Genomic DNA, 72,089 nt, shown 5'->3' with positions numbered 1-72,089 from the left:
AGTTCCATAGTGTCTTCTTGGTGGAAACCCAATTTTGTTGAAATAAATTTAATCCATAGAAGCTCACTTACCGCATGTGTCAGCTTATGCTTCTGCACTGAACGTTGCAACCATATTTTGTTTTTTACTCCTCCATATAACAAGGTAGCCTCCAACTAGAGTACTGTATCCTGAAATAGATTTTCTATCATATGGTGATTCAACCCCATTCGCATTGGCAAAACATTAAATATTGAGATGACTATGACACTTCTATAAGCGCTCTTGTCCTGGTGCCTTTTTTTAAGTACCCGAGAATCCTCTCCAATGCCTACTAATGAGACATCTGAGGTTTATGCATATATCGACTGACCACACTGACTGTAAAAGAAATATATAGTCTAGTCACAGTGAGATAGATACGCTTTCCAACTAGCCTCTGGTATTTGCCCACATCAACTTTTTCTCCCAAGACAACACATAGTTTTGTATTTGTTTCCATAAGGGTGTCAACAGGGCGACATCATATCATTCATGTTTCTTCAAGCAAATCAAGAACATATTTTCTCTATGATAAGATAATACCATGTTTGGACTAAAGAACCTCAATACTGAGAAAGTACTTAAAGAATCTCAAGTCTTTCATCTTGATTCATTGCATATCGGGTTTTTTATTTGACTGATACAATTGGTACTATTACCCGTCAAAATACTATCATCCACGTATATAACAAGTAGTATGACTCCTTTCTCAGTATGCTTGACAAATACAGAATGGTCCACATAGCACGTTGTGAACCCAAATCGAATCATTGTTTGACTAAATTTGCCAAACTAGGCCCGCAGAGATTGCTTCAAACCATATAATGATTTTTCAAGGTTGCATACCAACTCCCCCTCAACCACAAACCCAAGTGGTTGCTGCATATAAATTTTCTCCTTAATATCGCCATTGAGGAATGCATTTTTTACATCTAGCTAAAAGACATACCATCAAGAATTTACAGTGACGGATAATCAAAGATGCATCAAATTGAAGTTGGCGACTGGAGAAAAAAGTTTTTTCATAATCAATCCCATAACATTGGGTATAACCTTTAGCTACAAGGCGGGCCTTAAAGTGGGCCGCTACGTGGTGTGCTGTCACAGACTAATTAACTTGTGGATTCCCATAGCTAAGGTTGGGATGATCCCTCCATCCCATGTTATACGTGTTCAAATAGGAATCATACTTCCTTTGCGATTGTCTAGGTTAACCACTCGACGCATTCACTTGCTCAGTGGGCTCCTCTTGAAGAGTTGGGCACATATCAGTTGGATGCCCTACTACTGAACAAATCCCACAAGCCTTCGTTGTTTGCGTATTACTTACAACCATTTGACGAACAAGAGAAGTTAGACTCGCAATTTGTTGCTCAAGGGAGAAAATATTTACCTCATTGACATTCTTAGATGGAAGGTCAAGCCTAGTGCCAAATTGTTGAGAATTGGCCGCCATATTTGCAATCAAGTTTCTCGCGGCCTCGGGAATTTTATCCACCAAAGCTCCTCCACTAGCAGCATCAATCATGCTCCTATCAGTGGGTAGAAGGCCCTCATAGAAATACTGGATAAGAAGTTGCTCGCTAATCTGATGATGGGGGCAGCTTGCACATAATTTCTTGAAATGTTCCCAATATTCGTGTAGGGATTCTCCATTATGCTGCCTTACACTTCAAATTTCTTTCCAAATGTTGGCCGCCCTTGAAACTAGGAAATATTTCTCTAAAAACAATCTCTTCATCTCGCCCCATGTGGTTATACTCCCGGAGGGTAGATAATAGAGTCAATCCTTAGTCGAATCCTTCAATGAAAACTGAAAGACTTGTAATTTAATTTGTTGTTCAGTCACCCCCGTGGGTTTCATACTCGTGTATACCACATGAAACTCCTTTAGATGCTTGTGAGGATCTTTACCTGCAAGACCATGAAAAGTGGGCAAAATATGTATTAGTCCAGATTTTAATTCAAATATAGTAGTAGCATCTAAAGTAGGGAACATTATGCATAGGGGTTGTTGATTCAAATCAGGGGTTGCAAGCACTTTCAAAGTTCAATTTCTAGCCAAGACTTCCTCCTCCTCTAAATCAGATTCGCTATCAAATGGGGAATCAAGAGCAAGATTGTTCTCTTCAGAATTCCTCTGAGTTTCTCTCCTTAACCTGTGCAAAGTTCTCTCTATTTCTGGATTGCACTGCAAATCACCTTGATTAGAAGATTGAAATACAATCATAAACAATCAAGGGAACTCTAATAAAACATGAAAAACAATTTAGATTTTTTTTTTCAAGAACGAAATAAGGATCACAAGAAGCACAAAAAAATCAACTAGAATCACTCCTCGACAACGCCGCCAAAAATAAAACCTATACTCAAAATATATGTAGTAGTGCGAGTAAGGATGGATCCCACGAAGAGTGATTAGTCCACTTTTATGCTCCGTGAACAAGGATAGTGGGGGGGGTTGAGTATAATGAAAACACTTTAAATAATTCAAATTAAAAGAATCAAAATCAATCAAGAAAACAAACCTTGGTCTAAGTCAACATCCACCATCAGAATTCCACAACTGATCATCGATGCAAGCATATGTCAATTCGCATTTGAATATTCACCGTTGGAGTTATCTTCCTATCTCTCCTTTCATAGTAAATTAGAAAACAAGCAATCCAATTAACCCTAACTACTAAACATCCCAAGACAAGCGCTAAATGTTTAATCTAGAAGCAACCTTAAGAATTAGAGAGATTGATGAAGCTAAACAACACAAGCACAAACGGCTGCATTTAATTTAGTCTAGTGTTCTTCTCAAGATCTAATAATTCCTGACGCAACAAATCATCAAATCTCGATTGCTTCACAAGTTAGAGAGATCAAACAATTACGGATTTGACATCTAACGTAGCAGTAGATTGCAATGAGTAATAAACTAGTAGGCCTCCTAGGTATTAAATGAGACAATCATGAACACAAATTTCATAAGAACATCAAATACTCAAAACATAAATTGAACAATGAAAATAAATCAGATCTCACAATTGTATTGATACCGAGGCTTCAGTTTCCTTTGACCAAGTCTGAAAGTTTAGCCATGCAGGGCCATGAAGAAATCTGAAGGAAAAAACTACAGAAAAGAGAGAGGGAAAGATGGAGAAGAGAAAATGAGTTCTGGGGTGCCAAACTCCTTTTCTCCTTTTTATTCCCCTTCTTTCTCCCGGTTTAGGGTTTTTCTTTTCGTGCATCCGGTCTGAGTCACAATGCACATGTTGCGACTTCAAGCCCAGTTTCGACCTATATACAGCCCATATTGTTCAAAATTCAGAACATAAAAGTTGTAGAAAGTTTTCTTTTAATTCCATAGCATCTTGAATCATCTCCATCAGATCTTGGGTGAAAGATTTATTCCCAGATTACGGACCAATGTCGAAACTATCCACAATCGCCCAATTAACTTTGTTTTGCGCTTAATGCTTCCATTTGTATCCTAAATCAAAATATAAGAATAATGAGTATATTTAGGAACCAAATAATTATAAAAGCATAAGCATTAAGGGATAAAAATATTACATTTTTCATTCTCATCACTATGCCATTTGGATTCTGTTTGACAATGAAGACTCATTTACAACCCACCAACTTTTTTCTAGAAGGTAGGGAAACAAGGTGCTATGTTTGATTCTCGTAAAGGGTTGTCATCTCTTTGTTTATGGCTGTTTTCCACCCTGGATTCTGTAGGGCCTCCTGATAAGACTGAGGAATAACAACAAAAGAAATAGAAGCAAAAAATCGACAACAAGATGGTGATAACTAATGGATGGATAAAAAATAAGAAATGGGGTGAGAGGTAGAAGGTCGGGTGCAGGTCCGAGGTTCTTTCCGAAGAGCAATAGGTCGAGTATCAAATGGAGGATAAAAAATTGGGGGTGGAGAAGGAGAGGTTACCAAGGAGGAATGTGGAGACTCCACAACCAATGCTTTAGGGGGCGGGGCATGTACATCAATATGGCCATGAGTTACTAAGTCATCAATCAACACAATAAGTTTAGAAAGCACATTGGCTGCAGAAAAATTATGTGGGGGCACCGATGGATGGATAAAAGGGTTGCTCCTCAAAGAATGTGACATCACTAGAAACAAATAGTTTCTAAAGAGTCAAATTGTAACACACATAGCCTTTCTGAGTACGAAAGCGCCCTAAAAAATACATTTAATTGCCTTGATGTCCAATTTAGTAGTATAGGGGAAAGTATCATGAAACAAACATGTGTACCCAAAATATATTTATTAGTAGTCAATTTAGAAAAGTCTCAAATTAGTAAAACAATTATTAGTGGTTTCCATCTCAAATAGCTACTAAAATTCTATCCCATCTACTAATTTCAAAATAGAAAGTTAATATTCAATTGTAATTAGGATGTTTAGTCTTAGGAAATTTCTATTGGGGTGATGTTACTTATTTTGACAAGTAGTTGGATGTTTTAGAGTTCATAAATAGGTGAATCTGATGTAACTCTGAACAAGTTTTGAAAATTGATACAAGTTTTTCCTTTTCTATTATTGGAGCACCATTGTTTCTCTTTCAATTTGCTAAGAATAGCCTCGTAGTGGATTTTTCTCTTGTGCTAGATACTGTTGTTGACTCCCTTATTGTTTTTTATGATAACAAAACTAAATAGAACTAATAATTTACAAACTAAAGTATTTCAGATATTTTACCTTCAAGAGAACGCAACTCAAGGTCTAAAGCTTTGAAATGATCAAACATACACAAGACCTCAAACACCATAAAAGGATGAAGAAGCACCCATGAAAAAGAAGATGAGAAGACTAGAGTTTAAGTGTCAATGATGTATGCCAAGTAACATGCTTTTATGCTTTATTACCGAGTAAAATGACAAGTGCTTATGCTCCCTTGCTCGACAGTAAGTTACACATTCTGCTATTGTGACCAGAACTTGAGTATTTGCATGGATTGGTCCCTCCTCTACACATGCACTTCAAAATGAGAAATGTTCTTTTGGATGGAAACTATGTTGCGACGACAACTGATTGTGGACTATCCAAATTCCTTATTGGAGGCCAGCAAGCAAGATCATCCGTAGGCATTGATTTCTTACTTCTTTCTTCACCCACATTTTGGTTCCTAACTCCAAGCATCGAACAAAGAGCTTAGTTTTCTTAGCTTTGGAGGCTTTGGAACTCAACTAAGGGATTAATGAACATTTGAGTGCAATCACTAGTGAAACCCAGTAATGTGCTCAATGACATATTTGCCAGTTAGTTGTTTGAAACTAATTGGTTTTCTCTTTATAAATTGTATTTTTTTCATCTCTGTGCAATCATAAAGACTCAAGCATAAATGAGGAAACTCATAGCTCTAGTGTCTTATCATCACACCAACTCATACTTGTGTCAAATTAGACCCCTTTCACAAATGAGAGTTCATGACCCCAATAATTAGAGTATAGTCTCTGTTATAGTACTTTAAAATATTTCATCCTTTAAAGGAGTTTTATTTTAGGCTCATCATGTCCAACAAATTCTTTGAAAGAAGTGACATCTATGGTTTTAGGGTCTTTCTCCTAGAGCTGTCAAGTGGTTGTGAAACCCGCCACAGGGAAATGACAAATCCTGATCAAGACATAGTTGAATAGGTATCTAATTTGATATCCAAAATCCCCAACTTAATACAAGCATGCTCATTGATCAGATTTTGTTTTAACTGAAAGATCTAAACATAATCAAAGTTATGGTAAGATAAGGAATTGAAAGTTTCTCTTTTATCATGTCTACTAATGTAAACAAATTGTTCCATATTTAACCATAGAACATATAAAGGGCAAGACTGCTCACAATCTCAATGGTATTCTTGACAAGACAATACCGAAGCAAGCAAAAGGTCCCTTGTAACAAAATGATGAAGCTTGCACTGATCTATGTGGATAGTGTTGGATGGCCAACAGTGAGCAATGTGGATAGAGAGCTTGAGCTTATTTAAGAGAATGGAATAGGCTATCAACAAGAAATTGGTGAGGAGATCAGTGTTGTAACTCTTGCAAGTGCACTTTTCCAGTGATCAATTTCTCACATAATCTTACTTCATTCGTTATATGAGATGTTGAACTGAACCACACCTTTTCATTGATTAAGGGTGGTATTTATACAATTTATAATAGAAAAGATAAATACAATTACAAAGATCTTATCTCCTAAATTGGAGGGTAAATAAGAAACTTATCTCCTAAACCTAAGGGAAGATAATCCCTTATCATATTCCCTCAAGATAGGCTACGGTTAGAGAGGCCAATTTTGTCTCTTAGCAACTGAAACTATGATATGCAATGTCTTTGTAACGTGCGAAGATCCGGTGTGAGTGATTGACTGACTAATGTCATCGCTAATCATAACATCATCAGAGCTAGTATAGGGCGCATGAAGAGATAGGTTGCTCAAGTCTGTGATGACAAGGTTAGTTGATCTACTATTAAGTAACCAGGCTAATACGAATGAATTTGAGCCAAAAGGGAGATACTTGAATTTGGGGAGAGATTTGTAGTGAGAATTTTCGGTGGACAAGGCTTGGAGCCATCAATGTATCCAAAGAGATCCTACCCGAAAAAAAATGAGTTTGAGCCAAGAGGGAGAGGCTTGAATTTGGGGAGGGATTTGTAGGGAGGGTTTTCGGTGGACAAGGTTGGAAGCATCAATGTATCCAAGGAAATCATACCGAAAAAAAGACGAGTATGAGTTAAGAGGGAGAGGCTTGAATTTGGGGAGAGATTTGTAATGAGGGTTTTCAGTGGACAAGGTTTAGAGCCATCAATGTACTGTTACGGTCCCGAGTCATGGATCGAGTAACACGGCGTGGGATTTGTGAATCCAACACTCAGAATTTACTCACTTCACGTCAAGGGTCTGTGTATGAGTATTTCTCCTTAACCAATGCTTGGCCAGGAGGAAAGATCCTCTTTTGAGGGTCCTACCGAGTTGTTGTGCTAGGTAGAAGACCCCACAACAATGCTGACCTTGCTAGAGCAAGGTGCTCTCTTTTCTTGGTCATGACAAAGAGGGTTTGGCCCTCTTTGTTGCTGCTCTAGCTAAGAATGCAATCCTTCTTTCTTAAATAACTTGAAACACGAGTTTGGGATAGATTAATACCTCTTCTTTGATGCTATGATCAGCTCCCACGTTGCACTAGGAATTGCTCAAGATTTGAGGATAAAAATCCTCACTTTACTGCTTGGTAAGGGAGGAATTGGGCCTCTCTTGTTGCTGCTTCCAAGAAGGAGGATAGATCTCCTCTTTGGGCTCGGAAAAGGGGCAGGAAGCTCCTTTTCTTAATAGGGATGATGGTGGATGAATTTGGGTGAAGATGGATGGCAATGGAGGGTGAATGATAGGTTGGATTTTTGGAGTAAACCCTAAACTCGGGATCAAGAGGTGATCCCAACCTATTTAGACTAGGTTATTCTAAAATCTCAAAGCTTACCTATTTCATTCATACTTATCCCTTAAATAGGGAGTTTTAGGGTTAGGGTTACAATAATTCCCCATAATGCCCTTACATAAAAAGTAATTAGAAATAACTCCTACTTAAAACAATATAAGAAATAAATCCTACTTAAAACAATATTAGAAATAAATCCTACTCAAAGAAATATAAGAATTAAATCCTATTGAGTGATTTTTGTTGTCTTCTTCGTTGTGTGACTCGGTGTGCTATTGAGTCCACAACATCTGCCTCCCCATGGAGAAAGAGCTTGTCCTCAAGCTCAAAAGCTGGGTAGACTTGTTTGAAGATGTCCACACGTTCCCATGTTGCAGCGTCGGGGTCAGTGTCCGTCCACTGAACGAGAATCTCCCAATGATCATTGGTCAACCGTGCATGTAACACCGCAGCTGGGTTAAGAATAACCTCGCCATGATCAACTGGTGGTAGGAATGGAGTGGATGTAGGCTGTGCTCCGGAATGCGGCTTCAAAAGAGAGACATGAAACACATCGTGAATTTTGGCGGTGTCCGGTAATTTGAGTTGATAGGCGACTGGTCCCACGCGTCAAAGAATGGGAAACGGCCCAAAAAATCGGGGTGAGAGCTTATGACGTGGAGGTCCCGCTAGAGACTGCTGACGGTAGGGCTGGAGCCATAGCCACACATACTTTCCAACCTCAAAAGAGACCTCACGGTGGCCTCTGTCGTATACATCCTTCATCCGAGCTTGGGCACGTCGTAGCCGTTCTGTGATATTCTGTAGCAGTAGATCCTTATCTATGAGTGCCTGATCAATCGTGTCCACGCGGGTGGACCCTGGGTTGTACGAGAGGAGGCGAGGTGGATCCTGACCATATATAACCCGAAAAGGAGTGGATTGCAATGCAGAGTGGAACGAAGTGTTGTAACAATATTCGGCCCACGGAAGCCATTGAACCCATTGTCGCGGACGATCCCCCACCAAGCACCGTAGATACATCTCGATGGTGTGGTTCACCACCTCAGTCTGCCCGTCTATCTGTGGATGATAGGCGGAGGAGAACTTCAATTTCGTCCCACTCAAGCGAAACAGTTCCCGCCAAAAGGTGCTCGTGAAAACTGCATCTCTGTCACTCACAATGGATTCTGGAATGCCATGTAAGTGGACTATCTGCTCCAGGAAAGTCTGAGCAACCCGTGTTGCTGTATACGGATGAGCCATCGGTATAAAATGCCCATACTTGGAGAATCGATCAACCACTACGAAAAGTACGGATTTGTCGGCTGACAGGGGTAGGCCTTCCACAAAATCCATTGAAATGTCGGCCCAAACCTGCGTTGGAAGGGCCAGAGGCTGGAGAAGACCGGCTGGACTCAAGTGCTCGGCTTTGTTGCACTGGCATACCTGACAGTCGCCAACATAAGTCGCAATAGAGGCTTTCATGGCTTGCCAGTAAAAATCAGCTCGAATTCTGTGCAAGGTCTTCTGGATCCCCTCGTGTGTACTGTCGTGGTAGGCTGAGAAAATAGTTGGAATCAACTCGGACTCAGGTGGAAGGAAAATCCGATGCTTATAATAAATAAGTGAATCCTGGATGGACCACTTCACATTCATTGTCCCTTCTGAGATCTGCTGATGCAGTTCTTGCAGTGCAGGGTTAGTAGCATGTGTTTCTCGCACCAAGTCCATAATGAGAAATCTCGGCTGGCTGATAGAATAGACTGACTGCTGATCTTCAAAACACCGTGACAAGGCATCTGCCGCCTTATTTAATCTCCCTGCACGATACTCCACCGAGAAGTCAAACCCCAATAACTTACTGATCCAGTGCTGTTGTGGCGACGTCGTCAAACGCTGTTCTAGTAAGAATTTAAGGCTGTAGTGATCCGTGCGTATGAGAAAAGCCTGGCCCCAGAGATAAGGCCTCCAATGTTGGACCGCTTTGGCCAACCCAATCAATTCGCGCTCATAGGCTGCCAGTTTGTGATGGCGGACTGCCAATTGTCTGCTAAAATAAGCAATAGGATGGCCCAGCTGCTGTAAAACGGCCCCCACGCCCACGCCCGAAGCGTCGCACTCTACCATGAACAATTCGTCGAAGTTGGGAAGTTGTAATACTGGCACGGATGCGAGGGCAGCTTTGAGTGCCACAAATGACGTGGTGGCCCCCTCATTCCAAATAAAGGAATTTTTCTTGAGTAAACTCGTCAATGGTGCTGCCACTGGCCCATAGTTCTGAATAAATTTACGGTAGTAGCCCGCAAGACCCAGAAAACCCCGTAATGTAGAACACGACTGTGGTTGCGGCCACTCATGAATAGCTCGGATCTTCTCGGGATCCACCGTAACCCCCTCATGTGAGATAATGTGTCCCAGATATCCCACGTGTGAAGCCGCAAAAGAACACTTGGAGTGTTTCAAATAGAGCTGATGTGCTCTTAACAAGTTGAAAACAATCCTCAAGTGTGCCAAGTGCTCCTCAACCGACTTGCTATATATCAAAATATCATCAAAAAATACAAGAACAAATTTTCGAAGATAGGGGCTAAATACCTCGTTCATCAAAGCTTGAAAAGTGGAGGGTGCATTGGATAACCCGAACGGCATGACGACGAACTCAAAGTGGCCATGGTGCGTGCGGAACGCTGTCTTCTCGATATCAGAGGGGTGCATCCGGACCTGATGGTATCCCGAACGGAGGTCAAGTTTAGTGAATAACCACGACCCATGTAACTCATCCAGAAGCTCATCCACTACCGGAATCGGGAACTTGTCTTTTACTGTCTGCACGTTCAACTCCCGATAATCCACGTAGAACCTCCATGTCCCATCATGTTTCTTCACAAGTAAGACGGGTGAAGAGAACGTGGAGCGGCTGGGACGAATAAGACCTTGTTTCAACATCTCATGGCACTGATGCTCTATCTCGTCCTTCTGAAGGTGTGGGTAACGGTATGGTCGCACGACCACTACCTCAGAACCTGGTTTCAGACAGATCCTGTGGTCACAGTGCCTCATGGGAGGCAACCCCGAAGGCTCCTGGAAGAGGTCATAGAACTCCTCAACCAGACCATCACTAGTACTGTCAGGCTGATCCTGTGTCTGCAAAGTGTGTATGCGGTTGGCCCTGTCCACCTGACAGCCCTGTAAGAGTACCCGACTTCCGGCCAAATCAAAGCTCATGGTTAAAGCCGAAAAGTCCCACAGAATGGGCCCCAATGTTTGTAACCATTTAATGCCTAAAACCATATCAAATCCCGCTAGGGGAATAACAAAATATTCCGCATTAAATGAAGTAAATCCAATGGAAAAAGTTACCGCCTTACTAATCCCATAGCTAGGGACCTTCTCGCCATTGGCCACTGAGACGGTGGCTGTCTGATGAGTGTGTATCTGGAGCTGGAGATGTTGTGCGGCTGTGAAACTCAGAAAATTGTGTGTACTCCCCGAGTCGACTAGTCCTACCAGTTCTCGATCAATGACATGAGCTCGGACTTGCATTGTAGTAGGCGATTTCTGCCCAGTAATAGCATGCAAGGATATCTCTGGTGGTTCCTCCTCGATAATATCCTCTGGTTCCTCTGGATCCTCTGAATCCTCCATCTCGAGCTAAAATAATCGTTTACATTGGTGTTCGACCTGATACTGCTCATCGCAGTTATAACAGAGATTTTTGGATCGCCTTTCTGCCATCTCCGCACTCGTCAATTTTTTTATAAAGCTCGGTAGGGAATTACCAAGGCGGGGATCGGCTACCCGAGTCGTAGTCGAAGTGTGTCTGGATGGTGCTGCTGTAGATGTTCCCTGAGATGAATTATAACGGCGCCCTTGCCACGTGGAGGAAGTGTTCCTCTCGTTCGACCAACCCGGCTTACGTTGCTGCAACTGTTGTCGTTGTTCCATTGCTCGGGCCATATTCATGGCATGAGCTAGATCCGTGGGCATAAGGAGTTCTACCTCTAGCCGTAAATACTCATTGAGACCTGCTGTGAATAAGGAGACCTGCTGGTCAACCAATACCCTCTCTCCAGCACGAGCCAACTTTTCCTGGAAGAGTTTTTGATAGTGTTCCACTGAACCCGTTTGTCTCAATAGGACTAACTCTCCCAAGGGGTTGCTGTTGGCGGGAGGCCCAAATCTAACTGTGCATAGATTTTTAAATTCTCCCCAAGTCATTCCCGGTCTCTCTTTCTCTACTTGAGTCACCCATAACATGGCTTCATCTGTCATATGGAAAGAGGCTAGTTGCACCTTATCCCATCCAGTAGTCCCTTGGTTCAAAAAAAAAATTTCACATCTATGCAACCAAATTACGGGATCCACAGAGCCATTGAAAGAGGGAAACTCTAACTTGGTGTACCTTGGGATTGTGCCTCCATGCTGAGGTGTTTGGACAGCAGTGCGCCCAGGCCACTGCTCCCCTCTTCTGTGATATGGTTGAGCAACCTCTCTCACCTCTGGACTCTGATGTCTCTCTGTCCTCAACTCCTGTAGCATGCTAATGATTCGGCTCATCTCTTCTTCCAAACCACAAACCTTTCCCAACACTGGTTGTGTTGTTTCAAGGCTATCTTCTATCTTTTGTATTCTGATTTGGATTTCTTCATTGCTGATATTATCCCCCATGTTACCCTGCTCTGATACCAAGTTGTTACGGTCCCAAGTCATGGATCGAGTAACACGGCGTGGGATTTGTGAATCCAACACTCAGAATTTACTCACTTCACGTCAAGGGTCTGTGTATGAGTATTTCTCCTTAACCAATGCTTGGCCAGGAGGAAAGATCCTCTTTTGAGGGTCCTACCGAGTTGTTGTGCTAGGTAGAAGATCCCACAATAATGCTGACCTTGCTAGAGCAAGGTGCTCTCTTTTCTTGGTCACAGCAAAGAGGGTTTGGCCCTCTTTGTTGCTGCTCTAGCTAAGAATGCAATCCTTCTTTCTTAAATAACTTGAAACACGAGTTTGGGATAGATTAATACCTTTTCTTTGATGCTATGATCAGCTCCCACGTTGCACCAGGAATTGCTCAGGATTTGAGGATAAAAATCCTCACTTTGTTGCTTGGTAAGGGAGGAATTGGGCCTCTCTTGTTGCTGCTGCCAAGAAGGAGGATAGATCTCCTCTTTGGGCTCGGAAAAGGGGCAGGAAGCTCCTTTTCTTAATAGGGATGATGGTGGATGAATTTGGGTGAAGATGGATGGCAATGGAGGGTGAATGATAGGTTGGATTTTTGGAGTAAACCCTAAACTCGGGATCAAGAGGTGATCCCAACCTATTTAGACTAGGTTATTCTAAAATCTCAAAGCTTACCTATTTCATTCATACCTATCCCTTAAATAGGGAGTTTTAGGGTTAGGGTTACAATAATTCCCCATAATGCCCTTACATAAAAAGTAATTAGAAATAACTCCTACTTAAAACAATATAAGAAATAAATCCTACTCAAAGAAATATAAGAATTAAATCCTATTGAGTGAGTTGTTGTTGTCTTCTTCGTTGTGTGACTCGGTGTGCTATTGAGTCCACAACATGTACCCAGGAGATCACACCCGATATGACAAGTTTGAGCCAGGAGGGAGAGGCTTGAATTTGGGGAGAGATTTGTAGTGAGGGTTTTCGGTGGACAGGGTTTAGAGCCATCAATGTACCTAAGAGATCATACCCGATATGACGAGTTTGAGCCAAGAGGGAGAGGCTTGAATTTGGAGAGAGATTTGTAATGAGGGTTTTCGGTGGATAGTGTTTGTAGCCATCAATGTACCCAAATACCCGACAAGGACAAGTTTGAGCCAAGAGAGAAAGGTTTGAAATTGGGGGGTTATTTATAGTGAGGGTTTTTGATGGAGAAGGTTTGGAGATATCATTGTACCCAAGGAGATCATACCCGATAAGGATGAGTTTGAGCCAAGAGGGAGATGCTTGAATTTGGAGAGAGATTTGTTGTGAGCTGGAACTAAGAAACACTGAGTAGACAGTCACTAACTGTGAGGGTTTTTTTTCTCTCTCGCATGTGTGAGTGACTTAGGTCACACATGCGATAGTCACATATGTGGCTCACATGAGGTGCGCATAAGGGATGGAGCAATAGAAACTCATTAGAGGGAAAAGAGGTTTAAAGGCGACGGCAAGAGCATGGTTCTTGGTGAACAGTGGCAGTCGTACTGAATTCAATTGAAGAAAGGGAGAAAGTAGGCAGTAGTGGAGATAAGCCTCTCGATAGCAGGGACAGTCTAATAGGATATAGAAATTATGGGTTTCGATGAGGCAAGGTTGGGGTAGGAAATCCGAGGTGATGATCACAGTGAATGGGGAATATGGATGGCTAGACTGGTGTTGGAAGATGGGCGCATGCCCACATGACCAAGGAAGACCCACAAATCCAAGTGTGTTGGAAGATGGGCCTAAACGCATAAGACCAAGGAAGATCCACATATCCAAGAGTGTTGGAATATGGGCCCAAGCCCATAAGATATGGGACCCACCATAATCATGTGTGGTGGCATAAGAAATTTTACACAATAAGAAGTCTAACAGAGCCACAATTATTATGGAAGCAAGTATCATAGAGGAGTATTATTTTAAAGGTGCTTTAGTTATGTTAGTCTTCTATTTATATTGGGTTATTTAATTATGTTAGGACTTATCTTTAAGTATTAGAGTTTGGGTGTAATTGATACAAATTTAGTTTAATTGTAATTGGACTCTACTAATTTTCTCTATTATAAATAGACGTTCATGTACTCTGATTATAATAAGTCAATGAAGTATTTCTCTTTTCCATAAATTCGACAAGTGGGAAACGAAGGAAGCCTGACGTAGGATATCGGAGCTAGTGGGAGGGAGAGGCGGAGAAGGGGGAGGGAAGCCTTTTTTTTCCTCATGAGATGAGAGAGCTAGTGGTTCAACTTGAGTTGTTATGGGCAGAGGAAAAATGCAGACCACTTAATATTTTGAACCTCCTCGATGTTGAGGCGATCGATACCGAGTATGGAGAGGGATTCTTCAAGATCACCACGTCAAACAAATGAATATGCCTAGTAGATCTCTTTCTTGTAGCGAGCACATATCATTCTATTGGCAATTTCCCGGAGGTCGGCAATGGAGTCCGGACGGACCAACTCAACGATGCAAAGTTTAGAAGTGGAAGGAGCTCACAGTCGGTTGGTGAATCATGATGTCTCATGCTCCAGGTCTTGATGTAACTCCTCATCAAGCAAGGTATTGAAGTCGTCCTCAATAGAGGCGAAGGAGGTTCATCGGATAGAGCTGTGGAGGCAGGGATTGTTAAGGGTGGTGGTTCAGCTTGAGGCACACGAAAGCTCGGCCCGTGTGAGTTTTCGTAGGAGAGGGCGTTGTAGAGAAGGAGTGACAGGTGGAGAGTATTTTGAACAAAAGTAAAAAGTAATTTGAAGCCTGTAGATACATAAGATTAATTAATCTGCTCTGATACCATATGAGATGTTGAACTGAACTACACATTTGAATTGATTAAGGGTGGTATTTATACAATTTAGAATAGAAAAGATAAATACAATCATAGAGATCTTATCTCCTAAACTGAAGGAAAGATAATCCTTTATCACGTTATTGATTTGCTTAATGGCAATCAAAAAAATATATCATAAATTTAAAATAATAAATTACTCTGAATCATGTACGTGTTATTAAATAAGAAAAATGAATAATTTTTCAATGATTTACATTCATTAATTCAGGTATTTATAGGTTACAAAGAGATAAGATTTATCATGAAAAGCATTATCACTAAGAAGAGTTTACATTGCTTCAGAGTTACAATTTGAGATAATCTCAATTTTACCAGCTTTTATCTTTATCTCTATCATGCTCCTGCAAGATGGAGCTCCGAAAAGAGAGTCCAATCTTGGTCTTCAAGAAGAGGAAGCATGTTTTTGGAAGCAGTTTGGTGAGAGCATCTATTAACTGATCAATAGAGGAGACATGAGTAACCTGAAGAGCACCAGTCTAAACTTGTTCTCGAATGAAGTGGTAATCCAAAGCTACATGCTTCATACACGAGTGAAAGACTAGATTGAAGCACAAATTTATAGCACCAATATTGTCATAATAATTCACTAGTTGTCGTGGAAGAAGAACACCAAGTTCAGTGAGAAGAGAGAAGATCAGACAGATCTCAGCTGCAATGGTTGCAACAGATGGATATTCTGCCTCAGTAGAGGATCGAACCACAATCTATTGCTTCTTAAAACTCCAAGAGATAGGATTGGGACCTTAGTAAACAATATAGGCACAGGTGGAAATGAAATCATCCTTGTTTCCTCCCTTGTCACCATCAGAGAACGCATGGAGAGACAAAGAAGATTGTGGATGTATTACGATACCATGATATAGAGTCCCATAGAGATAGAGCAACAATCTCTTGATAGCATCACATTGATTAGTAGTAGGGCAATGCATAAACTGGGATAACTTATTCACCACATAAGCAATGTTAGGCCGAGTAAGAGACAAGTATTGTAAACTACTAGCAACAATCCAATATTTAGGTGCATAAGAGAGTGTCGTGCCTGACTGAAGTGTGAGTGTAGATGACATGGCAAGGGGTGTAGCTACAAGCCTTGCATTTGCCATGCATGTGCGAGCAAGGAGACAATAGATATACGAGCGTTGAGACAGAAGTAATCATTGAGAATGAGGAACAACTTCAATTTTGAAAAAGTAAGTCAAAGAACCAAGATCTTGAGTGAAAATATCTTAGCAAGAAGGTGGATGAACACTGCCATAACTTGATCATTGTCTCCTATAATAATTATGTCATCTACTTGGACCAAAATATACAACACAATTGTACCTATGTGACAGATAAATAGAGAGGAGTTTGTATGAGAGTTAGTGAAGCCATAGGTGATGAGAAACTGGCGCAACTCATGATACCAAGCACAAGGAGCTTGCTTGAGATCGTAGATGGCCTTATGAAATTTGCAGACATGATGGGGATGATCATGATCAATGAAGTCTCGTGGTTGTGCCAAAAAGACATCCTCAGATAGAGTACCTTGGAGAAAAAAGATTATTGACCTCAAGTTATCGAGGCGACCAACCATGACTTACTGTAAGGCTAAGAACAATGCGAATAGTGGTAGGTTTGACAACATGATGAAATGTTTCATGATAATCAACCCTAGGGCACTAGTGAAACCCTTTGGCAACTAAACGAGCCTTGTGCATGTCAATAGACCATCATAGATATATTTAGTATGAAAAATCCATTTGCAACCCACCAGATTCTGCGAGGTATTCGAGGGAACAAGTTCTCATGTCCCATTCCGAACAATAACATCATACTCATCAAACATAGCCTAATTCCATTTGGGATTAGTGAGAGCTTGAGTCACGGTTTTTGGTTTATGGTTGGTAGATGCAGGAAGCTGGGTAGTGAGGTTTAATTTTTGGATGGGGTTGTTAATGTTGTTCTTGGATCTGGTGACAGTAACACGGGGAGGGGAGGAAGCAGTTAGGGATGATGGGTATGGGTTGGCCAATGTTGAGTGTGGTTAGGTGTTGGAGTGAGTTTTGGTGGTGGAGGGGGGTTAGGTGCGAGGTCTTGAATAGACCTTGCAGAGAGCGCATGGATCGAAGTTGTGATGGATATGCTAGTAATCGGAAGTATGGACACAGATGAATACCAATGGGAGAGTGTGTCAAACGAAGGATAGTCGAGGTGAGAACAATGAAGTGAAGGGGAAGATAGACACAACGTATTTAACATGTCATGATGCATAAAGATGAGAGGTAGTTGGTTAAAGACTTAAGTAGACACTTTGAGTGGTTGAGTTCCTTAAAAAGACACAAGGAGAGGAATGTAGAGTGAGTTTGTAGGAGGAGTATGGCCGAAGCCATAGATAACAGAGACAACTAAAATTGCAAAGTTTAGTGTAATTAGGAGGAATGCCAAACAGTTTTGCATATGGTGAAATAAGATTAAGCGTGGGAGTAGGTACACGGTTGATGAAATAGACAATAGTGCAAAAGGCATATGACTAGGAAGAAAGATGTATAGAGGCATGAGAAAGAAGAGACAGACCTATTTTGACAATATGATGATGTTGTTGCTCAAAATTCCCATCGTGTTCAGGTGTATGTGGAGGAGAAGTAGATGAAAGATGCCATTGGTCGACAAAAAAAAGGACAGTCGAGGTGAGACTGCAGTGAAGTGAAGGGTAAGATAGATTCAATGTATTTAACATGACCTGATGCATAAAGATGAGAGGTAGTTGGTTAAAGACTTAAGTAGACACTTTGAGTGGTAGAGTAACTTAAAAAAACAAAATGAGAGGAATGTAGAGTGAGTTTATGGGAGGAGTATGGCCGAAGCCACAAATAATAGAGACAACTAAAATTGCAAAGTTTAGAGTAATTAGGAGGAGTGCCAAACAGTTTGGCATATGGCGAAAGAAGATTAAGCGTATGAATAGGTAGACGGTTGATGAGATAGACAGTAGTGGAGAAGGCATATGACTAGTAAAAAAGATGTATGGAGGCATGAGAAAGTAGAGACATACCTATTTTGATAATATGATGATGTTGTTGTTCAAAATACCCATCGTGTTCAGGTGTATGTGGAGGAGACATAGTTGAGAGATGCCATTGGTCGCCAAAAATTAGGACATTGCTTCGTATCCTTCTCACCCCTCCCCGGATATTAGAATAGAGTGTCTTAATCCATTTACCAATGAAGTTTTCAACAAGAGATTTTAAATCGGATAAAGGTATCAAACACATGTGATTTTTTCTTTGAGAGGGTAAAACCAGATATACTTTGTAAAGTGATCGACAAAAATAATATAATATTTGAAATCATCAATAGAATAAACTGGAGAGGTTTAGACATTCAAGAATAAATCATCAAGAGGGGAAGAAGAAATTAGGGTGGAGTGGGAGAATGGTAATTTGTGACTTTTATTGCATTGACAAGAATTACAATTAAAATTAAAATTTAGAGGGTGCGATAAATCTAACTGAAAGGTGGACACGATGTGCCGAATAATTATAGATGATGGATAACCTAAATGATGATGCCACATAGATGAAGTGGTCTTAACACTGGAGAAATCAATTATTGGTGAAGTTGGACTGGGGACAACGACCGTTCATACACACCATCCTTAGTTCGACCTTGCAAAAGTATTGCCCCCGTAGAAAGATTCTTCACACGAAAAAGAAGTAGGTAAGAATTCAATGGAAGTATGATTAGGGTAAAAGAATTGAGAAATAGAAATAAGATTCTTTTGCATGGTAGGAACACAAAAGAACATTATTTAAGGAAAATTTGCATAAGGGTGTAGAGAGAAATTCGTAACCGATATGAGTAATAGGAAGACCCATGCTATCACCAATCATAATATCACCAGTGCCATCATAAGGAGCGTGAATAGAGAGATTACTCAAGTCGGTGGTAAGATGGTGTGATGCTCCACTATCCAGAAGCCAAGTAGAACCAGTAGGAGAATTGGCAGTGCTCGTGGTTGTCATGATGCCGAAGGGCAAGGTTGCCAGTGAGAAGGGTGGCAAAAAGCCAGGGGAGGTGGCAGAGGCAGTTGCATATGGAAAGAAATAGGACATTGTGGAACTTTGTGTCCTTTTTCCTGGCACCATTGGCAACAACCGAGGTAGGGTCGTGGCTGAGATCGACCATCGGGAGTGATGATGTTGGTGAGACCAGAGGCAGTACCTGGATGTGGGCAGTAGGAGGGTGCCCCATGTTGTCAGTGATTACAATTACTTGACTTGCCAAAATTGGAGCGAGAACTGGCAGGATTTGTAGAGGCTGGAAGTGGAGAGGAGTGAACTTGATGAACACGTAACAAGAATTCCTTGTTGAAAAGTTTTTCATGTAGTTCATCAAAACAGATTGGTGTGTCACGACCATTAATAATATCAACAAGTGGTTTGTACTCATCGTCGAGTCTATCCAAAATTTTCTCAGTGAGGTCTTCTGTATTCGTAGGTTTGCCTAAGGCCGCAAGTTCATCAACACGTATTTTAATAAACTGCATGTACTAAAAAATTGTTTGAGATCTCTTAGTGACTTGTTTGAGTTCATACTTGATTTGTTTGATGTGACCACGCAAAGGCCGGGCATAAGTACTGGCTAGAGTATTCTAGGTTTCATGATAGGTTCTTGATAAGTGGAATGCGTGATGGTATGAGAGAGTTGACAAGAGCACCGAAAATCACTGGTGATGCCATGTAAGGTATTCAGGATTGGAAGTGGCGAGATTATTGACTGTCTTTGTTGTTCAAGGCGCAAGATAATAACCATCAACAAACTTCTAGAGATCATAACCAATAAAAATAGCTTCCATCTGAAGTTTTGAACAAAGATAATTGGTGGTGGATGTTGAGTACCGTAAGAGGTTTAGTTGGGTCATGGGCATTGGGAATATTGGTTTGAGTATATTCAAGAACCTTGAGTACAAAATCAGCCAAAGTTTCTAGATTTTTTTTCTTTTACTGTCACACATGCAACAATATTCTTCTTCTTCTTCTTGAAGTCACTTTAATCATGACTTTAGATTAACCCAAGGTCGTATGAAAAAAATGGGTAGAAGAAGAGGGAAGAGAAATACTTGGCACTGGCGCGATAGGGACAACGACGACGATGGGATGGCCCGTGGTGGTGTGGCTTTGTCGACGATAGTTTGTAGAGACGACTTCAGTAGCAGTTGGGTGACGGTGATGATGCGGCTCCATCAACGATGGTGGATGCACGATTCTGTCAATAGCCCTTGGTGGTAGTGGGGTGATGGCGATGACCAGAGCGTCGACAGCGAGGGCTCGGGGAAGATCGAAACAAAGAGGAAGAGGGGGTTCTGGGTTGAGGGTCCAAGCTGGACGACAAAAACAGGATCGTGTACGCGATTCTTCCCCAAGTGCGTGAACGGGAATAGAGACAGGCTGCGGTGACGGGCAAGAGAGAACTTTGGTCAAGTTTTAGCTATGAGAAGAGAGATTGCTAATTGAGAGCTCTGATACCATATTGAATAAGAAAAATAGATAGTTTCCTAATGCTTTACATTCATCAATTAAGGTATTTAAGTTACAAAGATATAATATTTTATTTGATATGCATTACCACTAAGACAATTTTACAATGTTTTAGAGTTACAATTTGAGACAATATCAAATTGTATTATCTATTATTTTATCGTGTTTCTCTCCATTTGTTCCTCATTCTCAGATTCAGTTTTTTATGGCATATTGGACTATTTGTGCAATTGTTGGTTGGAAACTGTAAATCAAATTTCAAAGTAAAACTAGTTAAAAATCAAATGTTCCTCCATATCAACCCAATGCAACTCTTTAATATTATAAAAAATTTAGTAGAGGGCCAAACAAAATCACGGAGAGTAGTGATCCTTTTTCTTTCTCCGGTCCACTTAGACAAAAAAAAGTTGATGCCTTAGAAAATTTTGTTAATGTAGAGACTTGATTCTAGGGAGGAGAAATGAAAGGTTAAAAAAAACGAAATAGTTCTAAAGAAAGATACGAGAACTAGTAACTAATAGTAACACGTGGCATCCCGTTACTCGCACTGTTATTGACGGCCTACAATCTAATCCAAATTCTTACACGTGTCCCGAAGATGTAGAGTTGGGGGCAAGCCCCACCCTTGGACGAGGGGGGCAGTCTAATCGAAAGCCCCTACTAGTAAAGGGCGGCGGGACCCACTCGGGAAATCAATCTTTCAAAAACCAAACAAGCAACGGCCCTATTTGCCACACCAACCCTCGCCGAGCGCGCGTTGCGCTAATAGATCTCGGTTCTTCGGCACACCATTTTTGTGTCACTCTTCAGGTTTTCAGACCAGGAGACTGGCAGGTCGCTTTCTTCTCTGCCCGAAATTTTTAGCTTGCCAGGTTGAGAATGGTGATGCGGATCCTTCTCCTTCTCTCAGTAGCATCGCTTCTTCTCTTTCATGGCATCTCCTCTGCGGCCACTTCGAAGGATGATGATCTCGAAGATCTCAGCTTCCTTGAGGAAGATGACGAAGCTCAGTCTCCGGCCGGAAAGCATTCCATTCCTGAGCCTGAAGAGGATGACTTCGACAATCTTGACGATTTCGATGGTTCGGATTTCGACGCTGGAGAAGATGATTCTTACTCTCCGCCTCAGATCGATGAGAAGGACGTCGTAGTGTTGAAAGATTCGAATTTTAGCGAGATTTTAGAGAACCATCCTTACGTTATGGTGGAGTTTTATGCGCCCTGGTGTGGTCACTGCCAGGCTCTTGCTCCTGAATATGCGGCGGCTGCAACTGAGTTGAAAGGGGAGGCTGTACTGGCTAAAGTCGATGCGACCGAGGAAAATGAGCTCGCTCAGAAGTATGACGTACAAGGGTACCCCACAGTGTATTTCTTCATTGATGGAATTCATAAGCCGTATCCTGGACAGAGGAGCAAGTATGAATTTTTTGCCCCATTCTCATATTTTGAGCTTCTCTTTCCGTCTGTCCTGATCATTTTACGGTTTGCTTTTGCGAGTTTGTTTAGATTCGAAAAAGAAAATTTATTATGTGGATACTTCACGATTTGAAAGTGGGCCACAAAAATCACTTGAGAGATGCGAGTTGATTTTGAAAGTCGTTCTGTCTTCCATCCGATAGTTCCAGAGTATATGCTTTCAGTATTCCTATTTTTTTAGAACTTTTTAATGGCATTGTTCGTTTGAGTTCAAAAGAATTTAAGAGTTATACAGAGTGGATTAAGGATTGATTTGCCATTCCCTTGTCGTTACTATTATCAGGAACGCCTCGTATAAAAAAATTCAAAAGCCTTGTATATACGTTTTTATTTAGTTGAAGGCTCTGACAAACTATATCGCTAAAGTGAATTTGTGATCTTTGGTGCTGATTTTATCATAGTTTGTGGTCTTTTTTAATTCATATTCTTAAAGATCATTTAAAATGTCACCACTGAATCTGTAGGGACGCTATTGTGACTTGGGTCAAGAAGAAGATTGGACCTAGCATTCACAACCTCACCACAACTGGTGATGCAGAGAAGATATTGAGCACAGAGAGCAAAGTAGTTTTGGGATTCCTGGACTCTCTGGTGGTAAGTGCTTGATCCTTTCTGATTAGCGTGTCTCAATGAATCACACCAGAAACTCTTGCTTCTTCAAACTTCTTTTTGGTTGGTGAGAAAGTTTTCATTTTTTGAAGATGATGATTCAAAAAGATATTTTCAAACTGACAACAGTACAGGGAATGCCTAAAATACTGGAACTTCTTACATGCATCATTAGAGAGGTTCCTCCTGACCTCGTGTGATGTTGGCAACCAGACTGGTTTCTACCAAAAAAACAAAAAACAAAAAAAAGAAAAGAAAAGAAAAGAAATGAAAAGAAAAATGATGTAGAAGCTGGATACTGGACAACATTCAGGTATTTTGGAGAAGATTATTGTCTATCTTAGATCTGATGGCTTTGTAAATTGTGACTAGTTGTAAATTTCCTGCATCATTATTTTTTTTTGAAAGGCACATTTCCTACATTATGCTGAGAGTCTCACTTCTTTTATTTCATACAACATTTTCTTCTTTTTTTTTTCTCCTTCTTCTTCTTCTTCTTCTTCTTATTCTCTCTCTCTCTCTCTCTCAGTCTCTCTCTCACTCTGTTTCTGATTTTATTGTCATACTAATTGTTGCTTGAAAATTTTCAGGGTCCTGAAAGCCAGGAGCTTGCTGCTGCATCTAAACTTGAAGATGATGTCAACTTTTACCAAACTTCAGATCCAAATGTGGCAAATCTTTTCCATATCGATCCTAAAGTTAAAAGGCCAGCATTAGTCCTGTTGAAGAAGGATGCTGAGAAAATAATCCTGTTTGGTTAGTGTTTTGAATTCCTCAATAAGTATGGTGCTTTCAGAATAAAAATATTTTGTTGACCCTGAGCTTTTGTGCTGTACACAGATGGTCAGTTCAAAAAATCTGCCATAGTTGAATTCGTTTTTGCAAACAAGCTTCCTTTAGTTACAAAATTTACCAGGGAAAGTGCTCCACTGATTTTTGAGAATCCAATTAAGAAACAGGTAAGCACATGTTTTTTTATGATTGTGTATTCTAATGTGATAGATCTTTGATAAAAAGGAAATAGACTAAATACTGAACTCCAATTTTCATTGTTACAGTTTTCATGTTCTCTTCTATGTTTATTAGGTTCTGCTGTTTGCAACTTCTAATGACTCGGAGAAATTTATATCCATCTTCCAAGAGGCAGCAAGACTTTTCAAGGGAAAGGTGATTACTGGACTTTCTTTACTGTCCAAATTTACTGCAAGTGACACTAATGTATTTCTTTACCTTTTGTAAGATCAATGAACTTGTGTTATTGAAAAAATTTCACCTTAATGCAGGGACAACTCCATTTCTCTTATCCGAGTTACCATGGATTTCTCCATTATTACTTAGGTTGCCTTAAACGGCCTTTCAATTGAAGGCATATCTCTTGTTTATAACATTTGCTAACAACCTCATGGATTTCAAACATTGTGCTTAGACTACCATAATTGTATGACTTCCTCGAAGATCAAAGTGGGGGAGATATTTTATGTATTTCTCCATTTTTTTCATTATATTTCCGTTATATTTCCATGAATCGAAAGAAAAGAATCCTAAAATGGTTTCTTCGAGTTGTCATGCTTATCAATGCTTGTTGAGGGTTCACTTTTTCTTATTCAAACAGGATGTTGACCTTTTTTTTATTTTTTTCTCTCCCTCTGAGCACATGATAATGGTGCTACATGACAACTTCTGACAACCAGTATCTGTTGTTGACTATCTCTGTTTGCAGCTTATCTTTGTCTATGTTGAAATGGATAATGAAGACGTTGGTAAACCAGTTTCCGATTACTTTGGCATCACTGGCACTGGCCCCACTGTACTGTCCCTTTTCCTATTTATAATCTTTAGTGTAATTGTATTTAATCCTGATCTTGAAAATTTTTATATAAATGGCCATGGATTTGTACACAGGTCTTAGGTTACACTGGAAATGATGATGCAAAGAAGCATAAACTTGATGGAGATGTGACTCTAGAGAATGTCAAGGTTAGCTGTAATTACATGAATCTTTTACTTTATCAATCCTTAAATATCTTTCTGCAGTTATTGAAACGCATGATCTAACACATGCTTGACACTGACTTGACTTGTATTTGGTCATTTGCTCATCAATTTTTAAGCTCTGCTCGCTTGCAGTTAGAGTTTAATTTCATTTTCCTCTTAGGATGAGGTATGTGTTCTTCAATAGCAACACATAATTCCTGTAACTCAGGAATTTAGGTTTAGCAGTTTTCTGAAATTCCTTATTCCACTTACAGCCCTCCAGCAAAACGTTCTAGTAATGAATTAGAAACACATGAAAGCATCCTGTGTATACTCACAATATGCATACCTTTTCCCTGGATTTAATTAATTGGAAGCAGCATTTGCCAGCCTGGATATAATCAGCTGAAATCTGAGTTGATATTTCAATTTCTTAGGTATCTTTCTGAGTGAAAAAAAGTAACTATCCGTTGGTAATTGCTTATGGGTTTAATATGTAACTTTAGTAATTAATGCTCTGACATTTATGAAGTTCCATTACCATGTAGGTACTTAAATGTTTTTTTCATTGCCTCTATATTTTCTTCCAGGCTTTTGGACAAGGATTTTTGGAAGACAAATTGAAGCCTTTCTACAAGTCAGATCCAATTCCCGAGACTGTAAGTAAGGTTACATTTATACTGCGGTTGACTTGCTCTGGCATTTCTTTTCTAACTACCATCTTTAATTTGCTGGGTATGCAGAATGATGGAGATGTTAAAATTGTTGTGGGAGATAATTTTGATGAGATTGTATTGGACGAATCACAGGATGTTCTTCTTGAGGTAAGCATCTTGTCCTATAACTGGACCAAAGTCCTCTCCTTGAATTATAATTCCATGTGTGTTCATTTTGTGTATGGCTCTGAACCAGATTTACGCACCTTGGTGTGGACACTGCCAAGCACTTGAACCAATCTTCAACAAGCTTGCCAATCATTTGCGTGGCATTGAATCACTTGTCATTGCCAAAATGGACGGAACCACCAACGAGCACCCAAGAGCAAAGGTTTTTCTCAATGCCTGACTTGTTATTGTTAGTTGATTATTTGCCCATGTTTTCTTTTGGTTTAAGGATGTACCACACCGGTCTCTATTGTCCCTGAATCATCCCAATATGGAATTGGTGTTAAACCAGTTCTCTTTAATACTATTGCTAAATTCATATGAACTGAATGGCTTAAAAAGCTAATATTATTAGTACTGACCCATATGAATGACTTAAAATTAATACTACAGTCAACTTTATTCAGTTAGATGTTTGTTGCTTTCCTAATCCATGTAGTGCACTATTGCATCAGGGTTTCATGTCACAGTACTGTACCCAGTACCCTGAAATCCAAGAAATATCGACTGGTAACGATATTTTTTAACATATTTTGAGGTGCTCTCATGGAATATCCACCTTGAAATCAGAGATATACTGAGGTTATCCACCAAGTATGAAACCCTGATTGCTGTTAGATATTATTTACTCAAAAATGCATGAGGCAACAACCACTTGGCTGCTTAAAATATATAGGATTCTAATTGTTGAATCTTTTGCTTCTTCAGGCTGATGGTTTCCCTACACTTCTGTTCTTCCCTGCGGGAAACAAGAGCTTTGACCCAGTAAGTTGCTGTTTAGTGTTTGTTTGATTGTTTTGCTTATATTTCTGCTGCATCTTTGCATTTCATCATTTATATGGGAACTTTTCTCAATTGAACAGCTTACGGTTGACACTGATCGAACCGTGGTGGCATTTTACAAATTCCTCAAGAAGCAAGCGTCAATTCCGTTTAAGCTCCAGAGACCTGCCTCAGCTGGAAACTCAAGTGATAACCCGGTGGATAGCAGCAAGGCTGATGTGAAGGATGAATTGTAAAGGCTGGAAGAGCGTAAATCGAATTGGCTTTCGCCAAATAGATAAAAGGGGAACTGGTAAAGGAAATTAGAGTCAAAGGGAGGTGGTGTATGCATTGCTACCCCTTAGATTAGCTAATGAAGTTTTGACTAGTCTCCCTGACCTCAGTTTGTACCGGAAAAATATTATTTAGATTAAGCTCAGAAGCTTGATTATTTGCCTCCCTGCCAGGTGATTTTGCTGTCCGTGTTTAGGCCCTAACCCACAAAAGATGTGAGATTTGTTTGGGCGTCTTTATCTTGATGACAGGCAATAGTAGTAGTAGTAGTAGTGAGTTTCACCGAAGTCGCTATAAATATTGAGGTAGGAATTTCTTGCGGTTGTGGTACGATATGGTAAGGATCTGACGTTACCGAAAATTAGGTACGAGCTAGCGAGAAGACACCCCTGACGCCCTCAAGCCTGCGCAGAGTCCGGGCGAGAGATCCCAGCTGGCACGTGAGTGAGGAGTGATTCAGAGGTCCAACTCAAGAAAAACAATTATCATTGACGCTGATGTCTCTTGCACATGATTGGGCAAATCGAGGGATTCCAATCAGGTCGGGTCCGGTCGGGTCGGGTCGATTTGGTTCTCCTCTTAGAAAAATAATAAAGTAATCGATGACGCATGGAATCTCATTTTCCGTGAACTGTTATTTTACCGTGAAATCTCATTTTCCGCACCGCACCTTCTTCATCATCTGGAGTCTTCCTCTCCTTTGTCAAATCACTTGCCTTCCGTTCCTTTAATCTCGGTTTGCTCTCTGGATCTGCTTTCTGCAGTTGACTCTCTCCTTCATTCACCGCCGCCTGCATTTCCTCTATTTGGGGTTTCTACTCCCCCCCTCTCTCTCTCTCTCTCTCTCTCTTTCAACATTACGGTTCTTTGAATCTGCTGGTATCCGTCTTTCACTCGGCGATATTTTGCTAGATCTAGGGTTTTGAGTGCGCTACTCTTGGACTCAAACTGCCTCCCCACCGACGATTTTCAACATTCACGGGGTTTATTTTGGCTATTACAATGCCTCAAGATTGAGCTAGATCTCGGGTTTCTCCTGCACAGCTCATTCTTGGGAAAAGAGTTTATCAGTTAGTCACAGATCAGAGGTTTTTTACTGATGGCCTCATTGGCGGCTTTTTATTTTCCGCGTTTGTTACTTGTTCTTTTCTTGATGGCGAGGTCTACGTCTGGTCTCGCACCGGCTCCTTCTCCAGATGTCGATAGCGGCCCACATGAGCCGATTACACTCACTACAGGGCCACTCCATCCGCCTCCATCTCCGTCTCCATCTCCGACTCCGGCTCAGGCTCAGGCTCCGGTTCCATCTCCATCTCCTGGAACCGGAGGTCCATCATCAGCGACGGTTCCTGCCCCTCAGAATCAACCGGGGGAATCGCCATCGACACTGCCTCCAGCACCTGAATCGTCACCATCACCTTCGCCAGCCCCTGCGCCGCAGTCCAGCGATTATGTGGCAGACAGAGCAGCCAATGAAAAGAATTCCTCCGATGGAAGCGGAGGGTTGAAAGGTGGGCAGAAGGCGGGAATTGCTGTTGGAGTAATTGTTGGTGCGGGGGTCGTTGGATTGGGAGGGCTCGTGTACAAGAAACGGCAGGAGAACATTCAACGATCCAGATACAGTTACGCCGCGAGGGAAATGATATGAAGTATTATGAGCAGTATAATTCTAGTAGAGTTTTTTTTGTTTTTGGCCTGTTAGAATTTCATTCTAGACCCATCCGATTCTATTCTGGTCTGTATGGGATTCGTTGTCTTGTCAATTTCGCCGCATTGGATATTTCACCATTGAGACGAATTCATAATGCTGGAGATACTCTTGTGTGATCTCTCGTGTAGTGATACGCAGGATATAAATGAGGAGATGGCAATATGAATGCCGAAGGCCACGAATTTTCATCTTCCCATTTGTTGAGTCAAGTGCGCATTTAATTTAACCAATGGATTATGTTTTTCAGAATTAACCATTGCCAACTCATTTTTCACTTTTCTCCCTCTTTTCTATCTTCATTAAAATAAAGAGAACAAAGAGAGAAAGGGAAAGTCGAAGGGGCTTTGGCTGTTCTCCATAGAGAGAGATCCCTTGTCTGCATCTCCCGCTCCGATGATCTCTCTCCATCATTAAAAATGCTAAAGAGGAGGACAAAGCTCCGCCTTCTTAGCCTTTATAAGTCAAAAGAGTAAGGGATATACGGTCACTCCTTTGGATTGGTGCTACAGGTGGTTTCGAACCGAGCCGGCTCGCAAACGGCTTGAGTTTGGTTCAATTCAATTCTTTATCTATCGAGCTCGAACTCGAACACCAAAATCAGCACGTTTACCTTAACGAGCCGAGCTTGACCGAAGCCAGGTTCGATTTGTCGGCTTGCGAGCCGGCTCGAAGTGAGTCGGATCAGTATCAAGATCGCAAGCGAGCGGGGGAGTGGGATCGAGAGAGTGGGGGGGGGGGGGGGGGGGGGGAGATTTCCTCCCCTCGTCACCGCCGACTCTTGTCGGCTGTTGTCGCCGCCTCTACCGCCGTCGTAGCTGTTCACTGGCCGTCTCTACCGCTGTCGCAGCTGCTCACTGGCCGCCTCTGTGGCCATCCGTTTGATTTCTTCCTCTCCTCGCCGTCGCTTCCGTCGCAGTCGTCATCCCTGACGATAGGTCTTCCCTAGTGCCGTCATCCCTGACGATAGGTCTTCCCCAGTGCTGTACCCCCCTTCCCTCCGCATCGTCTCAGCGAAAAACCAAAACCTAAGTTCAGGGGAGAAATTAGGGGAGAAATAATCTCCCCCCTCCCTCGCGCGAAGATGATCTCGCACGTGCGATTTCGTACGTGCAAGATCATAAAGTAAAAAAAAAAAAAAAACTTTTTCCTTTGGAAAAAATTAAAAATAAATTTTATAGAAATAAGTTTTTATAAACTATTAGTGTCACATGTTTTTTTAAACATTTTTCTAATTGAATTTTTTTATTAAAAATCATATAATTTTCTAATAGTAAGATTTTCGTACCAAGATGGGGTAGAAAACTGTATAGAAAATTTTTGAATAAGTATTTAACAGTTGATGCTGTAATACTTTTAGCATGAAGCAATCTTGTGTTTGATATTTTATTTAATTAAAATTTATCGATAATTATAATAATATATTAGATTGATTATTAATTTTTATTTATTTCCCTAGAAGAGACAATAAAAGGTCCATTTAATTTTCCTAAGAAAATTTTAAAATATTTCTTGTAATTTTCTAATAAGTCACTAATAGTAATAAGATTTTATTTAAAGGGTTTTTTTGGGAATATGTATCATAGGAAAAATATTTTTATTTTTTCCTAGAATATAAATTTTCATCTAGGGGCACTAAGGAGGCCATAATAAATTATGGCCAGATTCAAAAATTACAAAACAAGCTAGACAACAATTGGTGTAAAAAATATTAATATTGGTGAAATTTAATCCATTATTGAAATTCAATCCTGAACCTCCCCTATCATTATATTTTTTTAAAATGTATGCATAATTTTATATATAATTTATTCAAAGCCACCCCTACGTGCGAGATCATAAACAAGGAAAAAAAAACTCTTTGTCCCTTCCTCATGGCTCTTAAAGAAATTGAAAAAATATTTTAGTAGAAATACGTTTCTAGAGACTATTAGTGGTTTTTTCAATAAATGTTGAAAAAATATTTTTAGTAGAAATATTGGGACCATTAGTGCCTCATGTTTTTTCAAAATATTTTTCTAATTATAAATTGTTTTTAAAAAATCATTTAATTTTCTAAGTAAGATTTTCTTGCCAAGATGGGTTAGAAAACCATATAGAAAAGGTTTGAATAAGTATTTGACAGTTGATGATATAATACTTTGAATATGAGGCAATTTTCATAGAAATTTTGTGTTTGACATTTTATGTGATTAAAAATTTATCGATAAGTATAATAATATATTAGATTAATTACTAATTTTTATTTATTTCCTTAGAAAAGGCAATAAGAGGTCCATTTAACTTCCTAAGAAAAATTTAAAATATTTCTTGTAATTTTCTAGTAAGTCTGTAATAGTACTATGATTTTATTTAAAGGATTTATAGTTTTTATTTGGGTGATTGTAAATTGATAGTGATATTTCATTTAATTTTATTGTGTTTGATTATTGTATGGAGTTTATTTATAATGTTATGCAGTGTATGGAGTGTTTAAACTATTTTATGGAGTGTATAACAATTTCATGGAGTGTTTATGAAATGTATAGACAATTTTATGGAGTGTTTATGGAGTGTTTATGCAGGTATTATGTATATTGATTATGCCTAATTTTAAGTAGAGGTCATGCTGAATTTTATACAAGTATTATATATATAGATTATGCTCAATTTTAAGAAGAGGTTATGCCCAATCTTATACACGTATTATATATATAAGTTATGCCCAATTTTATGTAAAATGTATGCATAATTTTATATACATTTTTTGAAAAGTTTTAAATGTATATTGAGGCTCGAGCTCGGCTCGAACTCGTTGAGCTTGAGCTCGATAACAATTTTAGGTTCGAGACGAGGCTCGGCTCGATGCTCAGCTCAATGCTCAGCTCAAAATATTTAAATCAAGCTCAGCTCAAATATAAGCAGGTTCGGGCTCAACTCGGCTCGATGCCACCCCTAATTGGTGCCCACGTTTAGTTTATTACAAAATAAACAAGAGTATATCTAGGAGATTAAATTGACTTATTATTACAATAGTAATGTATTTTTATCTATGAAATTAGAAGCAAAAATATACATTATACAATGGAATAACTTTTTCTTTCTGTATTATATAGAAATGTATTCTACACTCTCGTATCTATAGTAACTTCTATTCTTGCTTTGTATAAATTAAGGAGATTAAATAATGTGCCCGATCCCTGTAGATTGTAAGTTAATGTTGGCGTGAGATCCAACGGAGGAGGACTTCTTCCTCCGTCAGATCGTCTTCTAGATTTGTAAAAACAAAATCGACAGATGAAATGACAAATAATAAGAAAAACCCTCGTCTCCCAGCATCAAACTTCCCATCCCGCGCTGTTCAGAAACCAGCGTCATGGGGATGACGGAGGTTCGAATTAAATCCGCTCTTAGTTAGGGATCATAAATTTTTGAACCTGGTATCTTGAACTAGATCGGACTCTAAGCGAGGTCAACCCAATGACCCAGGCCAGACTCGGGCCAATACTCGACTCCTGGACCAGAATTGAAGCCTAGTCAACCCAGCGACTCATACCTGACTGGACTCAGACCGAACTTGGACCAAACCAGATAGACCAAGACTTGACTCGACTCGGACCAAACTCAACTGGGTTAGACTGGAGTTGACTCGGATTGGACTTGACTTATCCCAAGTTGTCGAGATGGATATCTGAGGCAAAGACAAGCTAGGGTATTTGAACAGCGATCTCCCTCAACCTTCTCAGACGTATGTGGACCCAAGTAATACTCTCCTCGAATCCACTAGAGAGGATGATTGAAGAGCGTAGATACTTGACTCTAGAGTAACGGACCATATGACATTTAATGCAAATAATTTTTCTCAACATATTGCTCCTCGACTGTTTTAAGTTGTGGACCCTAATCAATGCCCTGTGATGAGTTGGTACGCGGATTGACCTTCACATAAGGTTGTCGTTGTTGAGCACGGTGGAGTTTGGTCCACACGTCCGAGCAGGACATGAAGGGCATTCGTGATTTTAATTTGCCCTTTGGCGTAGGCTACAATCAAGGGAAAATTAAAATCTCCCTTGGTTCGATTTTATTATTCTCCTCTTCGTGGTGTGTCTTCGGAAAACAGAGAGTGGAAGAGAAAATAAGGGCTTTGACGCTGTTGCTGGAAATACAGCAACGCGGGACTCAAGTTGTCGCCAGAAGAGCGAGGTCGTCGCTGGAAGAGCGAAGTCGTCATTGTTGCTGCCCAGAAATAGCAGCTCGGGACCGTTCTTGCCGTTGCTGAAAAGAGGCTGTTGTGCCTCGCCATTGCCGGAAGAAAGGTTGTTGTGTGTTGCCGGAAGAGAGGCTGCTGTGCCTCGTCATTGTCGGAAGAGAAGGACGACACTATTTCTACAGAGAACGGGCTCTGTTGGTCGACGCTACAGAGAAAGGTCTCTGCTGGTCGACGCTATGGAGAAGGGTCTCTGCTGGCTGTGTAAAAGGTGAAAAGAAAGATATTGGTCCCACTTATATTGTGATTCCTCTGATTGAAGAAATAAAAACCCTCTGCAGCTCCCGTGGACGTAGGCAATTTGCCGAGCCACATAAAATTTTGTGTCGTGTGATTACCTGTCTCTTTATTGTCATCAGTTTTTCATAACAACTGGTATCAGAGCAGAGGTTCAGCTATGGGAAAAATGATGGCTGGAGACGAAGTGAAGGTATCGGGGATCGAGAAGTTCGATGGCAAGGACTATGGATTCTGGAGGATGCAGATAGAGGATTACCTCCATGGGGGAAAACTCCATCTTCCACTGTTGGGGAAGAAACCGGAAAAAATGGAGGAAGACGATTAGAATCAGTTGGATCGATAGGTTCTGGGGATTATTTGGCTAACCCTGTCGAGGTTCGTTGCACACAACGTCAATAAGGTGAAGACGACTATGGGTCTCTTAGAGGTCTTGTCAGGTATGTACAAAAAACCTTCAGCGAATAATAAAGTTTATTTGATGAAAACGTTATTCAATTTGAAGATGGTAGAAGGTACATCTGTTGCACAACATCTGAATGCTTTTAATACTATCACAAATCAATTGTCATCTGTTGAAATTGAATTTGATGATGAGATACGTGCACTGATACTATTGGCTTCATTGCCAAATAGTTGGGAAGCCATGAGAATGGCTGTGAGTAATTCTACCGGTAAATCAAAGTTGAAATATGATGATATTCGTGATTTGATTTTGGCTGAGGAGGTACGCAGGAGGGATTCAGGCGAGACTTCGGGTTCGAATTCCACATTGAATGTTGATTCTCGGGGGAGATTACATGACAGGAACTCAAACAAAAATAGATCAAAGTCAAAGTACAGGAGCAAGAGTAAGTCAAGGCCTGGTCAGTAGGCAACTTGCTGGAACTATGGCAAAGTTGGCCACTTAAAGAGAAACTGTAAAAGCCCTAAGAAAACCGAAAATGATAGTGTAAATGCAGTAACTGAAGAAGTACAAGATGCACTATTGCTTGCAGTTCATAGTCCAGTTAATGACTGGATACTGGATTTAGGAGCCTCATTCCATACATCCTACCATCAGGAGATAATGCAAAACTATGTTGTAGGTGACTTTGGGAAGGTATATTTGGCTAATGGAGAAGCCTTGAACGTAGTGGGGATGGGAGACATTGACATTGCACTCCCTAACAAGAACAAATAGACCTTGCAAAAGGTCAGGCACATTCCTGAATTGAAGAAGAACCTCATTTCTGTTGGACAACTTGATGACTGTGGCCATTCAGTGGTGTTCTCAGATAATACCTGGAAGGTCACCAAAGGAACATTGGTACTGGCTCGGGGTAAGAAAACCGGTACACTCTATTCGACTATTGGTTTGATTAATACTATTGCTACTACCGTTGCAGAAAGCACAACAGATTTATGGCATTGCAGGCTTGGCCATATGAGTCAGAGGGGTGTGACAGAACTGCTGTCCAGAGGCAAGCTACCAGAACTGAAATCAGTTGATCTCAGTATGTGTGAGAGTTGCATTATGGGGAAACAGAAAAATGTCAGTTTTTTAAAGGGTGGCAGAACACTGAAGAAAGAAAAACTGGACCTTGTGCACACAGATGTGTGGGGACCTTCCCCAGTGGCATCCCTTGGAAGTTCTTGTTAATATGTCATGTTCATTGATGATCATAGTAGGAAGGTATGAGTTTATTTTTTGAAGCATAAATCTGAGGTATTCAATGTGTTCAAAATTTGGAAGGCCATGGTTAAAACAGAGACAAACTTGAAACTGAAATGTTTGAGGTCTGATAATGGCAGTGAGTATATTGATGGCGGGTTCAAAGAATATTGTGCAGCTCAAGGTATCAGAATGGAGAAGACCATTCCTGGGACACCACAGCAAAATGGAGTTGCTGAACGTATGAATAGAACCATCAATGAGCGTGCTAGAAGCATGACGTTGCACCCTACTTTCTGGGCAGATGCAGTTAGTACTGTAGTTTACTTGATCAACAGAGGACCATCAGTTCCGTTGGATTGTGGATTGCCAGTGGAGGCCTGGAGCGGGAAAGAGGTCAAATTTTCTCATCTTAAACTTTTTGGTTGTCTTTCTTATGTTCTTGTTGATTCTGATGCTCGAAGTAAACTTGAGGCCAAGTCAAGAAAATGTTATTTTATTGGCTTTGGAGACGAGGCATTTGGTTATCGTTTTTGGGATAATCAGGGTCGAAAGATTATAAGAAGCAGGAATGTGATTTTCAATGAGAAGATTGTATACAAGGACAAGTCCAGTACAGTTGCTGAAGCAGCTCCTCAGGAGTCCGAGTTTGTGAGATTGGATGACCTACAACAGGCCACAATGCAGTGCAAAGATGCGAGTGACGGGGAGAGTGGGTCCAGTGCACCCACTCCTATTATTCCTCAGTCAGATCTAGAGCCGTCCACTCCTGTAGTTGCAGTTCGCAGGTCAGTTAGGACTATTCGGCCTCCACAACGTTTCTCACCTATTTTGAATTATATTATGCAGACAGATGGTGGAGAACCGTAGAGTTATGAAGAAACCTTGCAAGATGAAAATTCTAGCAAGTGGGAGTTGGCAATGAAGGAAGAGATGGATTCCTTGTTAGAAAATCAGACATGGGAGTTGACTAAACTTCCACCAGGGAAGAAGGCATTGCACAACAAGTGGGTGTACCGGGTGAAAACTAAGCATGATGGCAGTAAGAGGTACAAGGCTAAACTTGTTGTAAAGGGCTTTCAGCAAAAGCAGGGTATTGATTACTCTGAGATTTTCTCTCCTGTGGTGATGATCACAACCATCAGGTTAGTACTGTCCATGGTTGCCACTGAAGATTTATTTCTTGAGCAGTTAGATGTGAAAACAACTTTTCTTCATGGAGACCTTGAAGAAAACATCTACATGCACCAACCTGAGGGGTTTGCAATACATAGAAAGGAAGGTTCAGTTTGTAGATTGAAGAAGAGTTTGTATGACCTGAAGCAAGCTCCTAGACAGTGGTACAAGAAATTTGACAGCTTTATGTCCAGTGCAGGTTACATCAGATGTCAGGCAGATCACTGTTGCTATGTCAGGTATTTTGACAATTCTTACATCATTTTGTTACTGTATGTGGATGACATGCTTATTACAGGGGCTAGTATTGATGAGATCAATAATATGAAGAAGTAGATGTCAGAGCACTTTGAAATGAAGGATTTGGGAGCTACGAAGCAAATCCTTGGTATGAGAATTGTAAGGGACAGAGTCAGAGGCACGTTGAGACTCTCGCAGACTGAGTATGTGAAAAAGGTACTCAACAGGTTCAATATGGATAAAGCCAAACCAGTTGGCACACCCTTGGGCAGTCACTTCAGACTCAGCAAGGATCAGTCACCTAAGTCAGAGGAGGAACTAGATTACATGAGTAAGGTTCCTTATGCCTCATCCATTGGTTCACTTATGTATGTTATGGTTTGCACTAGACCGGATATTGCCCATGCAGTGGGAGTTGAGAGTAGATACATGAGTAACCCAGGAAAACAATATTGGGAAGCTGTGAAGTGGATTCTGAGGTACTTAAAAGGCTCCTCAGATATGTGTTTCTGTTTCTCAAGAAAGAGCTTAGAGGTGAGGGGCTATGTTGATGCTGATCTAGTTTGAGATATTGATAGCAGAAAAAGTACAACAGAGTTTGTTTACACTCTGGGTGGTACTACAGTTTCATGGGGTTCAAATCTACAGAAAACAGTTTCTTTGTCTACCACAGAAGCTGAGTACATTGCAGTATCAGAAGCTGCAAAGGAGATGATTTGGCTACAGGGCTTCCTGGAGGAATTGGGCAAGAAAAATCAGAAGGGCACTCTCTACAGCGATAGTCAGAGTGCCATATTCCTTGCCAAGAACCCAGCACTTCATTCCAGGACAAAACACATTCAGATCAGGTATCATTTTATACGATCATTGTTAGATGATGGACAGTTGGTACTTGAGAAAATTTGTGGAAGTAAGAACCCTACTGATATGTTGACAAAGGGTGTTACACTTGAGAAATTGAAGTTGTGCGCAACTTCAGTTGGTCTTCTAGCATGAAGACAAGAGCAGTGGGTTGCAGAGGTAGTAGATATCATGTTTGAGGAAGAGGGTGATACAGTGGGTATACCAATCTCCAAGTGGGAGAATTTTTGAGCACGATGGAGTCTGGTCCACACGTGCGAGTAGGACATGAAGGGCATTCGTGATTTTAATTTGCCCTTTGGTACAATCAAGGGAAAATTAAAATCTCCCTTGGTTTGATTTTATTATTCTCCTCTTCGTGGTGTGTCTTCGGAAAACAGAGAGCGGAAGAGAAAATCAAGGCTTTGACGCTGTTGCTGGAAATACAGCAACGCGTGACTCAAGTTGTTGCTGGAAGAGCAAGGTCGTCACTGTTGCTGTCCAGAAACAACAGGTCGGGACCGTTCTTGCCGTTGCTGAAAAGAGGTTGTTGTGCCTCGCCGTTGCCGGAAGAAAGGTTGTTGTGTGTTGCCGGAAGAGAGGCTGCTATGCCTCATCGTTGTCGGAAGAGAAGGACGACACTATTTCTGCAGAGAACGGGCTCTATTGGTCGACCCTGCAGAGAAAGGTCTCTGCTGATCGACGCTGTGGAGAAGGGTCTCTGCTGGCTGTGTAAAATGTGAAAAGAAAGATATTGGTCCCACTTGTATTGTGATTCCTCTGATTGAAGAAATAAAAATCCTCTGCAGTTCCCGTGGACGTAGGCAATTTGCCGAACCACGTAAAATTTTGTGTCGTGTGATTACACGCTCTTTATTGTCATCAGTTTTTCATAACAGTCATGGGGGTGGGGAACCCCCCTCCTTGGGGTGTGGGGGCGGAGCCCCCGCCAGATTCACGATACATTGATTACTGTTTCATTAAGGAAAGTTTGGTAATTTTACTCTTGTAAAGCGGTAGCCCTAGTTTTTTCTTTATAATTGGGGAGCGCCACTATTAGGGTTTTATCATTCATCATTCGAGGACCATCACAAGTTACAGCCCGAGAGAGGTTAGAGAAAAACACCTGTATGTGTGTGTGATTTTTCTTGTTAACTATTTCAGATTTATAGTGGATTATTGCAGTGGCATAAGACATGATGTAGTCTCACCTTGAGGCGAACCAGTATAAATCTTGTGTTATTTTTTCGTGCTTGTTTTTCTTTTCTTCCACGATTATTATTATTGCTTTCATTAGTTTGGAAATAGGGCGTTTAATTCCTATCAAGTGCTATCAAAGTTTTGGTTTGTGATTGAGAGTAATGGTTGGCGAATAAGGATCAACACTTGGAATCAACAAGTTCAATGGTATGAATTTTTCATTCTGGAGGATGCAGATCGAAGATTATTTGTATATTAAAAAGTTGCATGCACCACTTTTGGATATGAAACCAAAAGGTATAAAAGATGATAAGTAGAATCTCCTCGATAGATAAGTGTTGGGAGGTAGTCTGGTTAACATTGTTGAAGAACGTTGTTCACAACGTGGTGTCAGAGAAAACCACAGCGGGGATGATGAAGATTCTATTTGACATATATGAGAAGCCTTCCGCAAATAATAAGGTACATCTCATGAAAAAAACTCTTCAATTTAAAGATGACAGAAAATACTTTAGTGGCATCGCATTTGAATGAATTTAGCACAATTTTTAATCGATTGACCTCCGTTCAAATTAAATTTGATGATGAGGTTTGTGTTTTAATTCTTTTGGCATCTCTGCCAGATTGTTGGGAGGCTATGAGGGCTACGACCAACAACTCTGTAGGCACCGGGAAGTTGATCTTTAATGATCTTCGGGATATCATTCTTGTAGAGGAAGTTCGTAGAAAGGACTTCGGGGAATTGTCGGCATCTAATTCTGCTCTAAATGTCGAAACTAGGGGCAGGAACTTTGAGGGGAATTCCAACTAGGACAATGGTAGAGGGAAGTCAAGGAATAGAAGAAGCAAGTCCAAATTCGAAAGAAATGTGGAGTGTTAGAATTGTGGAAGTCTGATCACATAAAAGAAGAACTGCAAAGCACTGAAGAAGGATGAAAAGAATAGCGATGTTGCAAATGCACTAATTGAAGAAGTACAAGATACTTTACTCTTGTCGGTTGATAGCCCTATTGACTCTTGGGTGTTAGATTTAGGAACTTCTTTTCACACCACTGCACACTATGAGATTATAGAGAATTAAATTGTTGGAGATCACGAGAAGGCGTATCTTGCTGACCTTTGGATATTGTCGGTATTGGTAATGTCAGTTTGAGGATGTCAAATAGACCAGTGTGGAAAATTTAAAAGGAGAATTAGATACCCCAATAATCCCAAATCACAAACTTGGAGAATAACCAAACCAAGTGTCAACAGACAAAGGAAGATACATGAGGTTGGTTGGGAAACTTATTTATCTTTCCCATACATGACCTGACATCGCCTATGCAGTAAGTGTAGTAAGCCAATTCATGCATTGTTTGAGTAAATAGCATATGAATGTTGTGAATCAAATTCCTTGATACCTAAAGTCCTTCCCTGGGAAGGATTCATGTTCTCAAGAAACCATCACCTAAGGGTTGAAGGTTATACAAATGCTGATTGGTTAAAGAATATTTCAGATAGAAGATCCGCCTCATGCTATTTTACGTTTGTTGGAGGGAACCTAGTTACTTGGAGAAGTAAGAAACAAAGGTGGTAGCGTTATTAAGTGCTGAAGCCGAGTTTCGTGGGATGGCTAATGGTCTTTGTGAGCTTCTTTGACTTCAGAGATTATTAACTGAAATTGGCTTTGAGCCAAATTGTGAGGTGAACTTATTTTGCGATAACAAGGCGGCTATTGATATTTCACATAATCCGGTTCAACACATGATAGGACTAAACATGTGGAAGTAAATCAACACTTCATCAAGCAAAACCTTGAGGCAAAAATAATTTGATTTTCGTTTTTTAAATCTAAAGATCAGTTGTAGACATACTTACAAAAGCAATGTGCAACAAGAACTTTTACAACTCACTTGACAAATTGGGCATTAGAGATCTGTACACACCAACTTGAGGAGGATTGTTGGTGTAAGATCCTCCAGAGGAGGACTTCTTCCTCCGTTGGGTCGTCTTCTAGATCCATCAAAACAGAGGAAGAAGTTCTCCGTAACACCAACTTCGAAATCTAATTGCAATTATTAGTGTATAAATACCGATGTAAATCGATAGATGAAATGAGAAATAGGAAGAAAAAACTTACGGTTAAGACCAACTAGGGGTGGGTGTGAAATCCAATCTGACCGGGGAAGGCACTTCTAACACAAACAGCGAGCACCCGAGGGTGAAGATGCTGACTTGAAGCTAGGGGTGGCTACGAACCGAGCTGGCTTGCGAGCGGCTCGAGTTCGGCTCAGTTCGATTCGTTATATATTGAACTCGAGATTAGAAATAGGCTCGTTTAGGTTAACGAGCCGAGCTCGAGCAGAGCCAGGTTCGGCTTACAGGCTCTCGAGCCAACTCGTTAATTTAACGAATGGCGATTCGGGAATCAGGGGGATTTGGAAATTTTCGGGAAAGAGAGTCTTGTCTCTTCCATTTTGTCTTGCCGCCTGCGAAACTCATACTTCTCTGCCATATCCCATGCTTCTCTGCCATTTTCATGCCGTTTTAGCATGATTTTCTAGCGAAAATCGCTGTCCGTCGGCGGGTATTCATCGGAAATGGGGATTTGGTCTTCAAATCCCTCGTTCTCTCTCTCCCTCTTCGATTCCTCAATCTCTATCAAAGACTTCGATTTTTTCGTCTACAATTCCTTCCTCTGCGATTTCTTCCTCTTCGAGTTCTTCATCCGAAGTTCTTCCTTGCCAACGAGACGAAAGAGACGGTCCGATAGAAGGAGGTAAGATTTTTATTTAATCTTCTATTTTTTTTTCGTCGCCGACCTAACCCTACAAAATCTCTAACTCTCACTTCGTTTCAGCAGTGCTCCTTCATTCTTGGAAAGGTTTTTTGGATATGAGAACGGTGAACACTCTGTTTCTATAAGTGAAATGTTCTGTATTAGAACGCAGTTATGCCTAAGCAAAGAAAAAGATCTGTTTTATATTATTTTATTTTTTTTGCAGATATTTGCAGTTGTCATTTTTCTTGAACTTACAGAGTACACTCTGGAAGAAATCCTTGGAAGAAACTATCGGTATGAATTTTATTTCATGATTTTGAGTGTTGATAACATATTCTGTTCAATAATACTCTATTATAGTTAATGGAATCAAGAGTTTTCTTAATTGCATCCAACTTCTCCTTATTGTAAAAAAAAATTAAAAATGTTAGTTTTTGTCCTTCTTTCTTAAATCTCATTGAACTTATATCTGCTGCTATTCTAAAATGTTATCTGGCTTGATGTATTAGCTTACAGATATTTGCTTCTGACAGTTTTCTTGAACTTACAGAGTACACTCGGGAAGAAATCCTTGGAAGAAACTACCGGTTTGAATTTTATTTCATTATTTTGAGTGTTGATAACATATTCTATTCAATAATACTCTATTATAGTTAATGGAATCAGGAGTTTTCTTAATCGCATCCAACTTCTCTTTATTGTAAAAAAAAATAAAAAATGTTAGTTTTTGTCCTTCTTTCTTAAATCTCATTGAACTTATATCTGCTGTTGTTCTAAAATGTTATCTAGCTTGATCTATTAGCAAAAGCGATTTTTTTTTTTGCAGATATTTGCATCTGACAGTTTTCTTGAACTTACAGTGTACACTCGAAAATAAATCCTTGGAAGAAACTGCCGGTATGAATTTTATTTCATGATTTTGAGTGTTGATAACATATTCTGTTCAATAATACTCTATTATAGTTAATGGAATCAGGAACTTTCTTAATTGCATCCAACTTCTCTTTATTGTAAAAAAAAATAAAAAAATGTTAGTGTTGATAACATATTCTATTCAATAATACTCTATTATAGTTAATGAAATCAGGAGCTTTCTTAATTGCATCCAACTTCTCTTTATTGTAAAAAAAATAAAAAATGTTAGTTTTTATCCTTCTTTCTTAAATCTCATTGAACTTATATCTGCTGCTATTCTAAAATGTTATCTGGCTTGATGTATTAACAAAAGCGATCTGTTTTTTTTTTTTTTTTAGATATTTGCATCTGGCAGTTTTCTTGAACTTACAGTGTACACTTGGAAATAAATCCTTGGAAGAAACTGCCGGTATGAATTTTATTTCATTATTTTGAGTGTTGATAACATATTCTGTTCAATAATACTCTATTATAGTTAATGGAATCAAGACCTTTCTTAATTGCATCCAACTTCTCTTTATTGTAAAAAAACAAAAAATATTAGTGTTGATAACATATTATGTTCAATAATACTCTATTATAGTTAATGGAATCAAGGGGTTTCTTAATTGCATCCAACTTCTCTTTATTGTAAAAAAAAAAAAAAAAAAATGTTAGTTTGTGTCCTTCTTTCTTAAATCTCATTGAACTTATCTGCTACTGTTCTAAAACGTTATCTAGCTTGATGTATTAACAAAAGCGATCTTTTTTTTTTGTTTTTTTTTTGCAGATATTTGCATCTGATAGTTTTTTTGAACTTACAGTGTACACTCGGAAATAAATTCTTGTCCTAAACTGCCGGTATGAATTTATTTCATTATTTTGAGTGTTGATAACATATTCTGTTCAATAATACTCTATAATGAAATCTTGAACTTTCTTAATTGCATCCAACTTCTCTTTATTGTAAAAAAAATAAAAAATGTTAGTTTTGTCCTTCTTTCTTAATTCTCATTGAATTTATATTTGTTGCTGTTCTAAAATATTATCTGGCTTGATGTATTAGCAAAAACAATTTGCTAGTTCCTTTTCTATCTTTTGAAAATTGAGACCTTGTTGTGTGTGACCCTTTGATGTCTTAAATTCACTCATTGGATGATATATGATGCCTAAACCTTGTCAAATGTTCATAGGTTTCTTCAAGGTCCTGACACAGATCAAGTAAGAATGTCAACACCTCCTCAATTGACATCAATAATTAACACTAGTTCTAGTGTGTCCATAAATAATGGCTCAACTCCACCAAAGTCACTCTGTCATATAAGTGGGCCCAGATGAAATTACCATAAATGAGGATGAAGGTGACTCTACCCATACTTCAAAAAGACAGAAAAAGTCTCATGTGTGGTTGGAATTCAAAGAAGTATCACTTAATGGTACAAAAAAGGCTCAGTGTGTTCATTGTAAAATCAATTTGAGTGTTATTAGTAGTGGAGTGACCACACATATGAGTCGACATTTGAAATGTTGCCCTAGTAGAAAAGTGGCAATGAGAAAACAAAAAACCTTAAACTTTCAACCAGTGGGAGTGGGGTCTAATGTTGATCAGAGTCCATCTGGACTTCCTTTTATGGATTTTGGAGGAAAATATGATCAAGCTAAAATGATAGTAGTCATTGCTCATTGGATTCTTATGCATGAACATCCATTCATGATAGTAGAAGATGAGGGATTTAATTTTGTAATGATGATGACAAATATGAATTATGAGAAAATATCCCGTAAGACCATTAAGAAGGAGTGTATGGAGGTGTATGAGGCAGAGAAAAAGAAATTGAAAATTTTGTTAAAAGAGATTAAGAAGATTAGTCTTACCACAGATCTTTGGAAGTCCCAAAATCAAAAGATTGAATACATGGTTATTTCTGGGCATTTTATTGACAGTAATTGGAAACTACAAAAACGAGTCTTGAGTTTTGTGCATGTTCCTCCTCCTCGTTGTGGCGTTGATATAGCAGATGCTATTTACAGGTGTTTGAAAGAGTGGGAGATTGAAAATAAAGTTTTAAGTATTTCAGTTGTTAATGCTGCATATAATGATGTGTGTATGAGAGTTTTGAAAGAAGATTTTTGAAGGAAAAAAAATTTGGTTTGTGGTGGGAAGTTGTTTCATGTGCGCTATTGTACTCATATTTTGAACTTATTAGTCCAAGATGGTCTTGTTCAGATTAAGGATATAATTGATAATGTGTGTGAGAGTGTCAAATTCATAAATCTGTCTGAGGCTAGATTTCACACTTTTTCTGAAATTGTACAGCAACTAGAACTTGGTGAAAAGAGGTTGGTTATTGATTGTCCAACTCGTTGGAACTCCACTTATGACATGTTGTCTTCTACATTAAAATTTAAAGATGCATTCTCTAGATTTAAAGTTAAAGAACCAACTTATGATTGTTTGCCAAGTCTTGATGAATGGGAAAATGGGAAAAGGTTGACATGGTGTGTGAGATTCTAGAAGTTTTTAATACAATTATTAATATAATTTCTGGGAGTGACTACTCTACTTCTAATTTGTACCTTAGTGAATTATGTAGGGTAAAAGATGTTATGAATTTTCATTCTACAAATGAAAATGTTTTCACTTGGACAATGTTTAGTAGAATGAAAGAGAAATTTGAGAAGTACTGGGGTGAATGCAATTTATTGATGGCTGTTGCTTCAATTTTGGATCCAAGGGTCAAATTAAGGTTGATCGAAATGTGTTTTCCAGAGATATATTCTAAGGAGGAAGCTACAATGAATATAAATTTAGTTCGATGCACCTTATATGAGATCTATGATGAATATGTATCCTTATATAATGTGAATATTAGAAATGAAGATATTACTTCAAGTACTACCTCTATGGGTGTTTCCACAAGTCGTAGGTCTTTATCAAGTTCTGGTTGGTCAAAGTTAATGAATTAATATAAACAAGTGGATGTAGTTAATTCACCAAGGTCAGAATTGGAAATTTATCTTGAAGAAGGTGTATATAGTTGTGAGGGAACTTCACAATATGATTTTGATGTTTTAGAATGGTGGAAAGTGAATCATATGAAATTTCGGATATTATCTAAGATAGCAGCAGACATCCTTGTAATTCCCATATCCACTGTAGCTTCAGAGTCTACATTTAGTGCTGGTGGTAGAGTAATAGACACATATCGTTCTTCCTTGGCACCAAATACAGTTCAAGCTTTGATTTGTGGCAATGATTGGTTCGGGCTCTTCACGGTGTAAAGAAAAATTAAAAGGTGAATTTCTTTGATTAATTATTTATTATGATATTTTTTAGTTTTATTTATTAAAATTTTATTTTATGATAACATCTTGAGAAGAAGAGTGTAGAGATAATGCTACCAACTACATGATTTTTCATGTTTTTCTCATCATGGTAATTTTAATATTTTTAACGACATTAAGTAACTAGTAGTGGAAGAGTATTTTTTTATCTAACAATAACTAATTTTATTTTTTTGTTTTTGTCATAGGTGGAGATTTTGCTCATGCTGGAACATATATTATTTTCTAGCATGAAGAGAAACAACAATAGTTTGTAAATTTATAATGGATTTATAGTTTTTATTTGGGTGATTGTAAATTGATAATGATATTTCATTTAATTTTGTTATGTTTGATTATTGTATGGAGTTTATTCATAATGTTATGCAGTGTATGGAGTGTTTATACTATTTTATGAAGTGTATGAAGTGTATAAACAATTTCATGGAGTATTTATGGAATATATAGATAATTTTATGGATTATTTATGGAGTATTTATGGAGTATTTATGGAGTATTTATGGAGTGTTTATGGAGTGTTTATGCAGGTATTATGTATATTGATTATGCCCAATTTTAAGTAGAGGTTATGCCGAATTTTATATAGGTATATATACATAGATTATATTCAATTTTAAGTAGAGGTCATGCCCAATCTTATACATGTATTATATATATAGGTTATGCTTAATTTTGTGTAGAGTTTATGCCCAATTTTATGTAAAATATATGCATAATTTTATATACAATTTATTTGATATATATTTTTTGAAAAGTTTTAAATGTATGTTGAAGTTCTAGCTCGGCTTGAACTCGGTTAAAATTTTTGGGCTCAAACTCTTTTAAGCTCGAGACGAGGCTCGGCTCAAAATATTTAATTCAAACTTGACTCAAATATAGACAAGTTCGGGGATCGGGGATCGGCATATTTAAATCAAACTTGACTCAAATATAGACAAGTTCGGGATCGGCTTGATGCCCCTCGAGATAGAAGCTGACCACCGAGGATTTCTTCTCATTCAATTTCCTATTCTGCGCGTTCGCAAGATCTTTTTTAGTGCTTTGGGGGTATTCAAGTAAATACGCCCTGTTATTTTACCTCCCAGGACTCGGCCCGTATATAGGGGAAGCCTCCGGTTGAAGAACGAAGATCGGATCCGCTTCTATCCTGTGTCTGAGGTACGTATCCTAAGTTTCCGTTTTTCCTGCGGATTTTTCTTTCTGTAAGAGATATAATTTTGCAAGAAATTGTAGTTCTTGTTCCTTCTGTGTTTGCTGAAGGTTGGAGATCTTTCATCAACTGATAGATCTCTTTTATGTTTTAACTTCACTTGGTAGGTAGTTAGGTTCGTACAACTCGTTCGTGTTGTTCGTTCGGCTTCGTCTTTCCATCATTTTATCCTGATGTCCTTGATCATGGTCGGATTTGTATTTTTTGGAAGTTATCGGTTTGTACGAGCTCCTCAATTTCGAAGGGTTCCAGCGTTTCCCCCTTAAATTATATCGTACTTTTTTAGAACTTAATGCTATTTTAAGCTTCAGACTGCTAAGAGTAGTCTAGATGTGTATACTATCACTTTTATTGTCGAAAAGAAAAGTTCTTACCTGAGTGATTTGGTTGTATTTACATCGTTTCGTATAATAGTTTTTTAGAAATGGTGAGCGGCTTTCATTTTACTTAGATTTCTTTTTTAGTTTAGTTCATGCACAAGTTCTAGGGCGTCTAGCATTGCATTCAAATCCCTCCCCCCTCCTGCTAAGATCAATTAGTGAATGCTTAGGATTAGAATGTCTAGGGGCTTGAGATAGTTGAGTTTGGCTAGGTCTAGAATGAGAGATTAACGCAGGCCAGATAATTTGTTGTGAGTTGACTGTTTTTATGCTTATAACATTGGATTGTGCTCTAAGACATGAGAAATGTTGAAGAACGAGTGGGTATCATGACTATTGGACCTCAGGTTTCTGGTATTCATGTTATGTATCATGATTATTGAACTTCAGGTGTTCATGTGACTGATATACTTAGCCTACTTAAGGTCAGACCTATGAGACTTGGGTTGTCAAGTGTTTCAATTTCAGACTACAAAGACTTGGTTTGATTTTCATGAGAATTTGAGGACAAAATGTTCAAACAAATCATCAAGATATTGGCCGGAAGAGTAATGTTTTAAAAGTATTAAGTATCTTTCCTTTCTGAGCAAGTTAAAACATTATGGTGCTTCCTTTGAAATCTACGGAACTGAAGTTCATGCATAAGACTGACATCAAAATCTTTAGAAGCAAATCTTAAATTTGACCTTTTTCTTTTATATTCACAATCCTGAATTTATCATCATATAATCATCAGGATTTTTCTAGAATTCTTATTACTCACCTATGGAACACTTATTTGATTCTCATATATGGTTTTCCTTAATTTTCTTCATATTGAGGTTTCTATTCAATTATGCCATTATAACCCTTGTGCAAGAAAATCATCATGTCTTTGGGTTTTAAACTGACCAAATGTTTATGCAAGAGACCTTTGAATCTTCACACTCGGATGAAAGGGTTCAGCGATGATCCTATATTGAGCAATTCTACTTAGCCATAGCTTCTTCCTTTAGATGAATTAAAACGCTGAACTGACTCAAGATCAGGTGTTTGATTTTTCTTGTATTGATCATGCAAGAAAGTAGAAAAGTAGAATGAATTACTTTATGTAACTGGTTGTTGTAAAAGTGTTTCATTATCAATTACGAGATCATAAGGAATGCAATAACAGAGATTTAATATGATAGTGAATTGCCACCAGTTAGTTTTTCATTAGTTGTTTATTCTTTTACTCTGTTTTATTTCTTAACAGATTCAGACACGTTTTAGTTTGTTTTGTTGAGAAATATTAGGTTAGCAATTTTTGGGGGGCAAAATGGATAACAACCGTGGTCAAGGGGGCATCCAACTCTTGCTCGCTGCTGAACAAGAGGCTCAGCATATTGTCAATGCTGCTAGAAATGGTAATATATCTCATACTTTTTTTTTTATTTAAACAGTTGTATGTGGAAAAATGTGCATCAATTTTTGCTAGTTCTGAAACATTTGGAATTAATCGAAGTGTGTGAGTATATTCTATGTATTCCCCTTTCCTTTGGATATATTCTATGTATTCTTTTAATGTCCACTTTCCCAAGAGTATCTTGCATCTACTTTACATGGCTTAGATAATGTAGGTTAACTAAGAGTCAGTATCTCATGTTCTTCTGGCTAATGTGGTGAGCTTTTTATTTTGAGGTATAAGACCAACGCTATTGACTGTTGATTTCCTTTGTTCTGTCTTTCAGCAAAATTAGCTCGCTTGAAACAGGCAAAAGAAGAGGCTGAGAAAGAGGCTGCTCTATTCCGAGCCCACATGGAAGCAGAGTTCCAGAAAAAAGTTGCAGAGGTAACTACGGATTGATCAATCAATTAATTCCTGATTTCGAATTGTGGAACTCTACATTGTGTCTGACTTTGATCTCTACAACTCAACAGAGTAGTGGGGACTCAGGCTCCAACGTTAAACGCCTTGAACAAGAAACCGAGGGAAAAATCAGCCACCTCAAATCAGAGGCTGCTAGAATATCACATGATGTTGTTGACATGCTTTTGAAGCATGTAACTACTGTGAAGAACTAGTCCCCTCTTTCTCGACAACCACCACCTAGACGAAACTGCTTTCCCTCTGCATTCGTCAAAATATTATGGAAGATGCGCTGTTAGAGCGATGAATTCTTGTATCGAATGTATCTGATGCTTTAGATGCATGTTATTTTCTGAATAAACGAGTCTGTATCGACAGTTTCTCTGTGTCTGTTATTTGTAGGATTTCTACATTGAACCAGTGATTGTCCTTCATGTGAGGCAATTTTATTTAGAAACTTGTATGTGAAATGGAATTCTTTTGGTCAATGTGATGGTAAAATAAGGTTTAGGGTAGTGGCTCTCTTGATAATTCAGACCGTGCAGGTAAGAGATAGCGTCTGATATTTGCACCACATATGTTCAGAGAAGGGTTGTTAGCCGCCAGTGAAAGACCCCATGCCAGCGCAAAGTAGTTTGCATATATGGTTATGGGTCAATGTTCAAATAGTGATAAGTAAACCATCCCACATTGGTTTTGAAGGACATTAGAACTGATGAGAGTACGTATAGGTTTTCAGAACTTAATGGCTAATTTTTATTTTTGTTTCTTTCAAAAATTCCCTAACACAAGTTTGCATTAAACAATCATTCAAAAGGTGCAATCACAAAAATATAATATTTTTTATTTTATAGTGGTTTACAATCAAATGAAATCTACAACAAAAAAAACTATAAAACTCTAAATTACAACACCTACTCATTCTTGGACTTATGGTCTATAACAACTAGGTGTAAACACTTAGGCCAACAAAGGAACTAAGCCCCATGAAGGAAAAACCTAGAGGAGAGCTTGGGTGAATAAGTTTGTTAACTTCGTTACTAATTTTTTATTTATTTTTACCTAATTTGTGTTCACACTTTTTGAAAATTTTATTGTGTAATATTAATTTATGCGTTAACGATCAAGTATAAGTAATTCACACAAGGAACACATAAGGATTTATAGTGGTTTATAACCCAAACTCGAGTTACTAATCCAATCCTAAGGTGTTTGCACATTAGAGTTAATTCACTTTGTTTGGGAAGCTAAACAATATCTATTGCAAATTGTTACTAAAACCAATCACAATGTACATGGCTTATGACACTTAATTGACCAAAACAACTAATTTATAATATACATCCTCACATTGATTTACACTAGCAAACTAATTAACTCGTCTAGATTCGAAAAGGGATTATACAACAACTAACTAAGAGATTTATAGTAGCAAACCAAACACACTTGCTTCTACCTAGAAAGGGATTTTTAGCATAGCTTGCTTACACAAGGGCTTCCAGTTCTCATAATAGCAAGTAAGACTTCCTAGCTTTTACCCTTGAGCAAGTAAGCAACATAAACTCATAAAGGGCTTACCAGTATCTAATTTACAGCCATAAAGGCTTCTCTCAACAAATCAGATGAGAGGTAGTCTTGCTTACACAATGCTTGACCTATGCTTGCAAGGACTACTTGATTTACAATTAAGCTCTTTAGAATATCTTATTAATTAGGTAGATTTTATAATAAAAACATGAAAAGATGAGCATAACACATTCTATATGCCTATATTATGTAATAGCTGCTTAATAAGTTCTTAATAACTTGATTTTAAAATTAAAGCACGTATTAAACTTGGATTAGTTTTTATAAATTGATTTTAAAAAAATAAGCCCATGAGTAGTTATTTGAACTTTATACATGATTCCAAAATGAAATTGAGCTAGTTCAGTTATATTCAACCAAGATTATTTCAAATTAAATGCAAGTTGATGTTTGGTTTTTAAAATTCAGCCCCACAAGTAATTATTTGAACAAGCTATTTTGATTTCAAAGTGAAAGAGCTCTAGTTCAATACAAGACCAAGTGCAATAATTTGATTGAAAGATAAGCACTTGGATTTCTAAATTTTAAGCCCAAGTATTTAATGCAATAAAAATCTTACTTTAAATCACATAAAAAATCAATTTTCTAGAATGATGTGATTTAAAGTAAGAGAACAATGATTCTAACAGTGAAGATGCTAAGTAAATATAGATTTCAAAATCATAGCTAAAACAATCTTAGTTATTTGTGAGATTGCTATCAAATCTTCGAATTTAAACTCCAAAATTGATTTCAAAGAACGAATGTGCCTAGAAGTGGTTATGAGAGTCTCAGTAGTTGAAAGTATCAAATTTTGGGGTGAATCAACTTAAATAAACAAGTTCTCAAATTTCAAAAATGTAACCGTTGAGGTTGGAAAGGAATTGTTTGTCCTTTTATAAAACTTGATGATATCTCAAGTAAAAAATATGAGAAAATAGTTAAAATTTTCTTTATTTGTTGTAGATCACATAGATAGGTCAATTATAGATTTTAGAGAATATCTTGGTCAAATCGATGTGTTAAGTTCTAGGGTTCCATCTCTAGAAAGTCTATGTTTAAGGAGGAGAATAGAGGAGAATAGAGAGAGAGAGAGAGAGAGAGAGAGAGAGAGAGAGAGAGAGAGAGACGGAGAGAGAGAGAGAGTATCAATGTGAGAGAACTAGGGTTTCAAGAGGGGAATAGTGAGAGAACAATTTTGAGCTCTCCCCTTCACCTCTTATTTATAGTTTGTGAGGATAAGAACCCTAATACATGAGTAAAGAAAAGGAATTTAAGTTATTATATAATTACATCCCATGCCACTCACTCACTTAATTACATTACATGCTACAATATCCTACAACCCCCCCCCCCCCCCGCCCCCCCTCTATGATGGGATTTTTCAACAATAACATTTGTAAAGATGTCTGCAAGTTGATACTGCATGGATATCACACTGGCTTACAACTTTTACGAAGAAAGTGGTAATCTATTTCAATATGTTTCATTCTTTCATGGAACACTGGATTAGGTGCAATATGAATAGTAGCTTGGTTATCACCATGAAGCTACACGAGATTAGTTATAGAGAAACCTGACTCAGTCATGAAGGATTTGAGCCATAATAGTCACTTACTGCATGTGCCATAGACATGTACTCAATTTTTGCACTTGGCCTTGCCACCATGTTTTGTTTCTTGCTTCTCCAAGTGACTAAATTTCCTCCAACCGTTGCACAATAGGTAGAGATAGATTTCCTATCATCTGGAGAATCAACCTAGTCTGCATCTGCAAAACCCTCAATATTATTATGTCTATGGCATTTAAATAATAACCCTCATCTTAGATTTTTCTTTAAGTAATAGAGGATCCTTTCCGATTCTATCTAATAAGATTATCGAGGTCGATATTATGAACAAAGGAGGTACACCCAAAAACACGTGGTATCAATAGAAAGGCCGATAGATCATGAAATAATTTAGAGAAAGGTGTCTGACACACTAGAGGGCATTTGGTTAATTAAAAATATGTCGTAGGAAATGCATAAGGCCAATGGAATTGTGAGACATTCATAAAGAGTATGATTGCCCGACCAACTTCAACCAGATGTTTGTTTTTCCTTTAAGACATACCATTCTACAGTGGGATGTGAACACATAAGGACTATAAGAGAGATTGGAACTGAGAGGAGAAATATTTTTTGCATTATCAAACTTAAATGTCTAAACCTTTGTTTGAACCTGAGTCTCCACCATGGAACAAAACATATCAAATATGGTGAATACTTCTAACCTATCTTTCATCAAGTATAACCATGTAACTCTTGTCTGGTCATCAACAAAATTCATGAAATACTTAGTTTGAAAAATATTTGGGACATTAACTGGTCCCCACACATCAGAATGAATTATAGCAAATAGATTAGAAACAACAATCTTTTTCCTAAGCTGAAACATAGTCTTTTGATGTTTTCCAAGCTCACAAAGTCACATGACAATGTGAAAAGAAAACTAAGGGAAAAAAATAATAACTTCAAATTTTTTAAAGAAGGATGGGTGAGCCTATTTTGACATTTGGTTGCCTCTATTTTGTTGCTACTACAACTGTCAAGCTTGAAGGATCTATAAAATAAAGACCTCATCTCTTATGGCCTCTACAATCACTTGCCTTGTCTTGATGTCCTTAAAAACACAAAGAGATGGAAAAAAATGTAAAAAAGTAATTAAGTCATTTCATTAATTGATTGACAGACATAAGACTCAGTAGAAATTGAGGTACAAATAAAACATTAGTAAGTGAGAGAGATGGAGACAAAGTTGATGTACCAGTGCCTTGAATTTTGGTTTGGGAGCCATTTGCATGGATACAAATTGGTTCATAGTACATGGTGACATATTTGACAACTTATGTATGTAATTAGTGATGTGTTCAAAGGCATCAGAATCAATATTCCAAGAAGAATTGCCACTAGAATTTGAGTCCAAGGAGAATGTACTTGTACTGGCAACAATGGTTGTAGTAGCATTCTGAGAGGCTACCATCACATTCTTGAACTTTTGAAATAAAATAAAGTCATCTTTTGGCAGTGTCTTCCCTTTTGAGGGTTCACATGACACTTCATTGGGAGCTGATTTGGTAGAGGCCTTATTGACCTTAAAATAATAAGGTTTTCCATGTAAACTCCAACACCTTTCAACTAGGTGATTATTCATACCATAAAAGTACACTTTCTTTGTCGACCAATGGTAGATGAATAAGGGCTGGTTTCACTTCCTCCTCTTCCTCTAGCTTCACCAAATGACATACCACATCTTCCTCTACTACCTCTTCCTTTTCCTCTACCAGAATTCTTACTCCCTTGTCCTTGGGAGAACAATGCTGAATCCTCAACTTGATTAGCTGGAGGACTAGATACCTTAATTGGTATCCTAAGTATTGTCGCACACATCATTGAAGGAGAGTCTAGTTGAGGAGCTGAGTACCTACTTTTTTGCAAGTAAGATTGTGAATTAGAAAGACATATGGTAGATACAAAATCTTCCCTTTGTTTTGATTGAGTTGCAATTTCAGTTGAATATGGTAGAACAACTAACCATTCTTGAAGTAGACCTCGGGTGTAGAATATAATTGGAAACATGTATCCCAGATATCCTTGGTTATATTCAAATGAATAAAATTTTTGGCAACCACTTCTTCTATGCTATTAATCAACCAACTTATAATCATTGTATCTTCCTTCAACCACTTATTATAGGAAGCATCATCAGCATAGGTAGGTGATTGGTCCAAGTGTTCAACAAAATCCCTTGTTATCTGAAACCATTTAATAGATTGAGACCAAGACATTTGCTCAAATCCTTGAGAGGAATAGTAGTGATTCTCAAGTGATCATGTTTTTTGAAATTAGCATAACTTGAGGAAGATGATGAATTACTTCAAATTTTAGCCATTGAAAACAAAATCACAAGGATTTTCCCTTCAAAAAGACACAAAAACACACTTTGGACTAACCCTTAGGTGTAAAGGATCAATCTTTATCAATCAACTAAACAATTACACAACTTTTAGATTGAATTCATGACCTAACACAAAACCATACGTGTGCAAGGCTTATCAATGTAAGGGCACAAGTGTGACTTGACTTAAACAAAACTTTACACTATTAAATCAACACTCCCAATAGTCTTAGAACATTGATAATTAGGCTGAATATTTCATAAAATGTTGCTGATTTTGAAGGTAATTTCAAATATACCATGAATAAGGAAACTTTCTAAAAAACTTCAAACCCCAACTTAAGGTTTCATGAAAATAGAGAGCAAATAATTTGAGAAACAAGTGAAGATATAATCCAGAATTTCAGAGGAAAATTTGAAATTATCAAAGTGAACTTATGACATGCAAAAGCAATCAAAACAAGGTAGCAACAAGGACTTTAAAAAAAATCGAAATCAGCAATGATTTTGGCCAAATTGTACTCTATTTTGCATAGATTGAAGAATTGATTCTAAAAACGAGTTGGGATTGATTCTAACATGACAATGAATGATTTTAGGCAATGAACAAGGGATTTAACATGCATATTTAATGTAGGGTCTTGCTGAAACTTGAAAAAACTAACACTTTTACCTCCTCTAATGGCTGAAATTTGATCTCCTTTGCATTCTTCAACTTCTCAGAGCAGCTTTGCTTTAACAACCCTATAACTCCTTAGTGATTATTATCACTATATTTATTTGAAATCATTTGAGGTTGGTTTCAACTTACCACCCATTTCTGCCATTTGAGAGTATGTGCCCTATGTCATACTTATCCTTGGGAAACCGTGATAGAGGAGCTTATTATTACATCTATGTTATTTGTTTCAAGTTAGGATCACTGCTATTACCTCCTAGTTGGAGGGGGAGTATTAGAAGATATAATATAATTAAGGAGTCATTGATGTAATTAATTTATGTTTTCTATTTCTTTTTCACTCTTATTAGGGTGAAGGGTATAATTGTAATATTGTTACTTCTAGCATCTATAAATATAACTTAAGGGGGAGGGATTGGATTAAGCTCATTACCCTATTCTTCCTCCTCTTTTTTCCAAATTCATCACTTTTCGTCTTCTCCTCCTAAAACTTTCTCTCCACAACTCGTCTTCTTCTTCTCAACCCTAATCCTCTTCTACTGTGATTATACATCATGGTATCACACATTAAGATAATAACACCAAAAGATAGTAGTAGCATTATAATTTGTAGCAATGAAAACACTCTAGTTACAAATAGGAGGATAAAGTTGACATCAATGGTGTGGGAGAACTTTGAAAAGGTTGTACATCCAGATATAAAAGTGACAACAATATGTAAATATTACAATGTAAAGCTCTTTGCTAAATCTTCTGAAGGTGCCAGTCATTTGAATAATCACACAAAAGAGTGTGGATTGCTAAAAAAAAGGGCAATGTGCCTCAAGTAATATTTCTGGCATGAAACATAAGAATATGGTTGAGTAACTTCAAATTTGATCAAGAAGTTGTTCAATAATCTCTTACAAAGACAATTATTCTCCATGAATACCCATTCTCCACTATTGAATTTGTTGGGTTAGGGAGTATTCTAGTAACCTTAATCCTCAATTTAAGATGGTACAAAGAAATATTATAGAGGGCATGTGTGTAAACATCTATGATAGAGAGAAGGAGAAGTTATACAAAACCTTAGTTGCCCTCTCATCGAGGATGAGTGTTGTTGGCCTTGGTAGCCTTTGAAAAAGGTGGGTGAATTGAGTATAAAAGTTAAAAATTAAGTGCTTGAGTGAAAATGAACAAAGTAGGCAAAGATAAAAACACATGAACAAAACGACAAAGAGACTAAGATTTTTTGTTGTAGTATTCTCAATTAAGGGTTCTTGGGAAGTATTTGGAGCTATATAGGAACTAGAAAGGCAAAAAATGCAAGAGGTTTTAAAAAGATTTGCTAGAAATGACATATTTCTCTTACAAAAGGGTAGAGTTGGAATTTTTCACTTGAAATATTTCTTCAAAGCTTAGATTTTCCAATAATTTCTCAATGAATGCTAAAGGACTAGTTTGGGTCCCTTTTTTCCTCTCTCCCTCTCTCTCTTACCCTTGCCTAGAAACTTTCTTACATCCTTCCTCTAAGGTTCCTATGTGGTCTCTCTTGCCCCCAAAACCCCTTGCCCACTCTAACAATCACCTTAACATCCCAACAAGCCTCCTCCATCAAAAGACTCCATTCTCTAACAAATTCCAGCCTTTTCCCAAGACATTTGACCCTCTTTTCATTCTTGAAAGCTGAAAAAGATAGGACCTTGAAGAGGTTTGTATCACAATCACATTGAAGAAGCATCGTGAAAGAAAAACAAGATTTGTTGTCTAGTGTTTAGGCATAATAGTAAATTTTAAAAAATTCTAGCTATGTAAAAAGTTTAGCCATTCAATTTCCAAACATAGGTATGGAATTGCTTTTGGAGTTTAGGACATGCAAACTATTTCCCAAACCATGTTTTCCAAGTGCATACAAATGTTTTGGAACTTTTCATTCACTTAGTTTTAGCCTTAATCATTTTTAAAATCACAAAAAATCATGATCTATCAACCTTTACATGGCTTGATCGATCATATGTTGGCAGAAAGACTACAACATACAGGCTTGATTGATCATATGTTGGCAGCAAGACTACAACATACAGGCTTGAATGATCACCAAAATGTGCACAAACCAAGTTATAAAGCTTGATCAATCAACCCTCCTAGGCATGATTGATCGACTAGAGTGCTACTAACTAAGCCTATAAAGCATGGTCGATCAACCCACCATGTATGATTGATCATAAGGCTAAAAATCTAGCTGTTGGAGGTTGATTTATAGATCAATGAAAAAGCATGATTGATCAACCACTTGTGTAGCTTTATGGTACTGGTCCAAAATGGCTATTTTTACCAAGAAACTTATAAATAGGGACCACGAATCGTCTCTTAGGAGTTAGCAAGCATTTATTGGCAAACCTACTCACTCAAAGATAATTTTCTAGAGCATTTTCCAGTTTTATCCAATTGCAAGAGAAATTTGACTTTTCACACAAATTTCTTCAAACCTCTTGCATTCACTTGGCATTCATAGATCTCTCAACTCCAAAATTATTTCATTTTTATGCCTTAAGTGTCAGAATCTTTTAGAAACTCTACAAGTGGTGTTAGATTCTAGGTTTAATCCATAGGAAGCTTAGATTAAGGAAGTAGAAGAGTAGAGAAGAAGGAAGGAGGAAAGGGATAAGGAAAGGAGAGGGTAGAAGAGACTTGGGGATGAGTTGAGAGAGGGAGATGATTAAGGTTTGGAGTGAGCTCGTGAATGAGCCTCCTCCCCTTCTCTTTCTTATTTATATGTGTGAGGCAAGGATAAAAGTAAAAAAAAAAAAAAAAACTGAATCTCTAACTTAGGTACACCTTATGCCACTCACTCTCATACCCTTTATTCTTCTTCAACACCCCCCTCAAGGTGATGAGAAAACATAAATTATTCTCAACTTGGGGCATATATCTTTGAGTGGTCCTATAGCAATGGCCTTTGTGAAAATATCAACTAATTGGCTCTTGGAAGGAACATATTGCATGGATATAATCCCAATTTGAAGTTTTTCTCGAATGAAATGGCATTCTATCTTGATATGTTTGGTCCTTTCATGGAATACTGGATTGGTTGCATGGGCTTGATAATCTAGAATCCAAATTCAGTTATGAAGGATCTTAGCCATAATAATTCGCTCCCGCAAGTGCCATAACATGGTATCCAGCTTCAACACTTGATCAGGCTACAACCTTCAGTTTCTTGCTTTTCCAGGTTACTAAATTGCCCCAACCATTGTACAATAACCAGAATTGGATTTTCTCTCATCAAGGGAGCCTGTCAAGTTTGCATAAGCAAATCCTTCAATATTTGAGTGCCCATGACATTTGTACAATATCCTTGACCTGGATTCTTCTTTAAGTGCCAAAGAATTCTTTCCAATGTTGCCCAATGAGATTGTTGTGGTTGATGCATATACTAGCTGATAACACTAACTGAATAAGATATATTTGGTCTTGTGACTGTGAGATAGATTAGTTTTCCAATTAATTGTTGGACGCAACCAATATCAATATTGCCAGTTCCAACACATAGCTTGACATTAGGTTCCATTGGTATATTAACTCCCTTACATCCTAGCATTCTAGTTTCCTTCAGGAGATCAAGCACATACTTCTTGTGTGATAAAATGACGCCATACCTGCATTGGAGAACTTCTATGCCGAGGAAGTATTTGAGAAGTCTAAGATCTTTTGTTTGAAATTCCTTATTTAGGTTCTTTTAACTTGATGAGTACCATTGTAATCACCACCAAAATAACAATGTCACCAACATAGACTACCATAACAATGTTTCCCTCAGTTGGTGTTTTTTGTAAAAATGGAGTGATCACTCTCACACCTTTTGAACCCAAGTCGGTTAACCAAAGTAGTGAATTTACCAAACCAAGCTTGAGGGCATTGCTTTAGCCCATAGATTTCAATGTGTAATTGAAATATTGTCTCCCCCTCAACCACTAATCAGGTGATTGACTCATATAGACCTCTTCAGAGAGTTCGCCATTTAAGAAGGCCTTTTTCATATCTAACTGATATAATTTTCACTTGAAATTGGCTGAAGAGAGAAAAACTGTTTCTTCTTAATCAACACCATAGGAGTGGGTATATCCTTTAGCCACCAACTACATTTTATGTCTAGCCACAAAGCCATTGGGGTTATACTTGAGAGTAAGTACCCATTTGCATCCAGCTACTTTTTATTGGGTGGAAGAGAACAGTCCAAGTAGAACTCTTAAACATGGCTTAGTTCACCTCAACCATGGTTGCTTTCCACCTTGGATCATGTGAAGCTTCCTCATAACTGGTAGGGATGGATGAAGAGGACACTGCGGATAAAAAAGAGACACAACTCCGAGACAACCGATGAGAAAAAACATAAAAAGAAATAGGGTGAGAAGTAGATGGAGGTCTAATAGTTGTGGAACGAGGCTATTTGTGGAGAGCAATAGATCTTGTGTAATATGGTGGTCCATAAACTACTGGAGAGGAAGGATCAGAACATACCTTAGGATAATTGAAAGACTCCACAGGCGAGTGATCAACTGGAGGAGAAAGAGTTGGCCGGTGGCTATTCAGCTTGTTGGAGAAGATGGTCCACTGGTATAACTGGTTTTGGCATCCCTATAGAAGGTAAGAAATAGGGAGGAGAACTTTTTTTTCTAAAAAGTATGGTTGATCTTCAGAGAAGGACACATAAGCTGAAATAAACATCTTCTGGAGAGTCAGTGAATAACACACATATCCCTAGGAAGATCAACTTTACAGCTCAAGGATGGAATTTACTTTGATGGGGACCTAATTGATGGACAAAGGAGGTGCAACCAAAAATCTAGGGGTGGTAGAGGGAATGGAGTCGAGTTAGGAAAAAAATTTTAGAATGGTGTTTTCCCTTGCAATACACTAGAGGGCTTACGATTAATAAAAAACAATGCGGTAAGAATTTCATGAGGCCAATAATATTGAGGAACTTTCGTAGAAAGCATGAGGGTGCGGCCAACCTCAACAAGATGTCTATTTTTTCTTTCAGACACACGATTTTGCTGTGTTGTGTAAACACATGAGGGTTGGTGAATTGGGAGGAAAAACACTCTTTGGCATTATCTAACCAAAATATCTTAACCCTTGTTTAAAATTGAGTTTCCACCATAACACAGAAAGAGGTGAAATATTGAAAAACTTTATTATGATATTTCATGAAGTATAACCAAGTAACTCTCGTATGATCATCCACAATTATTAAAAAAAACTGGACTGAGAAATATTGGGCACATTAACATTTCTCCAAACCTCGGAATGAACTAAAGCAAAAGGGCTAGAAACAACATTTTTTTCCCTGGGCTAAAAAAACAGATCTATGGTGTTTCCCAAGCTCACAAAATTCACATGACAATTGAAGGTACTAAAATCTTTAAATTTGCTAATGAAGGATGACCAAGCCAATTATGCCATTGCAATGCCTCCTTTTGTGTGGTGGTTGTTGCTGCTGTCAGAATTGTGGGATCCATATAGTAAAGACCCCCTCTCTCATGGCCACCACCAATGACTTGTTCCGTCTTGAGGTTGTGGAAATATAATGAGTTAAAAAAAATGTAATTGAAAAATTCTATTTTTTGGTCAGTGAACTCACTTACATAAGACTCAAAGGAAATTGAGGCACAAATAAAACATTTGAAGTGAAAATGATGGGGAAATAGTAGATATATCGATACCCTGAACTCTTGTTTGGGACCCATATACAATGGATACAAATTGGTCCAAGGTACATGATGTCACAAAATATAAATTTTCAAATTTACTTGTGAGATCTTCAGAAGCTCTAAAATCAATGCTCCAAGGGGAATTTCTAGAACATGAAAGAAAAGAATACATACTAGTAGAAACAACTATAGCAATTGGATTACAGTTTGAGGGCAGCCATCATAGCCTTAAATTTTTGAAATAGTTCATGATCTTCTTTTGAGAGTGTCATCCTTCCTTTAGAAGACTCAGAGGGCACTTCACTAGTGGTTGATATGGGAGTTGTGGAAGCCTTATTAGCTTTAAAGAAATTTGGTTTTCCATGTAGGTACCAACAATTTTTAACTATGTGATTTTTGAGGCTACAAAACATGTGCACTTCATTTGTTAACCAGTAGAGGAGGAATTTACGATAGGGTAATTATCACCTCTTCCTCGGCCTCTACCATATGATTTTCCTCCTCATCCTTTTCCTCTACCGAAGTTGTTGTTCCCCCTCGCTTGAGAGAACATGGCCGAATTTTTTACTTGTTTTGGTTGAGTAGTAAGTTCCTTGGCTGAAATTCTTTGCGTAGTAGCACATACATCATTCAATGAAGGGTTTGCAGAGGAACTAAGTACTTGTGACTTGGCAACATCCAAGTAAGATGGAAAATTTGTTAGGCATATAGTTGTGACCAAACCTTCTCTCAAATTTTCCTGTATTGCAATGCTAGTTGCATATGGTTGGGCAACCTTCCATTCCAGTAACAAGTATCTGAATCAGGCAAAGTATTCATGAAGATTTTGTTTACACGTTGTATTGCATATTTCTAAAAAATATCTTAAATCTTTAAAAGACTGTTAGGAGTGGAATATAATTCAAGACATGAATCCCAAATCTCTTTGGCTGTTTCCAAGTGACCACATTATTGGTGACATATTTTTCCATAATATTCACTAGCCAATTGATAATTATTGTGTCTTCCCTCACCCACTTATGGTAAGAGGGCTTATCCACATGCTCGGGTGATTGACTTATGTACCCAACGAGGTCTCTAGTAATCAAAAAATATTTTAGACATTGTGCCCAAGACAAGTAATTCTCACGACTTTGAGTGGAATGATAGTAATTCTCAAGGATCACTCTTGCTGAAAACAATTTGCTGAAATCAGCATATGCAGAGGAGGAAGAAGATGAACATGTGAATACAAACATGATAACTCAGGAAAAAAACAATTTTTTTTGAAACTCAGCACCTTGAAGCTCAACACTTTAAGGAAGAAAAGATATTTACAACAAATCAACGACAATTTAGGTTTTTTGAATGAATAAAAACACACAATTGAATCAAACTATAGTATGAACATTGAAATCAGAATTGACTCCTTGATCCATGTGTTAAATTTATGGAAAAGAGAAATACTTCATTGACTTATTATAACCAGAGTACATGAACCTCTATTTATAATAGAGAAAAGTAGTAGAGTCCAATTATAATAAAACTACCTTTGTCCCAATTACACCCAAACTCTAACACTTAAAGATAAGTCATAGAATAATTAAATAACTAAATATAAATAGAAGACAACATAACTCAAACTAGAACTCTTCTATGAGGACATGACCATAAGATAAAGATGCCAGCTCATGTCTATCTTTGTGGGTCCCACTTGTTCTTCTAACCAGCTCGTGGTTATCTTTATGAGTGCTTCTTGATCTTCCAATCAGTTTGTGGTTATCTTTGTGAGTCCTACTTGGTCTTTCAACTTATGTGATGAGGATGCCAACACGTGGTAATCATGGTGGGTCTTACTTCTTATGGGCTTGGGCCCATCTTACAATACTCTTAGATATGTGGGCCTTCTTAGGTCGTGTGGCCCATCTTACAATACTCTTAGATATGTGGGCCTTCCTTGGTCATGTGACCCATCTTACAATACTCTTTAGATATGTGGGCCTTCCTTGGTCGTGTGGGCATGGGCCCATCTTCCAACACTCCCCCTCAAGCTGGGGGTGAGAGAACATCATGAACTCCCAGCTTACTAAAATGATGTATATGATCTTTTTGTATAAAATGGCAGACCTCCATATCTTCCAACACTCCCCCTCACGCTGGTTGCTCTTCCATGAGGCCCAATTGGCATAAGATAAGTGAGAGTAAAATTACTCTAAGTTGTATGACATTGCTCCATACTCCAGTAGGTTGGAGCACACTCCTATCTTTTGTAAGTAGTGGGTCTATACGCAATGCTCAAAAGTGTAATAAAACTCCTCTATCACTGTGTCCCTCTATAGGACAACGACTCTCATGTGGTAGGAGTAATAAATGTCAAATAATAGATGTAGTAATAAACTCTTCCATCATGGAGATGTAACATAGATGTAGATGTAGTAATAAACTCGTTCATCATGGTGTCCCAACCTAGGCACCGACTCTCATAGGTAGAAATTAACGGGTAGTAGATGTAGTAATAAGCTCTTCCGTCATGGTGTCCCAACTGTAGTAGCACTCATAAGGTTACCATAAGGGTTGACCCAAAGATATTTGTGAGAGTAAAATAAAGGATGGTATGAGAAAGGATACTGAGGCCACCCCTTATTCAATAAAAATGTCTCATCCAAAGAGATATAATAGCTGTAGCTGAAATGGGCTTGGGCCCATATAACAAGAACCAAAATAATAAACCTTGTAAAAGGACCCATGAAATAATCCGTTACAAAAATTTATTCTTAGATGCAAAAAATTCATCCCATTTTTTTAATATTTTGGTCACATAAAACTTCTCCACAAAAAATAGAATAAAATACCTCTTTCTTGTACTTCTTGTACTTCTCCCCCTCAAGCTTGGAGGTAATGGCAGTGATCCCAACTTGAACCAAATATTATAGATGTAGTAATAAACCAAAATAACATAGATGTAGTAATAAACCCTCAAACCAGGGAGAAGTGGGATATTTTTCTGATATAGCAACTCAAAAAGTGAGGCAAAACAATAGGCTTAAATTCCGATTTTTCAATGCAATAGGATACCAACATGACCTTTGATTCTTCCAATGCAAATATATATTTAAATATAGATAAGATTGACATAAAATTTTAAGCTTATGAAACTAGACTTAAATAAATTTCATCCAAGTATAACTTCTTTTCATAAATTATACTTATTTTGAGATAAATAATTAGATAGATTTCGATCACTGTAATCTGGACAAACTATGTATTTTTTTCTCCTTTTGCCAACATGACCATTGACTCTTCCAAGATCAATATCTCCTTATAAAAAAACTCAGATAGAGAATTGGTTGAATAGGTAAGAAAATATACTTACAGATATTTCTTTGGATATATAATTATACATATAAAGTCTCGTTCTTGATGGTATAAAGTACCTCAGAAGTTGAAGCTTTCTGCTGCTTCTCGAAATTCTTTTGCAATCTGACCTTTACTGCTTCAAATACCGATTTATCTTTGTAGATAACCTAGATAGAGAATTGGTTGAATAGGTAAGAAAATAGACTTATAGATATTTATTTTTATATATAATTCTCCATATAAAGTCTCGTTATTGATAGCATAAAATACATCGGAAGCTGGAGCTTTTTGTTGCTGCTCGAACCTTTTTTTTTTTGCAATCTGACTCCACTGCTTCAAATATCAATTTATCTTTGTAGATAACTCTGATTGAAAAAAAACAGATTTTCCTTAGAAAGTAGACTCAAATATTTTTTTTCAATATATAATTTGAAATATGAAAAGCTCAGTATAAAGGTGAAAAATATAAAACAACTGGCAGTTGTAGAGACTGAAAAAAGATAAATAGGAAACCTAAATTGCTTGAAATAATAGATAAGAAAAGAATCACATTATCTCTGGGGGTTGATTGAGTCAACTCATAGAACCTACTCTTATACCATATAGAATTTATGAAAAAGAGAAATACTTCATTGACTTTTTATAATTAGAGTACATGAACCTCTATTTATAGTAGAGGAAGGTAGTAGAGTCCAATTACAATAAAACTACCTTTGTCCCAATACACCCAAACTTTAACACTTAAAGATAAGTCTTAACATAATTAAATAACTCAATATAAATAGAAGACAACATAACTCAAACTAGAACTCTTCTATGAGGACCCATAAGATAAAGATGCTAGCTCGTGGCTATCTTTGTGGGTCCAGAAGACAACATAACTCAAACTAGAACTCTTCTATGAGGACCCATAAGATAAAGATGCCAGCTCGTGGCTATCTTTGTGGGTCCCACCTGATCTTCTAACCAGAGTGTGGTTTTCTTTGTGTGTCCTTCTTGATCTTCCAATCAGCTTGTGGTTATCTTTGTGAGTCACACTTGATCTTCTAATTTATGTGATAAGGATGCCAACTCGTGGTAATCATGGTGGGTCCTACTTCTTATGGGCTTGGGCCCATCTTATAATACTCTTAGATATGTGCGACTTCCTTGGTCGTGTAACCCATCTTACAAAATTCTTAGATATGTAGGCCTCCCTTGGTCATGTGACCCATCTTACAATACTCTTAAATATGTGGGCCTTCCTTGGTTGTGTGGGGTTGGGCCCATCTTCTAACACTCCTCAATCTTGGCGTGAGAGAACATCATGAACTCCCAGCTTGCTGCTAATGATGTATAAAATATTTTTGTATAAAATGGTAGTCCTCCATATCTTCCAACACTCCCCCCTCATGCTAGTGGCTCTTCCATGAGGCCTAGTTGACATAAGATAAGTGAGAATAAAAGCACTCCAAGTTGTATGACATTGCTCCATACTCCAGAAGGTTGGAGCACATTCTTATCTTCTATAGGTAGTGGGTCTATACGCAATGATTAGATTTGTAATAAAACTCCTCTATCACAGTATCCCTCCACAGGACAACGACTCTCAAGTGGTAGGAGTAATAAATGCCAATTAATGGGGGTATAACATAGATGTAGTAATAAGCTCTTCCATCACGGTGATGTAACATAGATGTAGTAATAAGCTCGTTCATCACGGTGTCCCAACCAGGGCACCAACTCTCACAAGTAGAAATTAACGGGTAACATAGATGTAGTAATAAGCTCCTTCGTTACGGTGTGCCAACCGTAGCAAAACTCATAAGGTTACAATAAGGTTGGCCCAAAGATATTTGTGAGAGTCAAATAAAGGATGCTATGAGAAAGGGTACTGAAGTCACCACTTCTTCAATAATAATGTCTCATCCAAAGAGACACAGTGGCTGTAGCTGAAATGGGCTTGGGCCCATATAGCACGAACCAAAATAATAAATCTTGTAAAAGGACCCATGAAATAATTCGATGCAAAATTTACTTCTTAGATGCAAAAGCTTCATCTTTTGTGCTCCCTGTTTCTTGAATATTTTGGTCACATAAAACTTATCCACAATATATGGAATAAAATACCTCTTTCATGTACTTCTTCTACTTCTCCCCCCTAGGTTGGGAGGTAATTACAGATATCCCAACTTGAACAAAATATCATAGATGTAGTAATAAGAACAAATAACGTAGATGTAGTAAAAAACCCTCAAACCAGGGAGAAGTGTGATATTTTTCTAATATAGCAACTCAAAAAGTGACGCAAAACAATTGGCTTAAATTTTGATTTTCAATGTAACAGAATACCAGTATGACCTTTGATTATTCCAAAGGGAATATATCTTTAAATATAGATCAGATTGATATGAAAATTTCTCCTTATAAAACTAGACTTAAATAAATTTCATCCAAGTATAACTTCTCTTCATAGATTATACTTCTTTTGAGATAAATAATCTGATGGATTTTGGTCCCTATAATTTGGCCGAACTGTGTACTTTTTTCTCCTTTTTGCCAGCATAACCATTGACTCTTCCAAGATCAATATCTCATTATAAAAAAACTTAGATTGAGAATTGTTTGAATAGGTAAGAAAATATACTTACTTATCTTTCTTTTGATATATAATTCTCCATATAAAGTCTCATTCTTGATGGCATAAAGTACCTCGGAAGTTGAAGCTTTCTGCTGTTGCTCGAACCTCTTTTTCAATCTGACCTTCGCTACTTCAAATATCGATTTCTCTTTGTAGATAACTCAGTTTGAGAATTGGTTGAATAGGTAAGAAAATAAAATTATAGATATTTATTTTTATATGTAATTCTCCATATAAAGTATCGTTCTTGATAGCATAAAATACCTCGAAAGCTGAAGCTTTCTGCTACTACTCGAACCTTTTTTTTTTTTTGCAATCTGACCTTTGCTGCTTCAAATATCAATTTCTCTTTGTAGATAACTCTGATTTAAAATAATCATTTTTCCATCGCCAATATATAATTTGCAATATGAAAAGCTCAGTATAGAGGTGAAAAACATAAAACAACTAATAGGTGTAGGGATTGAAAAAAAGATAAATACGAAACCTAAACAACTTGAAATAATAGATCAGAAAAGGATCACATTATCTCTGAGGGTTGACCGAGTAAACTCATAGAACCTGCTTTGATACCATGTTGAATTTATGAAAAAGATAAATACTTCATTGACTTATTATAATCAGAGTACATGAACCTCTATTTATAATAGAGGAAGGTAGTAGAGTCCAATTACAATAAACTACCTTTATCCCAATTACACTTAAAGATAAGTCCTAGCGTAATTAAATAACTCAATATAAATGGAAGACAACATAACTCAAACTAGAACTCTTCTATGAGGACCCATAAGATAAAGATGCCAGCTCGTGGCTATCTTTGTGGGTCCCACTTGATTTTCTAATGAGCTCGCGGTTATCTTTTTGAGTCCTTATTGATCTTTCAACCAACTTGTGGTTATCTTTGTGAGTCCCACTTGATCTTCCAACTTATGTGATAAGGATGCCAACTCGTGGTAATCAAGGTGGGTCCTACTTCTTATGGGCGTGGGCTAATCTTACAATACTCTTATATATGTGGGTCTTCCTTGGTCGTGTGACCCATCTTACAATACTCATAGATATGTGGGCCTTATTTGGTTGTGTGGCTCATCTTACAATACTCTTAGATATGTGGACCTTCCTTGGTCACGTGGCCCATCTTTAAATACTCTTAGATATGTAGGCCTTCCCTGGTCGTGTGGGCTTCGGCCCATCTACCAACACTCACCCTCAACTGGGGGTGAGAGAACATCATAAATACCCAACTTGCTACAAATGCTGTTTATGATCTTTTTATATAAAATGGTAGTACTCCATATCTTCCAACACCCCCTCACACTGGTGGCTCTTCCATGAGGCCTAGTTGGCATAAAATAAGTGACAGTGAAATCACTCCAAGTCGTATGATATTGCTCCATACTCCAGTAGGGTGGAACACACTTCTATCTTCTGTAGGTAGTGAGTCTATACACAATGCTCAGAAGTGTAATAAAACTCTTCCATCACAGTGTCCTTCCACAAAACAATGACTCTCAAGTGGTAGGAGTAATAAATGCCAATTAAGGGCAGGGGGGGGGGGGGGGGGGGTGTATAACATAGATGTAATAATAAGCTCTTCCATCATGGTGATGTAACATAGATATAGTAATAAGCTCGTTTATCACGGTGTCCCAACTAGGGCACCGACTCTCACAGGTAGAAATTAACGGGTAACATAGATGTAGTAATAAACTCCCCCGTTACGGTGTCCCAACCATAGCAACACTCATAAGGTTACAATAAGGGTTGGCCCAAATATATTTGTGAGAGTCAAATAAAGGATGGTATGAGAAAGGATATTGAAGCCACCACTTCTTCAATAATAATGTCTCATCCAAAGAGACATAATAGCTGCATCTGAAATGGGTTTGGGCCCATATAACACGAACTAAAATAATAAACCTTGTAAAAGGACCCATAAAATAATCCGATGCAAAAATTCTTCTTAGATGCAAAAGCTTCATCTTTTGTTTCTTGAATATTTTGGTCACATAAAACTTATCCACAACATATGGAATAAAACACCTCTTTCTTGTACTTCTTATACTTCTCCCATCAAGTTTTAAACCCAAATAATGGCAGTGATCCCAACTTGAACCAAATATCATAGATGTAGTAATAAGCCAAAATAACATAGATGTAGTAATAAGCCATTAAACCAGGGAGAAGTGATATATTTTCATAATATAGCAACTTAAAAAGTGACGCAAAACAATTGGCTTAAATTCTATTTTTTAATATAGCAAGATACCTGCATGACCTTTGATTATTCCAATGTGAATATATCTTTAAATATAGATGAGATTGACATTAAATATTTTCATTCTGAAATTATACTTAAATATGTTTCATCCAAGTATAACTTCTTTTATTAAATTATATTTTTTTTTGAGATAAATTATCTAATAGATTTCGGTCATTGTAATTTGACTGAACTATGTACTTTTTTCTCCTTTTGCCAACATGACCATTGACTCTTCCAAGATCAATATCTCCGTATAAAAAACTCAGATCAAGAATTGGTTGAATAGGTAAGAAAATATACTTACATATATTTATTTTTATATATAATTCGCTATATAAAGTCTCGTTCTTGATGGCATAAAGTACCTCGGAAGTTGAATCTTTCTATTGCTGCTTGAACCTCTTTTGCAATCTAACCTTCGATTCTTGAAATATCTATTTCTCTTTGTAAATAACTTAGATTGAGAATTGGTTGAATAGGTAAGAAAATAAACTTAGATATCTTTCGTTTGATATATAGATATCCCTATAAAATCTCATTCTTGATAACATAAAATACCTCGGAAACTGAATCTTTCTGCAGTTGCCCGAACGTTTGTTTTTTTGAAATCTGACCTAGCTGCTTCAAATATCTATTTCTCTTTGTAGATAACTCCGATTTGAAAAAATAGTTTTTCCTTGAAAAGTAGACTCGAATATCTTTCTGGAAATATATAATTTATAATATGAAAAGCTCAGTATAGAGGTGAAAAACATAAAACTACTAAAGGGTGTGGGGACTTAAAAAAAATACGAAACCTAAACTACTTGAAATAATAGATCAGAAAAGGATCACATTATCCCATTGAACCTGCTTTGATACCGTGTTGAATTTATGGAAAAAAATACTTCATTGACTTATTATAACTAGAGTACGTGAACCTCTATTTATAATAGAGGATGGTAGTAGAGTCCAATGACAATAAAACTACCTTTGTCCCAATTACACCCAAGCTCTAAGACTTAAAGATAAATCCTAGTATAATTAAATAACTCAGTATAAATAGAAGATAACATAACTCAAAACTAGTACTCTTCTATGAGGACCCATAAGATAAAGATCCTAGCTCGTGGCTATCTTTGTAGGTCGCACTTGATTTTCTAACCAGCTCGTGGTTATCTTTGCGAGTCCTTGATCTTCCAACCAGCTTGTGGTTATCTTTGTGAATCCCACTTGATCTTCCAAGTCATGTGATAAGGATGCCATCTCGTGGTAATCATGGTAGGTCTTACTTCTTATGGGTTTGAGCCCATCTTACAATACTCGTGGATATGTGGGCCTTCCTTGGTCGTGTGGCCCATCTTACATTACTCTTAGATATGTGGGTATTCCTTGGTCATGTGACCCATATTACAATACTCATAGATATGTGGGTCTTCCTTGATCATGTAGCCCATCTTACAATACTCTTAGATATGTGGGCCTTCGTTGGTCATGTGGTTGGGGTCCATCTTCCAACACCATGGTATTCTTTATGAGAAATTTTTTTAGAGTAATTGGGACTCTAAATCAGGACATTAATCACACATGAATCAATGTTAATTTGGCTGAAAAAAAACTGAATATGGGTTTGCAAGTAATCCCAAAGGCAATGAAACTAGTGATTACTTTCTACACAATCTCTTCAAACACTAACTTAGGGTTTCATGGAATTAATTTATCAATTACTCATTCAACATGACATGAATGAAGACTACCTTGAAATTCTAGAAGTGAATTTTTGGCATTAAATTGAAATCAAAACAAGTAACACTCATGGTGCTCTCTTGAGTTCTCTCACACTCATGGTGGTTTGAATTCTTTCCAAAAATTGTTAGTTTATAAACCAGAAGGAGACATAGAGGCTTTCTTCATACTTCGTCAGAGGAGTTATTTATAAAGCAAAAGGAAAATTAAAAAAATGTTAGTAATCCTTTTAAGTGACACGTTTTGCATGGTCAATTTTACATAAGACCCATATAAGATTATATATTCTCTTCACTGGATTCCTCCCATTGTCAAATAATCTTGAAAAATTCAACACCTTTTAAACATTAAATAGCATGTAATACAACAGACTTTGTATATATTTTTGCCCTTTATTACACTCCCCCTCTCTTGCTCTCACAAACACAAACCCAAGAAACAACATTATCTCTTACATTGCATGCCCCATGATGTCTCAAGCCTCAAACGTGGTTATGCATAGGCATCTGGGTTGGCTTGAAGATGACCCTTGATAGCTTTGGTCTGGCGCAAAACTCCTCCATCGATGTTCTCAGCTTCTTCTTGGCTCAGTGGAGCTTCGTCAAGGGTGTCATAATCCATCTTCAAAGTCGTCTTGGTTCCCTCGTCACTCGTTGCCTCCATTTTACTCTTGATGGTGCTGGACTTCAGTTTGGTTCCGACGCCTCGTCCTTTCACGAGACTGAAATCAAAGAAGTAATTCTCGTTATCCATGGAAATAACCTGGTTCTTCACATATTTAAGGTCCTTCAAAGCTGCATTTGTTGATAAAAAATAATAAATAACAAGGTAGCATCACCCTCATTAATTTGATCATGCAGTTGATTGATAAAAACTCATGTTCTGAATGTGTAAAGAGTTATAATAATAAACGAACTAACCTTTGCTGAAATTGAATTGTGTCACTGAGCCGATTCCACCATCACCTTCTAGGAGCACAATGCTGGCGACGTGGTCGGGAATGAGCTTCAGAATCAAGTTTTGGGTGTCGAAGGAGGACTTCCATAGTCTAGCAGGAGAGACTGGAGAGACGAGAGCCTGAGTAATGCTACCAGCAACCATGTTTAAGCTTTGTGGGTGAGATGAGAAAAACTGGATGGAGAATTGAAGAGTTGTATTGGCTTTGTTGAGAGAAGAACGGGCGGAGACGTGGTATTTATGGAGCAGTGTGGAAACCTTTATGGAAATTATAGTGATGAACATGTTTTTTAATGAGAATTAGAAAATAGGTTGGCCGGATGTAGAAGACTCTAATCAACTACTTGTTCAATAGACACAATTATTAACTCCCCAGAAAACTGATGAATAGAATCCCATGGAACCGTGTCTTTTTTTAACTTGATACACAACAAAACTGATGAAGGGTTGGATTTCCTATCAAACGCCTAGCCAATACAAAAGACCGGTCTTTTGGGTTGTATTGGCTAGGCGTTTGACATGGTATCAGAGCCAGGCACCACATTCCGTGTTCGAATTCTGAAGGACAGCGGTATAGAACGTGGGAATGGTGGGGTGTTAGAGTTTGTGGCCTGGGTTAAGTACTTGGCTTTTCGCTCCCTAACAGATCGGTCTTTTGGGTTGTATTGGCTAGGCATTTGACATAGTATCAGAGCTTGGTGGGAGCGTTTTGAGGTAAGCCATCTCCGTCAGACGGTGGTCATCATGGCAACATTTCCTCCAGTTGCCAAGATGACCACCGTTCGACGGAGACGGCTTAACATGGTATCCAGTTGCCAAGATGACCACCATCCGTACTATATTAGCGATTATAGCCTCCCAGTCCTGGCCACTGCATCAGATGGATGTGAAGAATGCCTTTCTACATGGTGACCTACAGGAAGATGTACACATGAAGCTGCCCTTGGGTATACTTCATCTCCTGATCATGTTTGCAAGCTATGTCGTCCGTTGTATGGGCTGAAGCAAGCTCCTCGGGCTTGGTTTGAGAAGTTTTGTAACACACTTATTCTTCACAAGTTTACACAGAGTTAG

General features: G+C 38.1%; 4 protein-coding genes across 5 annotated transcripts; 3 read left to right on the top strand and 1 right to left on the bottom strand.

The window, feature by feature from the left end:
- Positions 1-21,325: 21,325 nt before the first annotated feature.
- LOC137962294 (protein disulfide isomerase-like 1-4) lies at positions 21,326-26,683 on the top strand. Its single transcript, XM_068809076.1, has 12 exons — positions 21,326-21,930; positions 22,455-22,584; positions 23,190-23,355; positions 23,440-23,558; positions 23,686-23,766; positions 24,320-24,406; positions 24,502-24,576; positions 25,164-25,232; positions 25,317-25,397; positions 25,486-25,620; positions 26,166-26,222; positions 26,321-26,683. The coding sequence occupies exons 1-12, from the start codon at positions 21,395-21,397 to the stop codon at positions 26,474-26,476; spliced, it is 1,692 nt and encodes a 563-aa protein (XP_068665177.1). The 5' UTR covers positions 21,326-21,394; the 3' UTR covers positions 26,477-26,683.
- A 983-nt stretch (positions 26,684-27,666) lies between these two features.
- On the top strand, positions 27,667-28,161 carry LOC137963312 (classical arabinogalactan protein 7-like). Its single transcript, XM_068810449.1, has one exon. The coding sequence runs from the start codon at positions 27,667-27,669 to the stop codon at positions 28,159-28,161; it is 495 nt and encodes a 164-aa protein (XP_068666550.1).
- Positions 28,162-45,871: 17,710 nt separating this feature from the next.
- On the top strand, positions 45,872-48,723 carry LOC137962638 (V-type proton ATPase subunit G 1-like). Of its 2 annotated transcripts, none has more exons than XM_068809635.1 (4): positions 45,872-45,975; positions 47,682-47,792; positions 48,117-48,217; positions 48,307-48,723. In XM_068809635.1, exons 2-4 carry the CDS (start codon positions 47,705-47,707, stop codon positions 48,448-48,450), a joined length of 333 nt encoding a protein of 110 aa, XP_068665736.1. In that variant the 5' UTR covers positions 45,872-45,975; positions 47,682-47,704; the 3' UTR covers positions 48,451-48,723. The 2 variants fall into 2 exon arrangements, with proteins under 2 accessions (XP_068665736.1, XP_068665735.1); XM_068809634.1 differs by having other exon boundaries at positions 45,893-45,975; positions 47,642-47,792.
- A 21,827-nt stretch (positions 48,724-70,550) lies between these two features.
- On the bottom strand, positions 70,551-71,159 carry LOC137963311 (major strawberry allergen Fra a 1.07-like). Its single transcript, XM_068810447.1, has 2 exons — positions 70,979-71,159; positions 70,551-70,852 (listed from the first exon to the last, which is right to left on the bottom strand). The coding sequence occupies exons 1-2, from the start codon at positions 71,157-71,159 to the stop codon at positions 70,551-70,553; spliced, it is 483 nt and encodes a 160-aa protein (XP_068666548.1).
- Between the last annotated feature and the right edge of the window lie 930 nt (positions 71,160-72,089).

The sequence above is a fragment of the Aristolochia californica genome, unplaced genomic scaffold, assembly GCF_029961685.1.
Source record: "Aristolochia californica isolate CCGP_79_NKW_82.1479 unplaced genomic scaffold, dmAriCali1.0.hap1 SCAF_4, whole genome shotgun sequence".
Lineage (NCBI taxonomy): Eukaryota > Viridiplantae > Streptophyta > Magnoliopsida > Piperales > Aristolochiaceae > Aristolochia > Aristolochia californica.
The sequence above is the reverse complement of the archived record's forward strand: the minus strand, read 5'-3'. Positions and strand labels throughout refer to the sequence as shown.

What these genes read in the sequence shown, in the direction of transcription:
- LOC137962294 (XM_068809076.1), top strand. Translation starts at nt 21,395, where the DNA reads ATGGTGATGCGGATCCTTCTCCTTCTCTCAGTAGCATCGCTTCTTCTC. An exon ending in CAGATCCAATTCCCGAGACT is followed by an intron (nt 25,233 to 25,316) that starts GTAAGTAAGGTT and finishes CTGGGTATGCAG; the next exon opens with AATGATGGAGATGTTAAAAT. An exon ending in GAAACAAGAGCTTTGACCCA is followed by an intron (nt 26,223 to 26,320) that starts GTAAGTTGCTGT and finishes TCAATTGAACAG; the next exon opens with CTTACGGTTGACACTGATCG.
- LOC137963312 (XM_068810449.1), top strand. Translation starts at nt 27,667, where the DNA reads ATGGCGAGGTCTACGTCTGGTCTCGCACCGGCTCCTTCTCCAGATGTC.
- LOC137962638 (XM_068809635.1), top strand. Translation starts at nt 47,705, where the DNA reads ATGGATAACAACCGTGGTCAAGGGGGCATCCAACTCTTGCTCGCTGCT. An exon ending in TGTCAATGCTGCTAGAAATG is followed by an intron (nt 47,793 to 48,116) that starts GTAATATATCTC and finishes TCTGTCTTTCAG; the next exon opens with CAAAATTAGCTCGCTTGAAA. An exon ending in TCCAGAAAAAAGTTGCAGAG is followed by an intron (nt 48,218 to 48,306) that starts GTAACTACGGAT and finishes ACAACTCAACAG; the next exon opens with AGTAGTGGGGACTCAGGCTC.
- LOC137963311 (XM_068810447.1), bottom strand. Translation starts at nt 71,159, where the DNA reads ATGGTTGCTGGTAGCATTACTCAGGCTCTCGTCTCTCCAGTCTCTCCT. An exon ending in ACAATTCAATTTCAGCAAAG is followed by an intron (nt 70,853 to 70,978) that starts GTTAGTTCGTTT and finishes CAACAAATGCAG; the next exon opens with CTTTGAAGGACCTTAAATAT.